At 40.0% G+C, this 72,089-nt stretch overlaps 2 protein-coding genes across 3 annotated transcripts; one reads left to right on the forward strand and one right to left on the reverse strand.

The window, feature by feature from the left end:
- Positions 1–378: 378 nt before the first annotated feature.
- Positions 379–11,805, reverse strand: BBS12 (Bardet-Biedl syndrome 12). Of its 2 annotated transcripts, none has more exons than XM_052654790.1 (4): positions 11,690–11,805; positions 4,751–4,813; positions 4,297–4,327; positions 379–2,580 (listed from the first exon to the last, which is right to left on the reverse strand). In XM_052654790.1, the coding sequence occupies exon 4, from the start codon at positions 2,562–2,564 to the stop codon at positions 435–437; it is 2,130 nt and encodes a 709-aa protein (XP_052510750.1). In that variant the 5' UTR covers positions 2,565–2,580; positions 4,297–4,327; positions 4,751–4,813; positions 11,690–11,805; the 3' UTR covers positions 379–434. The 2 variants fall into 2 exon arrangements, with proteins under 2 accessions (XP_052510750.1, XP_052510749.1); XM_052654789.1 differs by having other exon boundaries at positions 11,662–11,769.
- A 1,142-nt stretch (positions 11,806–12,947) lies between these two features.
- LOC128062452 (centrin-4) lies at positions 12,948–15,475 on the forward strand. The gene is made up of 6 exons (XM_052654929.1): positions 12,948–13,003; positions 13,281–13,287; positions 13,322–13,462; positions 14,333–14,461; positions 15,068–15,205; positions 15,386–15,475. Exons 1-6 carry the CDS (start codon positions 12,948–12,950, stop codon positions 15,473–15,475), a joined length of 561 nt encoding a protein of 186 aa, XP_052510889.1.
- The last annotated feature ends 56,614 nt before the right edge of the window (positions 15,476–72,089 follow it).

Below are 72,089 nucleotides of genomic sequence, written 5' to 3' on the forward strand. Positions count from 1 at the left end.
CACAAAGAACAAGTGTTTCTGCTTACTATAAAAGCAGTGGCAACCCCAAGCTCAGTGTTCTTCTGCCCTAACACACACACTGAGTGTGCTGGTTTCCATCAGTGGCCCTTTTGTTGCTCTTGTGGGACTTAGAGAAATGGGGACCTGACATAGACCAACCCAAAGCTCTGGGTACTGCTTTTGCTGTGAATAGAAGTCCTGTCTCTGATCCAAGCATCTTGTGTATTCTGTAGCATTCCATGAAAAGTAACAGGCTAACTTGTGAGATTATAAGTAGGGCAAAATCTCATATCCTGTATAGTTATTGACACATATCAATTATCTTCTTCTTGGTAAAAGCTGACATTTCAGACACTGAGACTTAACTACTCGAAAATTTATTATTAGCATGACATGCTACCAAAGACAATTTTCCAAAGACTTAGCCAATAACTTTACAAAAATAAAAAGCCTTCTGCTTCCTGTGAACTTTTCTGTGTGTGTGCAAGTCCAGTGATAATTTCATTGTCTGTCTGAAGTACTAACAGTACTAAATCCAGAGCTCGGCGCCATGCCTCAATCTTTGGTGTAACAACGTCATAAACTCTTGGAATTGGTTCCAGCTTATCTGAAATGCCTGAATTTAAAATTACACTATTAAGTTTACTATATTCATTCAAGATGTAAGATGAAGGAGAGCCAGAGTCTGCAGCATTTTGTAGATGACACTGAATGGACGTAGCAGCTTCAGAGTCTGAGGAGTAAACGGCAGTGTTACGCAGGAGAGTTGAGAGGTAACTGTGCCATCCATCTGCCAGGCATTTAAGCACCGTAGGTCTGTATAGTGCTGCAGATGAGGCCAGCCAAGAGGAAGTGTTATGCAGCCACCCTGAAGAGTCTTGATCTCCTTTATTCACAGACTGTCCCGCGAGACACTGAAGATGGGCAAGACACAAAATTTCAACTGCGCCACCTCCAAGAAAGACCTTTTGCTCTTTCAGAGCGTAATACAGACGAGAGGCACAAGTCCAGAACCTGTCTTCTTTGGTTTGCATCTGGGCAGTGACTGGGCTAGTCAGCACTACTGTAACCAAATTAATTCCTTCTGTTTTTAACATGACTGCCGTTCTGCTGACCCCATCTACAGTGTCTGAGGGAACGCTTCTCCACATGGTTACAGAGACCCCACTGCCCACACAGTTTTCATTCACGTGTGTGAGGTAGGCCACCTGCACTGCTCCCGAAGCCTCTGCGAAAGCCTGCAGCACACTGTCATGCACCGATCCAATTACCAGCCGCTTACTATTTGTGCATTTTTCAGCTAGGTGTTCAGACACATTTCCTCGTGCCAGGACAAGGTTCACGTTGAACTTGATTAACACCCGTAATACATGATCTGTCCACAGTTCTTCTGAGCTGTCTTGTTGAACCTTGACGCTTTCTGACACTGTTTTAATATTTGCAGGCTTATTAAATCCCAGATGGCGGTAATTCTCAGTGAGGTCACCCTCAACAAGAACTACACGGACCAGCTCATTCTGCAATTCCTTGACCAGAGTAGCACTGGACATTGACACAACGGTAATGTATCCTGGACAGACACAAGACAAAGTGTCAGGTAAGCCCGGTAAGCAGCAGGTGAAGATTCTTGAAATGTCAAAGGGGAATAGCACGGTACGGCTGCCTTGCTGAGTGCCTGCATTCTGATGCTGCAGCCGTACTGCTTCGTCCACTAGCCTCATGCTGCTGGGGTCTCCGTGACTCAAACCCACCTCCAACTCTGCCAGATCACTACATCTGTAAGTCTTTGGAGCAGCTGCACTAAGTTGTTCTAGAAATCCACCTGACTTGCTTATCCACTGATGATGATCTGTCCTACTAAAATGTCTACTGTGGGTTAGGACTGACTTTCGGCAGTGGGTGTCTGCAAGCAGGTTGTTTTTCAGAGTTTGAGGAGTTCGTGATGTGTTCTCATCTGCTTCAAACTTAGCCTGAAGCCTAAACAGCTGAGGTGATTTAACAGGTCTCCCAGAAAGACTGCAAAAGGCCAGTGACTGAGAGGCAACATCTTTGAGATCATGCTCTTTCTGGACTAAACCAGTACCTGAAGGGATCTGTAGAGAAGGGTACAAGCTGACACTAAGTCCAGAAAACGTTTCTGTGCTGTCTATATGGTCATATACACTGTGGACAGGTACTTGAAGGGATTCTACCTCTTCAATGCATGAATTCAAGCCTTCTGACATCACAGACACTATTAATGAAATGGGGACACCCAAATGAAGACATTCTTCGGCAGCACTGCTCCATGCACCAACAAGAAACAAAAGAGTACTGGTTCCAGTTCTGTATGTGTTGTTTTGTGCCTGAATTGCTTCACTGAGAAGTTGTCCCACTGCACTGGTCAAATCCAAACTTTCAAGAAGCCTTACTGTTGAGCTAATTAACACACTTTCATGGCACTCTTCATCTATAATAAATTTGGATGATTTTACTGGGCCTAGGAAAGTCCTTCCTGTTTCGGCAAATGAGGAAAGTTGTTGCAGTCCTGTGTGCCTTCTTTTGTTTATGACCCTGCAATCCATCACCAAGAATCATCATCTGCAAACAAAATGAAAACTTGGAACTTTATTCAGGGTAATTCAGGGTTCTAAAAGATGCTTATTAAAAGGAAAAATAAGATATAGTTCCTGCTTTTGACGAGTTTCTGATATATGTGAGTGAGTGAGTGAAGTCGCTCAGTCGTGTCCAACTCTTTACGACCCCGTGGACTACAGCCTACCAGGCTTCTCCATCCATGGGATTCTCCAGGCAAGAATACTGGAGTGGGTTACCATTTCCTTCTCCAGGGAACCTCTAAGCCACCAGGGAAGCCCCTCTGATATATGTAGTTTCCATTAAATACAGCCAGTGCAATAACACAGCATTAATGATAAAAGCATGGGTGTGTGGAGAAGGAACACTTCACTCAACGGGGGAAGTGGATTATAAAGCAGGCAAGAGGCAATACTTCCAGAAGAACGTAATGCTGCACATGAATAATCTGAAATAACTAGCAAGCTGAAGAAGTAGTAGTAAATGCACTGTATGTGACAAAAACAATTTATTGGGGTAACACACATAATTTAGTTTCACAGGAATATAAAGCAAGTAGTAAGACAAAGCGATAGAAGGAAAGAGGCTGGATCATGAAAGGTAGTAGGCGCCATGTCAAACCTGATCCTACTTATCATGGGAAATATGGAAGTGTTTTAAGGGGAGAAGAAGAAGAAACACCTTGATGTAGTGTTTGAAAGCACATACTCTGAATCTAGAAGTCTGGGTTTGAACTTGTCTCTACTGCTTAAACTGTGTGGCCTTCAGCAAGTTTCTTAACATCTCTGCCCTGTTTTCATATCTGAAAAATGAGGATAATAACAGAATCTACTTCACAGGGTTATTATAAGGTGTCAAGTGAGTAGACAGTTCTTAGAATAGTCCCTGGCACATAATTAGTGCTTATGAGTACTTGCAATAATAATAATACATTTATAACATAAAATTAAGCAAAAAATATTAAAAATAAAATTAAAGAATATAAAAATAATAACTTTATTATTATTAGTGCTCTGGATATATTACCAGACTGGTAACAGTGTAGACCACTGATTGGATGGGTGCCAGACTGGGGGCATGGAGGCCATGGTTATCCAGATGACAACTGTGCAAGAGGGATGGAAGTGAAAGGATGGATTTGGTTATTGATTAGAATATAAAGGTAGGGGGAGCAAGTACTATTTAAAAGGAAGTTCAAGAGCAATTAGACTTTTTCACATAATATTTCAGAATTCACATCTAAAATTAGAGGAAGAAGTTATAAGAGGAAGTCTTTAGTCCAATAAAAGAACTTTTTAACAAAGTACCCTCTAATTGAAAAACCATCTGTAATAAAATAACCTGAGTTGTGAGGTACGAGCACTTAAAGTACTAAAGCTAAAACTGTAGATAACATACACTTCTCTTCCAACTCTAAGCCTTTAATTTCTTTAACTATATATTTTTATTACAATCTTTTAAATTCAAAATATCAAAAAGCAAACAACTCTCAGAGTTTTGCTTTTCCTCTAAAGCTGGTCTTGACACTGGTATAGTACCTATACTACTGAGATACATCTCTGAAGCTGAAGAGTACCACAGTTCAGACACAACACAGGATCAGCAGGAAGCCACAGCACAACTGATGCTCAACAGCAGCTTCCTACAGGCTTTCAAGGGCTAAGGAGAAAAGCCAGTACAGCCAAGGAAAATATATTAATACAACAAATTGTTTGAACTTGCCTTCAAAACCTCTTCTGTGAAATTTTCAATTCTGTAAAATAAAAATAAAACTCTGATATATTCAGTTATGTCTCTAGAGAGCATGCTGAGACCCATCCTGTCTTACAGTTCCCTCATTTTACCATATTTCTGCTGACCTCTACCCCAGACAGGGAAGACTGAAGGCAAGAGGAGAAGGGGCAGCAGAAGATGAGATGGTTAGGTGGCATCACTGACTCAATGGATATGAATCTGCACAAACTCCGGGAGATAGTGAAGGACAGGGAAGCCTGGCGTGTTGCAGTCCATGGGGTCAGACAAAGAGTCGGACATGACTTAGCGACTGAACAACAACAAACCCATGTATCAATTCTCTACTTATCCAGTCTGAATTCCCATTTGCCAGTTATTACACTCACTCTCCAGTATATTCTCCCTCAAAGCCTTTGTCTTTCTTTTGGTTCATCTTACTCACCTTGCAAAACCACTAATCTTGATGAAATCCAACTCTGTCTACTCCATGCTTACATTGAGGCAACTGAAAATAAACAGAGAAACAAACAACCATGCTGACTGGCGTCATTTTAAGTTTATGACTTCAAACTGTAAATGGCCCTTAATACTGCCTGGCAACCCATTTTTGTAATCCATTTTAAAAAACTGTTATTAGGTTCTATTTTTAAAAGTTTCATTTACCACTGAGTACAAAGGATATTTCATATTTCTTCTAAAAGCTTTATGGTTTAAAAAATTCATCTAACATAAACCTAGCCATTTAAAAGTATACATTTCGGCAGCATTTTGAACATTCACAGTGTTGTACTGCTGCTGCTGCTGCTGCTAAGTTGCTTCAGTCGTGTCCGACTCTGTGCAACCCCATAGATGGCAGCCCACCAGGCTCCCCCATCCCTGCGATTCTCCAGGCAAGAACACTGGAGTGGGTTGCCATTTCCTTCTCCAATGCATGAAAGTGAAAAGTGAAAGTGAAGTTGCTCAGTTGTGTCCGACCCTCAGTGACCCCATGGACTGCAGCCCTCCACGCTCCTCCGTCCGTGGGATTCTCCAGGCAGGAGTCCTGGAGCGGGGCGCATCGCCTTCTCCGGCAGTGTTGTACAATCACTACCTTTATCTTGTTCCAAAACATTTCCATCATCCCCCAAGAGAAAACCCTGTGGTGTTGAGTAATCCTTCCCTGTACTTGCAGCCCCAGCAGCTACCAACCTGCTTTGTGATCTCTACAGACTTACTTATTCTGGATATTTCATATAAACAGAATCATGTAACAAGGGACCCTTGGTGTCTGGTTTCTTTCACTTAGCATCATGCTTCTGAAGTTCATCCACACTGGAGCATATGCCAGTATTCCATTCCTTTTTATGTAAGTAGGTCAGTGGCTATCATTTTGTTTATACATTCATGGACATTTGGATTGCTTCTACTTCTGGATTATTGTGAAAAGTGATACTAAAACATCTGTGTACAAGTGTTTGAGTATCTGCTTTCAATTCTGTGGGGTAGGTACACAACTAGGAGTGGACATTTGCTAATTCTGTATGTGTTTCTGTGGAACTGCCAAACTTTTCTGTGGCACCCAAACCATTCCACTTTCCTACCAGTAATGTACAGGCCTTTAAATTTCTCCACACCCTTGCTCTATTAGTTTCCTCAGTCTGCTTTACCAAATTACCCACAAATGGGTGGCTTAACAACTACACATATTTACTATCTCATGGTTCTGGAGCCTAGAAGTCTGAAATTAAGGTATCTGCAGGGCCACACTCCTTCTGAAGGCTCTAGGGAAGAATCCTCTGTGCCTCTTCCAGCCTCTGGCTGTTCCCAGAGGTGCTTGGCTTTGCCAGCACGACGCCAATCTCTGCTTACCTTTCGCACTGACTGCTTCAGAAAAATTTGTTGAAAAGATAAGCTTGAAAAGCCAAAACTTGCCGTTTGCTTTTGTTTTTCATTTCTAACACGTTTTGGGAGCTTCCTAAGTAGGAGGCAGTTTACCTGCATCACAGAATGTAGTCCTCACAACAACAATATGATTAACCTATTACTGTACTGTAATTAACACACACATATATAAATATACTACCATTAATCTATTTTAATTATGTACAAAATGAATAATAATTAAATAATATATTAAATTTTACAGCTAGTAAGTAAAAGGTTAAGAACTAAAATACAAGTTTGTCTAATGCCTAAGTCCCAGGTTATTAACTACTATACAGTATTGCTTTCTGGGGGCCCCTCTACCCAACAGGATAGTAACTCACTCTCTTTTGTAGAATCTTCCACTGCACTTCCCACTTCAAAGCTTTTATGCTTTCTTCCAAGCCTTGTTCATACCCTTAACATGGATAGGCCTTTTCTTTTTTTTTTTTCTCTTAGGTGTCAGTGTCTCTGTTTATGGTTTCTGCACTATGCTTTCTATACTGTTTGTTTACTTGGCTTTGGGCATGTGGGATCTTTAGTTGGAGCACAAGAACTCTTAGTTACGGCACAGTTCCCTGACCAGGGATCGAACCCAGACCCCCTGCATTGGGAGCTCAGAGTCTTAGTCACCAGACCACCAGGGAAGTCACTCTATACTATGTTTAAGTCACAGAATGTCACTGACTGTAACCATGCTGTGCTCAGTTGTGCTTGACTCTTTATGAATCAGAAATGGCAACCCACTCCAATATTTCTGCCTGGGAAATCCCATGGACAGAGAAGCCTGGCGGGTTACAGTCCATGGGGTCACAAAGAGTTGGACATGACTGAACGACTTCACTCACTTTAATCCTTTCCCAATACAGTCTAATCATTTCATTCCACTGCTTAAAACCTCCAACCTGGAAAATAAAGCTTTTATACCTGTCACAAGAGTCCCTTATAAAAATAATCTGAAATCCTTTCACTCCTCTGTTCAGAATTCTGCAAAGCCTTCCCAATTTACTCAAGCAGAAGTGAAAGTGAAAGTCCTTAAAGTGTGCTAAGAATCTGTACTCCCCTTTACCTCTCTGTCTCCTACTACTCTATCCCTTGACCACTCTGCTCTGGCCTCCTTTCTGTTCCTGGAACATGTAAGGCATGCCTCCTACTTTAGTGTTTCTGTTCTGCTGCTTCTCTCTTTCTGGGATGCTCTGTTCCAAGAAATCTATGGTCTCACCTCCTTTATATTTATGCAAATATCCCCCTTTCAAGGAGGTCTATCCTGAATATGCTATTTAACAATGCAAACTCCTCTTTTCCCTTATGGAAATCCCTACATTCTGGACTCCCTTTATCTGCTCTAATTTTTTTCCCATAACATTCAGTTCAATTCAGTTTAGTTTAGTCGCTGTCGTGTCCGACTCTTTGCGACCCCATGAATTGCAGCACGCCAGGCCTACCTGTCTGTCACTAACTCCGGGAGTTCATCCAAACTCACGTCCATCGAGTCGGTGATGCCAACCAGCCATCTCATCCTCTGTCGTCCCCTTCTCCTCCTGCCCCCAATCCCTCCCAGCATCAGAGTCTTTTCAATGAGTCATCTCTTCGCATGAGGTGGCCAAAGTACTGGAGTTTCAGCTTTAGCATCAGTCCTTCCAATGAACACCCAGGACTGATCTCCTTTAGAATGGACTGGTTGGATCTCCTTGCAGTCCAAGGAACTCTCAAGAGTCTTCTGCAACACCACAGTTCAAAAGCATCAATTCTTTGCCAGTCAGCTTTCTTCACAGTCCAATTCTCACATCCATACATGACCACTGGAAAAACCATAGCCTTGACTAGACGGACCTTTGTTGGCAAAGTGATGTCTCTGCTTTTGAATATGCTATCTAGGTTGGTCATAACTTTTCTTCCAAGGAGTAAGCGTCTTTTAATTTCATGGCTGCAGTTACCATCTACAGTGCTTTTGGAGCCCCCAAAAATAAAGTCTGACACTGTTTCCCCATCTATTTCCCATGAAGTGATGGGACCGGATGCCATGATCTTCGTTTTCTGAATGTTGAGCTTTAAGCCAACTTTTTCACTCTCCTCTTTCACTTTCATCAAGAGGCTTTTTAGCTTCTCTTCACTTTCTGCCATAAGGGTGGTGTCATCTGCATATCTGAGGTTATTACTATTTCTCCCGGCAATCTTGATTCCAGCTTGTGTTTCTTCCAGTCCAGCGTTTCTCATGATCTACTCTGCACAGAAGTTCAATAAGCAGGGTGACAATATACAGCCTTGACGTACTCCTTTTCCTATTTGGAACCAGTCTGTTGTTCCATGTCCACTTCTAACTGTTGCTTCCTGACATGCATATAGGTTTCTCAAGAGGCAGGTTAGGTGGTCTGGTATTCCCATCTCTTTCAGAATTTTCCACAGTTTATTGTGATCCACACAGTCAAAGGCTTTGGCATAGTCAATAAAACAGAAATAGATGTTTTTCTGGAACTCTCCTGCTTTTTCCATGATCCAGTGGATGTTGGTAATTTGATCTCTGGTTCCTCTGCCTTTTCTAAAACCAGCTTGAACATTTGGAAGTTCATGGTTCACATATTGCTGAAGCCTGGCTTGGAGAATTTTGAGCATTACTTTACTAGCGTGTGAGATGAATGCAATTGTGCAGTAGTTTGAGCATTCTTTGGCATTGCCTTTCTTTGGTATTGGAACGAAAACTGACCTTTTCCAGTCCTGTGGCCAGGCCTATCACCTTATAAAATAGTACAGTGTACTTACTTAATTTACTATCTATTGACTATGTCCCTCTCTTGGAAAAGTAATTCCTAGGAGGGCAGTTTTAGTCAGTGATGTACCCCATATACTGAGAACACTGTCTGACATATTACAAGTACTCAACAACTATCTGACAGGCAAATAAATGAACGGTTTTCACCACATTTATTATCTCACATTTGAGTACAGACGTGAAACAAGATTAAACAGATGCCATTGTCAGCATTCCTCAACCATAAATTTAAGTTTAAGCCACCCTTAGAGTCAACATAATTCTTACTTGGCACTTAGTTGAGGCCCTTTAACTGCTTCCAAAATGTTCCTCCTTTACGTGGTTGTCAGCATTAGCTTTGAAAAACACAAACCTAATCAGATCATTCCACTGCCTAAAAACATTTATCTTAGAAAAAAGAATCTTTATTCCTAGCTTGATATATCTGACTTCCAGCTAATTTATAAGACTAATCTCTTCCACCTTTCCTTATAAACCCCATGATCTTACCACACTACAACACACATGTACATTCATTTTTGCACATGTTATACTCTACTGTGAATATCCTACCCTTTCTTCACCTTGGCAAATGCTATACATCTTTCATGACCTAAGGCAAATGCCTCACTTTTTTGGTACTGCTGCTGCTAAGTCACTTCAGTCGTGTCCGACTCTGTGACCCCATAGACTGCAGCCCACAGGCTCCGCCATCCCTGGGATTCTCCAGGCAAGAACACTGGAGTGGGTTACCATTTCCTTCTCCAATGCATGAAAGCGAAAAGTGAAAGTGAAGTCGCTCAGTCGTGTCCAACTCTTAGCTTCTTCCAGTTCCTCAAGGAGTAGTAGTACCTCCTTCTTGGGCTGCCAAAGTACTTTCTATATGCATCTACTAAGGCACTTAGCATCCTGAACTAAAAATGGTATGTTGATGTCTGTGCCTTTCTCCCCCACTACTCTCTAGGTTCCTTGCCTGCTTTCATCTTTATACTCTACACTCAGTTTCTTTCCAACTCACCCAATAAATGGCATAGTATGTGATATACAGAAAGCATTAAATAAATTTAGTAGATTTAAGAGTGATATGGGTTTAATATTTTTTCTAGATTAATATTATTAATGTTCTAGACTAAAATTAGATTAGTAAAAGCTATTTTTCAATGCTGAGTACTTCCTAAGACCTAGAAACTGCAATCTACACCCATAATTGAAAAATCATTTTCACTATAATATCCCAAATATAAAAGCCTAAATTATAAAATGATGCAAAAACAGGTTAACACATTACTCAGTCTTTTAATTGCCATGAGATCAAACTTGATCCAGCCAAGTCTAAAAATTTGAATTGTTTCTACTTGGTCATTATTCATTTTTGATTTCAGAAATCCCTTTAATACTAGTTGTAAAGATGAAGTGTATGTTCTTGAAACCAATCAAGAGCAACTTTCTCAGTGAGCTTAATGGCCTGAAATATCCATATACAGTATAGTGAAGTGACTAAACATTTTACTTAGTTCACAAACTATCTTGAATTTGCATCATTTTAATTTCCACTGGGGTAACTTTACACATAAAAATCACTTCTAACATTAGAACAGCCCACCTATTTTCCAGAATCCTAATGAGTTGTTTTTTTCCAGTCAATGATTACAGTGCTTGTAATTTGCCTGGGATATAATGTAAACAAAACAAGATGTTGGCTTTGGAAAACGTGCTGTTTCTACTTACTGAAATAGAAGTGATTTGGGAGATTACTTCGAGAATATACTTTGCACATTTTTCTTTCCTTACCTTCAAGAAGATAAGGGAGATAAAGGGAAAACCCTATGCAAAAGTTAATTCTTCCTGAACCCAGTGTTGGAGAATCCAGTATGATTTTTGGAAGTTACTCTAGAGAAGGCACTGCAGGAGGTATAGAGTCCAGGCGTGTAAGCAAATAAGCGTTACAAGTTTTAAGAGACTATCACCTCTTCATTCCTACCCCCCAAACTTAAGCTGGCCCCTGACTAGATTTAGACCTGGGCTGAACCAGTAAGTCTGGCCCTCTGGACAAGAATTTGCTTTGGACATCTAAATCTCGACGGTTACTGAGTCAAATGGATTATTAGGCTACCTATGCTGGACTCAAAGTGAGGATCTATGCTGGAAATGGTTGGAAAACCGGCCAAATTTGGCAAAAAAAAAAAATCTTCCCAATGGAACAGTTGAATGTGATAATGTAGTTGGTGGTGGTGGCGGTGGTGGTGGTGGTGGTGGTGGTGGGGTGTGTGTGTGTGCGTTTTGGGGGTGGGGGTGGGGCGGTAGAAAAGGCTGATAGCGATTACACGTGAGTCCAACGTGCAAAGAAACGCTACAACACAGGTAAAAACTCTTTCCTATGCTGGGAGTTTTCAGGTGAATCCCAAGGGCCCAGGCACACAGCACGCCTCACCTGGAAAGAAATGTTGCCAACTAGGCGAGAATACCGGCAAACCACTGAGGAGGGAAGCGGTTACAAAAGTCAAGGCCCGCACACTGTGGAGGCTGAGGGACGTCTAGCGGCGCAAGCAAAGGGCAGTCCCCTTCGACTCTGGTAATCTGGCCGGATGGTAAACCTAAACCTGGACCAATTTACCAGGCCCTAGGGCCTCATCCTTTCCTCCAGGCCCCAAAGGGTCAGAAAAAGAAACAAGAGCTCCCTCACGTCTCCACCAAAGACTTACCATTTGGTAGAAACACCTCCCTACTAACCTCGCTCTCGTCTCCATCCCTACGAGACGCTCGCCGACGTCAGGCTGGCACTGGGAAGCCAAAACGCCAGGGTAAAGAACCTTCCCTTACGCCTCGTATTTTGCGCAAGCGCGCAGCGAGCCCAGCTGAGCGGGCTGGTAGTTTTGGTTGCTAAGAAACCAGAGGGAAAGTTCCGCTTAACGGTAGGCGGGTAAAGGCAGACCATTACGCTATTGGTAGAGACCAGAGAGAGGGGGCGGGCCTCGACGGTCTTCTTTTCTGACTATTGGGTGAAACAACTGTCAGTCAGTGGGGGCAAAAAGCCTGGATAGGCGGGGCTGCAGGAGAGATCAGCGAAAGCGGCCTTAGCAACGGTTTGCGGGCGGTGAGCTACTGTCGGACAGCTCGGCTGGCGGGTAAAGCTGGGAGGTGCCCGCCGGGGGCGCCTGTTGGAGACATGGTGAGTGCGAGAGTGCAACTTCTTACTGGGGCTGAGACTGAAGTTTCTCCCTGAAATAAGGAAGTTTTGTTTGGTTTTTGAAATGGATTATTCGCCTCCTTTCTAAATTATCCTCGAGTGTCATTAGTAACCCCTCCATTCGTCGCCGAATAGAAGCGCACTGTCCGTAGCTCTAGGAACGGAAGAGCGGTTCTCCAGTTTATTTTTTCCCCTCTTTAACCCCAGCAACCGTCTTACCAAAGGCGTTGGAGACAGGAACCACTCGCTAGCCAGAAACGAGTTGAATACAGAGAATAAGAGGCTTTAAAACTGTTGAAGAATATGGGCCTCTAGGAAAGACATCCGGAACTCTGAAAAAACTGGACGGGGAAGCTACGACCTCTGCTATTGGAACTACTGAAGACGACACCAGTGTAGCTGCCGTCCAGGGATGAAGAATGCGCTGCTACCACGACCAACTCTTAAGATATGTGAAGCTGGTGTCTAAATACACAGCGACCAACTCTTAAGATATGTGAAGCTGGTGTCTAGATACACAGCGACATGGAATCTCTGATACTACTGCCTCTTATCCCAGAGCTGAAGACAAGATACTGAAATGAGGCTACAGCAGAAAATGGCAGGAAGAGGGAAGATGACCTCCATCTTCCCTGGATATTGATAATTGGTCCAACCTTTATTCTTCTCCAGATCCCTGGAGTAATTTTTTTGACCTGAAAAATGTATTTTTTTCATTTCCCAGTCTGCAGTATAGAAAAGTATGTGAGAAGGTGGGAAAAGATACGATGTTTCAATTAACCATATCTCACACATTTTATTATGAGACGTACAGGCACAGATGAAAGTAAATATGTCTTAAACACTGCTGTTCAGATGTACCAAGGAAGGCCAATTTTTTCCCATATAACATCTACTATTCTGGCATGTCTTCTTTGCCTTTTCTGCTTCTCAAAGGGCACTACGTTGAAAGAAAAACCCAAGATGTTAAAAAGAACCAGGCTTTCCAGCAAGGTATATATTTATAACTAAAAGCATAAATGTTAGCAAAGGGAAAGGGGAAAATTCTTGAGGTTCATTATATGGAATAGGATGCTTGACTATGTCTATTATATTTAGTTAGTCCATTAATTCTGGTTCTGGTACTTCTGCCAGTTACACAGTTTATCTTTCACCCACATGTGTATTTATTACAGGCATCCAGACCAAGTTCAGACCAATGGAAAAAAAATGCAGCAAAAATTGAATTGAATGAAACTCAAAAGCAAGAAATTAAAGAGGCCTTTGATTTATTCGATGTTGATGGGTCTGGAACCATAGATGTGAAAGAACTGAAGGTTCTGAAATTACTTCTAATTCTGAAACATTTGAAAAACCTTATCATTGATTTGTTGCAATCTTTAAGTCTTTCATTAACAGTAGCTTTCTGAAAGCTTGATATAAAATCTCTTTTAAGTGCAGACACCTACCCCTTTAGTGTATAGACCTGGCCTGCACTAACCGAAAGAGTATCTTATTAAGCATTTTACTCTTGTTTTATGAATAAGTAGGTCAAAGCCTTGTGATAAAGAACCTGCTTCCCAATTCAGGAGACATAAGAGGTGGAGGTTTGATCCCTGAGTCGGGAAGGTCCCCTGGAGGAGGGCATGGCAACCTACTCCAGTATTCTTGCCTGGAGAATCCCATGGAGCCTGGCGGGCTACAGTCCATAGGGTCGCACAGAGTCAGACATGACTGAAGTGACTTAGCACTCACGCACACAGGCCAAAGCCCATCATGAGATTGGAACCTAAGCATGCTGACCTGACTTTCTAGGTTTAAGCTGCTGCTGCTACTAAGTCATTTCAGTTGTGTCCGACTCTGTGCGACCCCATAGACGGCAGCCCACCAGGCTCCCCCATCCCTGGGATTCTCAGGCAAGAACACTGGAGTGGGTTGCCATTTCCTTCTCCAATGCATGAAAGTGAAAAGTGAAAGTGAAGTCGCTCAGTGGTGTCTGACTCTTAGAGACCCCATGGACTGCAGCCTACCAGGCTCCTCCATCCATGGGATTTTTCCAGGCAAGAGTACTGGAGTGGGGTGCCATTGCCTTCTCCAAGATTTAAGCTAGTCCAGAGTGAAAAAGAGAGACTCTAGGAATTAACAGGTAATCTAAGAGCTAGGAATGAGACTGTGGCCTATTATAACTTATCTACTTTCTATTTCAGATTGCAATGCGGGCCTTAGGATTTGAGCCGAAGAAAGAAGAAATTAAAAAGATAATAGCTGAAACTGACAAAGAAGGAATTGGCACCATTAGTTTTGAAGAATTTTTTGCCATAATGAGCGTAAAAATGGTATGGTAGTGATTTTGTTTTTCAGTGAAATACAGCAATAGCCTTCTACATTTTTTGGCTGGAGCAATCAGAGGAAAATATACCCATCTTTAAAGATGGGTAGTATTTAGACAGATAGGAATAACAAGATTAAAGACATTTTCAGGGTAGTAATGAAGACTGTCCAGTGTGGGAAGAGGATTTTTGTTAGGAAATAATAAGGATATTTGGCTGGATAGAGAGAATGGGGCCAGCATTTTGAAGCCTTGAAATCAGCAACTTATTGCCTCTTTTTCTCAGGCATAATCCTAGAGAGCACTGAATGAGACAACATCCCTATTGTCTTAGAGCTTACATTTTTGATAAGGGAGCTCAGTTACCTGAGGTCAATAACAGATAGATTCTCTTTGTCATTCTGTGGCTCTTCCACTTAAATAAACCCTGAGTTTCAGTACCTTGAGGGAAGATGTGAATGCACTGGAATAACTGCCAAAAGTCAGAAGAGCAGTAAATAAAGTTCAGTCTACCTGCTATATTTCTGTTTTAGATCTCAAATACCTATGCATCTAGACTGATCAAATAAATAAATGAAAGACTAATGACATTTAGTTGTTTCTGTTTTTAAAGAGTGAAAAGGATGAAAAAGAAGAAATACTGAAGGCTTTCAAATTATTTGATGATGATGATACAGGAAGTATATCACTGAACAATATCAAGAGGGTTGCTAAGGAACTAGGGGAAAATTTAACAGATGATGAACTTCAGGTAAACTTCACTTATTTGTATAATTATAATTTATAATTATACAATTTATATAATTTTTAGTTATATCCTTACTTTGGTTATATTAATTTAAAATTTGGTTTTGAGTGTGTATTTGAATGTTCATTTATATCATCCCTTTTTAGTAGATTTCACATATCCTATTTACCTTTCATTTTACAGGAAATGCTTGATGAGGCTGATCATGATGGGGATGGAGAAATAAACAAGGAAGAGTTTTTGAAAATGATGCAAAAGACCACTCTTTGTTAATGCTGTCTTTTGTGCCTTCTGGAAAGTTGTTAACAAGTTTGTATTTGTTGTAAGTTCCATAATAGCTGAATGTATTCATTTTCAGTGTTTAAGTTTATATACACAAACTCTTGATGTCTAATCCATGTGAGAAGTTACATGTTGCTACCAATATGTTGTTAAATCTATAACATCAAGAAATAAAATGTAGTGACTTCCTTAAACTATGAATCTGAAGAACAGTATTAATTACAAGTGCTGTTTTGGAGCTCCAGGTTCTAAAACTTAGATTTTTTTTTAATTTATGGAAATTGGCCCCACATCATATGAATTTGGCAATCCAGCCATTACTTTCCCTATTATTTCCCTTTTGTGCAACTCTAAAAATGAACATTTGCTTTTTAACAGATTATTCAGATATGTAAAGTCTTAAATAAAACTGTCTGGGAGCTTCATTATTTGCTAATTTGCTTCTTATAAGGAAATTTAAAACAGCACTTATATCGTCCAGATTTTCCTACACATTTCTTTAATAGCTATGTCCCTAGGACAGGTGCTAGAGATTTTACTTATGTTGTCTCAGTTACTATGTAGAAGCAGTACTAAACTCACACACAGTATTAACTCCATCCTACTACATATGAGAAAACTAAAGGTCAGAGAACTTAAATTTTAAAATTTCTAAAGATCTCAGAATTCACTTTTATCCCAGAACAAATTAAAACTTACCTGGTTTTCCACATTTTCCTTCCTCTCCTGGGAGCAAAATCAAATCCAACAGTAGAGAGACAATTTAAGAACCTTCCATCAAGGTGGTTGACATTAGAGTGATGCTTACTAAAAGAAAAATCATCTCAATCACTAATCAACATCGAAGATTTTTGGATTGTCTGCTAGTAGAAAGGGTTATGAAGGATCCAATGAATTAGATGTGGATCTTACCATGTCTAAGTTGGCTGGTAGCTCCTGTGGTAGGCATCTTCTGAAGTGGTTCTCAATGACCCTAGTTTCCTGGTATGCCTGCCCTTGTGTAATCCCTTTATTGAGTGTGGGTGGAGAAGATCTAGTTAATGGCTACTAATGAACAGAATATGGCAAAAATCATGGGCTGTCTCTTCCAAAATTAGGTCTTAAAAGCCTGTGACTTCCCTCTACTGGCACTCTCTTGCCTTGTTTTTTTTTTTTTTTTTTTGCTTGCTCTGGTGAAGCAAGCAGCTGTGTTTTGATCTGCCCTATGAAAAGGAACACATGGTAAAGAGCTAAGCATTGGAGGAACCTAGGCTTTCAGTCTGTCAACAAAAAAACTGAATCCTGCCAGCAACCATTTGAAGGTGCTTGAAAATAGATCCCTCTCTAGTTGATCTTTGAGGTAGACTGCAGCACCTGTTGGCACCTTCAGTACAACCAGTGAGAATCCCTGAAGCAGAGGATTCAGTTAAGCCATGTCTGAACTCCTGAACTTCAGAAACTGTGAGCTGATAAAGGTTATTTTAAGCTACTAGGTCTTGGAGTAATTAGTTACATAGCAAGGAATAACACAGTCCCTCATCTTGAAGCTCCGGTGTTGACATCTTACCTGTTGAATTGCTTAATATACAAGTAACCATGCTGCTTTACATTTCTAAAAGAATGTTAGGAGGCCTGGAAGTCTTTGGGAACAGACTTCATAATTTTGCTGATAAGAAATTGACTGGCAAGATCGTAGTATGCCACATACCATGCTTAGGCATCTTTCATAGAATCAAACATCAATGGACCAGGGAATTCCTGCATTTAGAGCTCATGGTTTTGTTGTTGCAGTAATCTTGCCAGGGGAAATGCCACTCTCCTACTAATTAAACCTCTGGGGTTTCAGAATTAGCTCTCATCGCCACTATCAAGATACAGTACAGATTATTTTAGTCTGGGACTGGACTATATCGGACTTCCCTGGTGTCTCAGATGGTAAAGCATCTGTCTACAATGCGGGAGACCCTGGTTCAAGCCCTGAGATGGGAAGATCCCCTGGAGAAGGAATTGGCAATCCACTCCAGTACTATTGCCTGGAAAATCTCATGGACAGAGGAGCCTGGTAGGCTACAGTCTATGGGATCGCAAAGAGTCAGACACGACTGAGCGACTTCACTTCACTTCAACCAAGTAACAATTACAACTATCCATACTAAAGAATTGATGCTTTTGAACTGTTGTGTTGGAGAAGACTCTTGAGAGTCCCTTGGACTGCAAGGAGATCCAACCAGTCCATCCTAAAGGAGATCAGTCCTGAATATTCATTGGAAGGACTGATGCTAAAGCTGAAACTCCAATACTTTGGCCACCTGATGCGAAGAACTGACTCCCTGGAAAAGACTCTGATGCTGGGAGGGGTTGGGGGCAGGAGGAGAAGGGGACGACAGAGAATGAGATGGCTGGATGGCATCACCGACTCAATGGACATGAGTTTGAGTGAACTCCAGGAGTTGGTGATGGACAGGGTGGCCTGGTGTGCTGCCGTCCGTGGGGTCACAAAGAGTCAGACACAACTGAGTGACTGAACTGAACTGAACCAATACTAAATCAAGAGAAGATTAATTAGACTTATCACATGAGAATATAACCATATAGCAACACCATTTATTAGGATGCTTCTGTTTTCTGATTACTCACTTTCAACCACATATATGAAACTCAGCAAATTTTCTCCCTCATCTTCGTAGCTTGGTGCCTTAGTCTGTTTGGGCAGCTATAACAAAATACCACAGAATAAACCATAGAAATATATCTCTCATGGTTTGGAAGTCTGGAAGTTTGAGATCAGGCGGGACAGCATGGTCAAGTAAGGGCTTTCTCCATTGGAGGCTTTTCATTGGAAGAGGTTAGGGAGCTCTGTGGGATCTCTTATAAGAACACTAATCCTATTCATGAGAGCTCCGGCGTCATGACCTGATCATTTCCCAAAGGCCCCACCAACTAATAGCATCACCTTTGGGGGTTAGGATTTAAACATATGAATGCAGAATTGGGGGGTGGGGGGAGGCACACATAAACATTCAGACCATAGCACTTGGATATTAAGAGAACTTCAGCCCACAAATGAGCGGACTCCTAAAAATTTTCTATTAAAAGTTGTTCCTGCAACCCTGAGGCTGACACTCAAATGACCCTTAACTTAGAGCCATTGATTGTTATACATGTTCTGGAGTTCTGATTGATATTTTAGTTGCTAACAAGAAGGTTGTTGGCAGTGAAAGTAACTACTGGGCTTCAGGCAGCACTAAAATAGGGGATGATTTCAAGGCTGGTGCTGATAGAATCTTGGCAACTATAAAAACAGACTAACAACAAGCACATCAAAATGGATGAAAATGCATATTGGATGGATCACAATCAGGCCTGGGAATAAGCAGCAAGCCAAGGAAACAAAAATATGTAGCAAAATCTAAACAATTCTTTAATTATTAAATAAATTGAATCTGAAAATTAAAATGTTTCTACAAAGAAAACTCCGATTCCAAAGAGTGTGTTGGTGATTTCTGCCACTTAATGAAGAGAATATTTAATTTTTCCAGAGAACAGAAATAGAAATAACTCTTCCAAACTTGGTTTGTGAGGTCAGCAAAACTTTTTTACCAGAACCTACAAGGACAATGCATTTTAACCAAGTTAGTTTTGTTTCAGAAAAACAAGATTTGTTTAGCATTTGAAATTTGATCAATATAATTAATGTATCACATTTTAGAATAAAAACCAAAAATCATGTAATCATTTCAGTAGGGAAAAAAGTGTTGCACCTGATAAAATTTAAACTCTATTCATTATAAAAACTGTGGCAAACCAGGAATAGGAGAGAATTTCTGTTAACTGTATGAAGGTATCTTCAAAACCTTAAAACATCATCTTAATTGTAAAACATTCTAATCTTCCTCTCTGAGCTGAGGAATAAGAACAGAATATCCTTTATTGCTAACTTCTGTTCAACACTGTACTGATGAGCTAGTCAGCAGAGGAAGAATAAAGATCTTTTTATTTGCAGATGACATGATGTATACACAGAATATTCAAAAGAACTTAGACATTGCTGGACGCAAGGTGGTTATATTAAATGCAAATATAAATACAATTGTATTTTCACATACCAGGTACAAATAACTGGAAAATGAACAGTTTAAGTGACTAATATAATAGTTTTTATAAAAATTTATATATAAATTTATAAAATAAAATATAAATTTATATAAAAATATAAAAATCCCATGGGTAAATCTAATGAAGATACAGAGGTCTTCTATATCAAAATTTATTAAAGAATATGAAGACAAATTAAAGAAGACTTTAATAAAAAGAGGAATATTAAATTCTGTTCATGGATTAAAAGACTCTATTATAAAGATGCCAGTTCTCCCAGTATTGATTATAGATATAGTGCAAACAAAAACCTAGCCTGAGTGGAACCTGACAAGCTGAATCTAAAATTTATAGAAATCCAAGAGGTCAACACACACTTGAAGAACAAGGTGAGAGGACTAGCTTGCCTGAATATCAAGACTTACTATAGAGCCACAGTCGGTGAAATACTGTGTGATTTTTTGTTTGTTATTAGCCACACCTGCATGCCGTGCAGATCTTAGTTCCCTGACATGGTATCGAACTTGTGTATCCTGCAGTGGAAGTTCTGAGTCTTAACTACTGGACCACCAAGGAAGTCCTATAAAATAGTATGGGGTTGATTAGGAAAGAGGAATGAACCAATTGAATAGAACAGAAAGTCCTGAAACAGAATAATACATTGATTTAAGAGGAATCTTGACTGTGCACATCAGTGAGACATTTTCATTATAATGAATGGTTCTGAGTCAATAAAATATCCATAGGAATAAAAGAAAACATGATCTCAAACTCCCATCATACATTAAAATTAAATGTAAATGATTGCTGATTTATATATGGAAAGAATATAAAGCTTTCAGGAGATAATCTAAGAAAATATCATCATAATCTTGAAATCAGATTCTTAATTAGGATACAAAAAAGCACTAACTTTAAAGGAAAACACTGATAAATTGGACTATATTATAACTAAGAACTTCTCTTCATAAAAAGAAAATATGAAGGGACTTTGTTGGTAGTCCAGTGGTTAAGCTTCCAAGCTTCCACTGCAGGGCTTTGGTTCAGTCCCTTGTTGGGGAACCAAGATCCCACATGCCACATGGTGTGGCCAAAAGAAATTTAAAAAAAAAAAAAAAAACAGGACAGAGAGAATCTGAAGATGTAAGCTACTAAGTGGAAAGAGATATTTTAAATAAATATACCTGACTAAATACTTGTATGTAGAATATATATAAATAACTGCTTTAACATCAGGAAGAAAAAGATGTGCTCTTGTACTCAGTCATGTTTGGCTCCTCTGTCCATGGGATTTTTCCAGGCAAGAATACTGGAATGGGTTGCCATTTCCTCTTTCAGGGGATCTTCCCAACTCAAGGATCGAACCCACATCTCCTGAGTCTCCTACATTGGCAGGTGGATTCTTTACCACTGAGCGACCTGGGAAGCCCCAATAAAAAGATAGCCCAATTTAATACAAATGAGCAAAAGACTTAAAGCAGACATCATAGAAGAAGACACCCAAGTGATCAAAAACCCATGAAAATTAATCAAAATAAGGAATGTTTTATCCTGAATAATGGCTTCTCAGGAGATATCTTTGTTCCTGAAAAATATGAATGTTACCGTCTTCTATGACAAAAAAGGACTTTGCAGATACAATTAAGGATCATGAGATAGATTTCCTGTATTATCTGGTGGGCCCTAAATGTAATCACAAGTGTTCGTGTGAAAGAGAAGCAGAAGGACATTCGACACATAGAATGTAACAATGGAGGCAGAGTGACATGGCTAAGGAATGCTGGCAGCCACCAGAAGATGGAAGACTTAAGGAGTGGATTCTCACCTGTTAGCAGTGTATCCCTGACAACGTCTTAATCTCGGTCCAAAAACTGATTTCAAATTTTTGGACTCCAGAACTGTGAGAGAATAAATTTCTGTTACTTTAAGCCATCAAGCCTATGATAATTTGCTCCAAAAGCCACATGAAACTAATACAAGGGCCATGCAAATTAATGTCACCATGCTGCTGCTAAGTCACTTCAGTCGTGTCCAACTCTGTGTGACCCCATAGATGGCAGCCCACCAGTCTCCCCTGTCCCTGGGATTCTCCAGGCGAGAACACTGGAGTGGGCTGCCATTTCCTTCTCCAATGCAGGAAAGTGAAAAGTGAAAGTGAAGTTGCTCAGTCGTGTCTGACCCTCAGCGACCCCATGGACTGCAGCCTTCCAGGCTACTCCATCCATGGGATTTTCCAGGCAAGAGTACTGGAGTAGGGTGCCACATGAGAGCATTATAAATCTACCAGAATGGCTAAAACTGAAATAACCAATAATTCAAAGTATTGACAAGAATGTGAATCAACATGAATTCTCAACTACTACTGTTAAGAGTGTAAAATGGTTCAACTGCTTTGAAAACAGGTGGCATTATTCAATAAAGAGGAACATATGATCAGCATGCATTCCTAGGAGCATATCCAACAGAAATGTGTGCATGTATGGGCCACAAGACATGTGAAAAATGCTCATGGTAGCAGTATACATTATAGCCAAAAACTAAAAATACTCTAAATGTCCATTTTGAATTTATTTTCTTATTATTTTTATTTTTTTACTTTACAATACTGTATTGGTTTTGCCATACATTGACATGAATCCACCACAGGTATACATGAGTTCCCAACCCTGAACCCCCTCCCACCTCCCTCCCCATATCATCTCTCTGGGTCATCTCAGTGCACCAGCCCCAAGCATCCTGTATCCTGTATCGAACCTAGACTAGTGATTCATTTCTTACATGATAGTATACATGTTTCAATGCCATTCTCCCAAATCATCCCACCTTCGCCCTCTCCCACAGAGTCCAAAAGTCTGTTCTTTACATCTGTGTCTCTTTTGCTGTCTCGCATACAGGGTTATCATTACCATCTTTCTAAATTACATATATATGTGTTAGTATACTGTATTGGTGTTTTTCTTTCTTGCTTACTTCACTCTGTATAATCAGCTCCAGTTTCATCCATCTCATTAGAATGGATTCAAATATATTCTTTCTAATAGTTGAGTAATACTCCATCGTGTACATGTACCACAGCTTTCTTACCCATTCGTCTGCTGATGGACATCTAGGTTGCTTCCATGTCCTGGCTATTATAAACAGTGCTGCGATGAACATTGGGGTACACGTGTCTCTTTCAGTTCTGGTTTCCTCTGTGTATGCCCAGCAGTGGGATTGCTGGGTCATAAGGTAGTTCTATTTCCAGTTTTTTAAGGAATCTCCACACTGTTCTCCATAGTGGCTGTACTAGTTTGCATTCCCACCAACAGTGTAGGAGGGTTCCCTTTTCTCCACACCCTCTCCAGCATTTATTGCTTGTAGACTTTTGGATTGCAGCCATTCTGACTGGTGTGAAATGGTACCTCATTGTGGTCTTGATTTGCATTTCTCTGATAATGAGTGATGTTGAGCATCTTTTCATGTGTTTGTTAGCCATCCGTATGTCATCTTTGGAGAAATGTCTATTTAGTTCTTTGGTCCATTTTTTGATTGGGTCATTTATATTTCTGGAATTGAGCTACATATGTTGCTTGTATATTTTTGAGATTAGTTGTTTGTCAGTTGCTTCATTTGCTATTATTTTCTCCCATTCCAAAGGCTGTCTTTTCACCTTGCTTATAGTTTCCTTTGTTGTGCAGAAGCTTTTAATTTTAATTAGATCCCATTTGTTTATTTTTGCTTTTATTTCCAATATTCTGGGAGGTGGATCATAGAGGATCCTGCTGTGATTTATGTCGGAGAGTGTTTTGCTTATGTTCTCCTCTAGGAGTTTGATAGTTTCTGGTCTTACATTTAGATCTTTAATCCATTTTGAGTTTATTTTTGTGAATTGTGTTAGAAAGTGTTCTAGTTTCATTCTTTTACAAGTGGTTGACCAATTTTCCCAGCACCACTTGTTAAAGAGATTGTCTTTTCTCCATTGTATATTCTTGCCTCCTTTGTCGAAGATAAGGTGTCCATAGGTATGTGGATTTATCTCTGGGCTTTCTATTTTGTTCCATTGATCTATATTTCTGTCTTTGTGCCAATGCCATACTGTCTTGATGACTGTGGCTTTGTAGTAGAGACTGAAGTCAGGCAGGTTGATTCCTCCAGTTCCATTCTTCTTTCTCAAGATTGCTTTGGCTATTCAAGGTTTTTTGTATTTCCATACAAATTGTGAAATTATTTGTTCTAGCTCTATGAAAAATACTGTGAAAAATACTGCTGGTAGCTTGATAGGGACTGCATTGAATCTGTAGATTGCTTTGGGTAGTATACTCATTTTCACTATATTGATTCTTCTGATCCGTGAACATGGTATATTTCTCCATCTATTAGTGTCCTCTTTGATTTCTTTCATCAGTGTTTTATAGTTTTCTATATATAGGTCTTTAGTTTCTCTAGGTAGATATATTGCCAAGTATTTTATTCTTTTCGTTACAACAGTGAATGGAATTGTTTCCTTAATTTCTTTTTCTACTTTCTCATTATTAGTGTATAGGAATGCAAGGTATTTCTGTGTGTTGATTTTATATCCCGCAACTTTACTATATTCATTGATTAGCTCTAATAATTTTCTGGTGGAGTCTTTAGGGTTTTCTATGTAGAGGATCATGTCATCTGTAAACAGTGAGAGTTTTACTTCTTCTTTTCCAATTGGATTCCTTTTATTCCTTTTTCTGCTCTGATTGCTGTGGCCAAAACTTCCAGAACTATGTTGAATAGTAGCAGTGAAAGTGGGCATCCTTGTCTTGTTCCTGACTTTAGGGGAAATGCTTTCAATTTTTCACCATTGAGGATAATCTTTGCTGTGGGTTTGTCATATATAGCTTTTATTGTGTTGAAGTATGTTCCTTCTATTCCTGCTTTCTGGAGAGTTTGTATCATAAATGGGTGTTGAATTTTGTCAAAGGCTTTCTCTGCATCTATTGAGATAATCATATGGCTTTTATTTTTCAATTTGTTAATGTGGTGAATTACATTGATTGATTTGCAGATATTGAAGAATCCCTGCATCCCTGGGATAAAGCCTGCTTGGTCATGGTGTAAGATCTTTTTAATATGCTGCTGGATTCTGATCGTAGAGTTTTGTTAAGGATTTTTTATTCTATGTTCATCAGTGATATCAGCCTGTAGTTTTCTTTTCTTGTGGCATGTTTGTCAGGTTTTGGTATTAGGGTGATTTTGGCCTCATAGAATGAGTTTGGAAGTTTACCTTCCTCTGCAATTTTCTGGAAGAGTTTGAGTAGGATAGGTGTTAGCTCTTCTCGAAATTTTTGGTAGAATTCAGCTGTGAAGCCGTCTGGACCTGGGCTTTTGTTTGCTGGAAGATTTCTGATTACAGTTTCAATTTCCATGCTTGTGATGAGTCTGTTAAGATTTTTTATTTCTTCCTGGTTCAGTTTTGAAAGTTGTACTTTTCTAAGAATTTGTCCATTTCTTCCACGTTGTCCATTTTATTGGCATATAATTGCTGATAGTAGTCTCTTATGATCCTTTGTATTTCTGTGTTGTCTGTTGTGATCTCTCCATTTTCATTTCTAATTTTATTGATTTGATTTTTCTCCCTTTGTTTCTTGATGAGTCTGGCTAATGGTTTGTCAATTTTATTTATCCTTTCAAAGAACCAGCTTTTGGCTTTGTTGATTTTTGCTATGGTCTCTTTTGTTGCTTTTGCATTTATTTCTTCCCTAATTTTTAAGATTTCTTTCCTTCTACTAACTCTGGGGTTCTCCATTTCTTCCTTTTCTAGTTGCTTTAGGTGTAGAGTTAGGTTATTTATTTGACTTTTTTCTTGTTTCTTGAGGTATGCCTGTATTGCTATGAACTTTCCCCTTAGCACTGCGTTTATAGTGTCCCACAGGTTTTGGGTTGTTGTGTTTTCATTTTCATTAGTTTCTATGCATATTTTGATTTCTTTTTTGATTTCTTCTGTGATTTGTTGGTTATTCAGGAGCGTGTTGTACAGCCTCCATATGTTGGAATTTTTAATAGTTTTTCTCCTGTAATTGAGATCTAATCTTAATGCATTATGGTCAGAAAATATGCTTGGAATGACTTCAATTTTTTTGAATTTACCAAGGCTAGATTTATGGGCCAGGATGTGATCTATCCTGGAGAAGGTTCCGTGAGCACTTGAGAAAAAGGTGAAATTCATTGTTTTGTGGTGCAATGTCCTATAGATATCAATTAGGTCCAACTGGTCTATTGTATCATTTAAAGTTTGTGTTTCTTTGTTAATTTTCTGTTTAGTTGATCTGCCCATAGGTGTGAGTGGGGTATTAAAGTCTCCCACTATTATTGTGTTATTGTTAATTTCCCCTTTCATACTTGTTAGCATTTGTCTTACATATTGCGGTGCTCCTATGTTGGGTGCATATATATTTATAATTGTTATATCTTCTTCTTGGAGTGATCCTTTGATCATTATGTAGTGGCCTTCTTTGTCTCTTTTCACAGCCTTAGTTTTAAAGTCTATTTTATCGGATATGAGTATTGCTACTCCTGCTTTCTTTTGGTCTCTATTTGCATGGAATATCTTTTTCCAGCCTTTCACTTTCAGTCTGTATGTGTCCCTTGTTTTGAGGTGGGTCTCTTGTAGACAACATATATAGGGATCTTGTTTTTGTATCCATTCAGCCAGTCTTTGTCTTTTGGTTGGGGCATTCAACCCATTTACATTTAAGGTAATTATTGATAAGTATGACTCCCTTGCCATTTACTTTATTGTTTTGGGTTTGGGTTTATACACCCTTTTTGTGTTTCCTGTCTAGAGAATATCCTTTAGCAATTGTTGGAGAGCTGGTTTGGTGGTGCTGAATTCTGTCAGCTTTTGCTTGTCTGTAAAGCTTTTGATTTCTCCTTCATATTTGAATGAGATCTTTGCTGGGTACAGTAATCTGGGCTGTAGGTTATTTTCTTTCATCATTTTAAGTATGTCTTGCCATTCCCTCCTGGCCTGAAGAGTTTCTATTGAAAGATCAGCTGTTATCCTTATGGGAATCCCGTTGTGTGTTATTTGTTGTTTTTCCCTTGCTGCTTTTAGTATTTGTTCTTTATGTTTGATCTTTGTTAATTTGATTAATATGTATCTTGGAGTGTTTCACCTTGGGTTTATCCTGTTTGGGACTCTCTGGGTTTCTTGGACTTGGGTGATTATTTCCTTCCCCATTTTAGGGACGTTTTCAACTATTATCTCCTCAAGTATTTTCTCATGGTCTTTCTTTTTGTTTTCTTCTTCTGGGACTCCTATAATTCGAATGTTGGAGCATTTCATATTGTCCTGGAGGTCTCTGAGATTGTCCTCATTTCTTTTAATTCGTTTTTCTTTTTTCCTCTCTGATTCATTTATTTCTACCATTCTGTCTTCTATTTCACTAATCCTATCTTCTGCCTCCGTTATTCTACTATTTGTTGCCTCCAGAGTGTTTCTGATCTCATTTATTGCATTATTCATTACATATTGACTCTTTTTTATTTCTTCTAGGTCCTTGTTAAACCTTTCTTGCATCTTCTCAATCCTTGTCTCCAGACTATTTATCTGTGATTCCATTTTTATTTCAAGATTTTGGATCATTTTCACTATCATTATTCAGAATTCTTTATCAGGTAGATTCCCTGTCTTCCTCTTTTGTTTGGTTTGGTGGGCATTTATCCTGTTCCTTTACCTGCTGGGTATTTCTCTGTCTCTTCATCTTGGTTATATTACTGTGTTTGGGGTGGCCTTTCTATATTCTGGCAGTTTGTGGAGTTCTCTTTATTATGGAGTTTCCTTACTGTGGATGGGGTTGTATCAGTGGCTTTTCAAGGTTTCTTGGTTAGGGAAGCTTGTGTCAGAGTTCTGGTGGCTGGAGCTGGATTTCTTCTCTCCGGAGTGCAATGAAGTGTCCAGTAATAAGTTATGAGATGTCAATGGTTTTGGAGTAGCTTGAGCTGCCTGTATATTGAAGCTCAGGGGTGTGTTCCTGTGTTGCTGGAGAATTTGCATAGTATGTCTTGCTCTGGGGGCTTCCCTGGTCTCTCAGAGGTTAAAGTGTCTGCCTCCAATGCGGGAGACCCGGGTTCGATCCCTGGGTCGGGAAGATCCCCTGGAGAAGGAAATGGCAATCCACTCCAGTATTCTTGCCTGGAGAATCCCATGGACGGAGAAGCCTAGTAGGTTACATTCCATGGGAGAGCAAAGAGTCGGACACGACTGAGTGACTTCACCTCACCTCACCTCTTGCTCTGGAACTTGTTGGCCCTTGGGTGGTGCTTGGTTTCAGTGTAGGTATGGAGGCATTTGATGAGCTCCTATCGATTGATGTTCCCTGGAGTCAGCAGTTCTCTGATGTTCTCAGGATTTGGACTTAAGCCTCCTGCTTTTGGTTTTCAGTTTTGTTTTTACAGTAGCCTCAAGATTTCTCCATCTATACAGTACCAATGATAAAACATCTAGGTTAGAGATGAAAAGTTTCTCCACATTGAGGGACACCCAGAGAGGTTCACTGGCTCGTAGGATACATCCACTAAGGTGACATTGGGTCTTCAAAGAGGAACTGGAGCCTTTATCCTGGTGTGGTTCTCTGAACTTCTACTCCTGAGGATTCTGAGAAAAACAACCTGACAGCCAAGGCTGAGGAAAAGTTTCCCTATGGGGCACTTCACCGTTTTACTGCATTCAAATCCCTCAGCCTTTGGGATGAAACACTCAGAAGACTGAGAACGCCAAAGTGACCTAGAGGAAAACACAACTTTCAGGAGGGCGCTTACCTTTTTTTCCCATAAAAATAAATTTTTATAGTTATCTAAAAATACTCTAAATGTCCATCAATAGTAGAATGTATAAAAATACACTTATATAATTATCTGTCTAGCTAGCTTATGATAATGAAAACAGTGAAGTCACCTATATGCAGCAGCATGGGACAATTGCAAAAAGCATTGACTGAAAGAAGCCAGGAACAAAAGTATATGTTCTCCATAAATGCAATTTCTCTAAAGTTCAAAACCTAGGCATATCTAAACTCTAAAGTTAGAAGTCACAATAGTGATTACCTTGGGGAAGAGGGAAGAAGCAGTAGATAGGAGGGAGCTTGCAGAGGATTTCTTAAGTGTTGGTAACTTCATATACCTTGGCTTGTGTAGTCATTACACAAGTGCTTACATTGCCTCAATCCACTGAGATGTTTATTTGGTTTGTGCATTTGTGTGAATGTTGTACTTCAATAAAAAAAAAAAGTTGAAAAAAACCATTCATGTCCACACTGTTAGGCATCATAAGTTTGTGTCACTTACACTGGTAATGTGGAGAGAGTCCTGTGTGAGGGAAGTTATTAGCCAACATGTTGATAGACTAGAACAGACTGCTAAACATTCAGCTGCAGAAGGATCTAGTGAACCTTCATTTGTTGTCCACTCCTATTAAGCATCAGAGCCAATACTGGAAAGAAACTGTAATGAATATGAAAACCTTTTTAATTAAATATAGCTCTGTTGAATCTTAGTTAGATCCCTTTTTCAATACTAACATTGTTTATTGATGCCCTATTTTTTACTTAATTGATCTTGCTAGAGGTTTTATTAGAACTGTCAAAGAACAAACTTTTGAGTTTGTTTATCCTATTATATAAACAAGGAAATGGCAACCCACTTCAATATTCTTGCCTGGAGAATCCCATGGACAGAGGAACCTGGCGGGCTACAGTCCATGGGGTCGCAAGAGTTGGACACGACTTAGTGACTAAACCACCACCACCATCCTATTGTATCTTTTCTATTCTGTTAACTCTAGCTTTATTGTACCATTTCACATCAGTCAGAATGACCATCATTAGAAACTCTACAAACAGCAAATGCTGGAGAGGATGTGGAGAAAAGCCCTTCTACACTGTTGGTGGGAATGTAAGTTGGTACAACCATGGAGTTTCCTCAGAAAACTAAAAATAGAATTATCATATGATCCAGCAATCCCACTTCTGGGCATATATCTAGACAAAACTCTAATTAAAAAAGATACACTCACCCTCGTGTTCATAGCAGCACTATTCACAGTAGCCTAGATATAGAAACAACCTAAATGTCCATCCACGGATGAGTGGATAAAGAAGATGTGGTACATATATACAACAGAATACTACTTGGCCACGAAATAAGGCCCTTTACAGCAACGTGGATGCAACTAGAGATAATCATACTAAGTAAGTCAGACAGAGAAAGACAATACCATATGATATCACTTACATGTGGAATCTAAAATATGACACAAACAAACTTACCTATTGGAAAAGGAAATGGCAACCCACTCCAGTATTCTTGCCTGGAGAATTCCATGGACAGAGAAGCTTGGCAGGCTATATAGTCCATGAGATTGCAGAGTCGGACATGACTGAGCAATATCAAACCTATCTATGAAATAGAAACAGACTCACAGACATACAGAACAAACTTGTGGTTGCCAAGGGGGAGGAGGTTGGAGGAGGGATGGACGGGAGGTTGGGGTTAGCAGATGTAAGCTTTCTATATATATGGGATGAGTAAACAACAGTTCAGTTCAGTCGCTCAGTCGTGTCCGACTCTTTGTGACCCCATGAACCACAGCACACCAGGCCTCCCTGTCCATCACCAACTCCCGGAGTCTACCCAAACTCATGTTCATTGAGTCGGTGATGCCATCCAACCATCTCATCCTCTGTCATCCCCTTCTCCCACCCTCAATCTTTCCCAGCATCAGGGTCTTTTCAAATGAGTAAACGACAAGGACCTACTATATAGCACAGAGAATTATATTCAGGATCTTATGACAAATCATAATGCAAGAGTATTAAAAATAATGTATATGTATATATTATATAACTCAACAAATTTGCTGTACAGCAGAAATTAACACATTTTTAAAATTAAATTTTTAATTGAAGGATAATTGTTTTACAGAATTTTGTTGTTTTCTGTCAAACATGAATCAGCCATCTAAAGTGAAAGTGAAAGTCACTCAGTCATGTCTGACTCTTTGCAACCCCATGGGCTGTACAGTCCATGGAATTCTCCAGGCCACAGTACTGGAGTGGGTAGCCTTTCCCTTCTCCAGGGGATCTTCCCAACCCAGGGACTGAACCCAGGTCTCCCGCATTACAGGCAGATTCTTTGCCCGCTGAGCCACATATCCTCTCCCTCTTGAAACTCCCTCCCATCTCCTTCCCCATCCCATCTCCCTAGGTTGTTACAGAGCCCCTGTTTGAGTTCCCTCACTCATACAGCAAATTCCCATTGGCTATCTATTTTACATATGGGAATATAGAAGTTTCCATGTTACTCTCTCCATACATCTTACCCTCACCTCCCCCTGCTCTTTTCCATAAGTCTTTTCTCTATATCTGTTTCTCCATTGCTTCCCTACAAATAAATTCATCGGTACCATCTTTCTAGATTCCATATATATGCATTAGTATACTATATTTATCTTTCTCTTTATGACTTTAAGTCATAAAGAGGCTGTAGGTTCATCCACCTTCTTAGAATTGACTCAAATGCATTCCTTTTTATGGCTGGGTAATATTCCATTGTATATATGTACCACAGCTTCTTTATCCATTCATCTGTCGATGGACATTTAAGTTGCTTCCAAGTTATAGCTATCATAAATAGTACTGCAGTGAACACTGGGGTACATGTGCCTTTTTCAATTTTGGATTCCTCACAGTATATGCCTAGGAGTGGGATTGCTGGGTCATATAGTGTTTTTTTCTTAGTTTTTTAAGGAATCTCCATATTGTCTTCCATAGTGGCTGTATCAACTTACATTCCAACAGTGCAAGAGGGTTTCCTTTTCTCCACACCTTCTTCAGCATTTATTGTTTGTAGACTTCTTGATGATGGCCATTCTAACTGGTGTGAGTTGATACCTCACTGTAGTTTTGATTTGTATTTCTCTAATAACAATCCCTGGGTTGAGAAGATCCCCTGGAGGAGGGCATAGCAACCCACTCCAGTATTACTGCCTGGAAAATCCCCATGAACAGAAGAACCTGGCAGGCTATACATACAGTCCATGGGATCACAGAGTCAGACATGGCTGAGCAAACTAAGTGCAGCACAATAATGAGTGATGCTGAGCATCTTATCGTGTTTGTTAGCCATCTGCACGTCTTCTTTGGAGAAATGTCTATTTCGGTCTTTCTCCCACTTTTTGATTGGGTTGTTTGTTTTTCTGGTATTGACTTGTACGAGCCGCTTATATATTTTGGAAATTAATCCTTTGTCAGTTGTTTCATTTGCTATTATTTTTTCCCATTCTGAGGGTTGTTTTTTCACCTTGTTTATAGTTTCCTTTGCTGTGCAAAAGCTTTTAAGTTTAATTAGGTCCCCCTTGTTTATTTTTGTTTTTATTTCCATTACTCTAGGAGGTGAGTCATAGAGGATCTTGCTTTGATTTATGTCACTGAGTGTTCTGCCTATGTTTTCCTCTAAGTGTTTTATCAGAAATTAACACAACGTTGTTAATCAACTATACTTCAATTAAAAAAAAAGGAACAAGGAAAACAGCGATTCTTTTGGTATAGCTGAAACAAAAAATATGTCCACAAGTTCTTTGATATTCCTCCTATCAACAGGAAGACTTTTAGTCTTCCTTTGAATATGGGTTGCCGCTAGTGACTTGCTTCCAACCAACAGAATATAATGGAATGACACATGACTTCTGAAGATAGATTAGTAAAATGATATAGCTTCTGTCAGGCTCTCTAAGCATCCAGCCCAGCCACCATGCTTTGTCAAGCAGCCATGTGGACCAACCACAAGTAGGTATTCTGGGCATGACACCGTGGAGTTTCTAGCCAATAGCTAGTATTAACTAACTAGCCAAGCAAGTTAGAGAGCCTTCAGATTGTTCCACAGTCCAGACTTTGAGCCATTCTAGCTGATTCTGAATGGAGACAAGATGTCCCCACCGAACCCTGTCTAAACTACAGATCTGTAAGCAAAGTAAATGCTATGATTGTTCTGAACCAGTAAATTTTGGAGTGGTTTGTTAAGTAACAATAGAATACAACATACATCCTAGACTTACTACAGTTTACCTTTAATTAGTGCTTTTACCAATTCCCCCCATATAGAATTTTATATTAAATTATAATCAAAAGTTTAACTCCATTTATCTCTCTCTTTTATTGTGCTGTTGTCATATATTTTACTTCTATACATATTCAAATCCCCACAAGATATTATAAACCAGTCTGTATTCATTTAGATTACCCACATACCTTTCTGGTGCTCTTCATTCCTGATGGTTCCACCTGAGATTATTCTCTTAAGCCTGAATAACTCTATAGTACTTGTTAACATAAAGATCTACTGGTGATAAACTTAACTTTTCTTTGTCTGAAAAGGTCTTAATTTTTGCCTTCTTTTTTTGAGTAATATTTTTATTTTGTACACAATTCTAGATGAGAAGGTAGGAAGGTTTTTTTGTTCTTTTACATTTTCATGCCATTCCATTTTGTTCTAATTTCCATCATTTCTGTTGTAAAGTAAGCACATGCTTTATTGTTGCTTCTTTGAAGGTAATGTGTGGGTTTTTTGTTTCCCCCTCTGAGTGCTTTAAGATGCTTCCATTTGTCTTTGTTATTAGCAGCTTAACTCTGATGTAGCCAGGTGTGGTTTTCTTTATACTTTTATTCTACATGAGGCTCATAGCATATCTAGATTCTGCGGTTTAATGTCTTTTGTTAACTTTGAAACATTTTTAGCTAATATTTCTTCAAATATTGTTTCTGAACTATCATTTCCTCTCTATTCCAAAACTCCAATATGCATGTTAGACTGTATCATTATTCTTCATATAACTCTTACACTCTTTTTTGTATTTCCTATCTCTTATTCTCTCTTGGCTTCAAACTATAGTTCAGTTATTTGTTTTCCAGTTTGCCAGAAGTTCTCTGTTCTGCCATATCTAATAGATTGCAGGTTTCTGTTGAAATTCTTCATATTTTCCTCTGTTTTATTCAATCCATTTATTATTTTAATTTTAAATCTCTGTCTGAGGATTTACTTCAATATCTTCATCATCCCAGGTTTTTTATTATTGTTATTTTTAATTGTGGCATTTAGTTATTTGGTGTTTTTTTTAGCCAGATATTGTAGATAAAAAACTTGGAGAGGTAATATTAATAAACGCTGTGATATTTCTCCACAGAAGATAGTTTTCTTCTAGTAGGTATGTAAAATACAGAAGGTGACTAGTGAACAACTGCATTTGGAAAAAGAGGTTGGATTCAAATCTTTTATTCATGCTATGTTATTATTTACTCATAATACTGATGAAATAGCAATATTAAGTAACAGCCATTGAGTGCTTATTACGTGTTAGGCACTGTTCTAGCTCCTTTACATGGATTTTCTTAAGTTCTAGGCTTTCTGGGTACCATCACCGTCGTTTTGATTTTACAGATGAGGGAACTGAGAAATGAGGATCTAAGTGACCAGTCCAAGATCATATGGATAGTAAATGGCTCCTTTGGACTTGGAGTCAGTGCGTCTAGCTCCACCCTTCTATTCTTAACCACTGTGCTCGGCTGCTCTCGTCCTTTCTTGGAACAGGCATCATGCTATAAATGGGAAAGGCTGATAAACCATGTTCTTAGGAGAAAAACAGAAAATGAATTCAGTGGTTATTTTTGCTGTTGTTTGGAAAAATTAATGAAGTGATACTTAAGAGAAGTGATAAATCTGGAGAAATAAAACAAAAGAAAAAGGTAACTTTTAAAAACAAAGGAATAGATTTAATTCTTTGTAGAGTCAGTAGTAGAGAGTCATGATATGGCCAAGAGTAGGCAGTCAAGACAAGCAGGTAACTTGGAAGATCAGAGACTAATTACAGTAACAAAGTTATTGATATTTTGCGTATAGGCACCCCCCCATATTTTCCCTTGTGTTCTTGGTGATGGTTCATTCTAACCAGAAAATTTTTAATTACAAATTTAAATATTTGTTAAATAAACAAAAGAAGGAAGTAATATTCTAATATTAAGAGCTCATATAGTACACCTGTGGTTAATTCATGTTGATATATGACAGAAATCAAACCAATATTGTAAACCAATCACCAATCAATTAAAATAGATCAATATTTTTAAAAAATGAACTCATATAAATTTCTCTTACTCATGGGAGTCAAAGGGTTGGTCCCACGTAATGGAGCATGGAACAGTCTCTCCACTAGAGGGCGTTGAGGTTTTGTCTCAGTTTGGTGAGTGATGGCCTGGTTTGATTTATGCTTATCCTCAGAGTTTGACCTAAATTAGTGAAGGATTTAAAGAAAGGTCAAAATTAAAGATATAATTTATCTAGCACAATTTGAGGGAAAATGTATAGAAGCTGTATTATTATTTAACATACTTTCTGGGTAAGTAGCTATTTATGTTAATAAAAAGTCGAGAGTTTCACTTAAAACTAAATCTGTCACTATTCAAAATGTAAGCCACAGAATATACTATTTGAAGATTTTTTTAAATGGCTAAATTCTCCCTCCAACCCAATTTTGAAGACATTTGACATTTTCCTCTGAGGTAAGAATCCAATTATTTCATGAAAAAATGACTAAAATGGGACTCAATAGACTGTTGACAATGGTTACTGCTAGGAGAGGAGAGTGTGATTAGGGAGAGGGTGAAGATGTCTACATTTTATACACCATAGCTGTGTATGAGCTAAAGTTTTATGAACATAAAACTTATAAAGTTTTTAAAATGCAATTGCATTTAAAACTTGGTTAGGAAACTGTTACAAAAACGAATTGGAAATATAAGTCAAGGGAATCCCTTGGTGTTCTTGTGCTTAGGACTCTGTGCTTTCACTGCTGAGGGCCCAGGTTCAGTCCCTGGTTGGAGATCTAAGGTCCTAGAAGCCACAAGGCATGGCAAAAAAAGAAGAAGAAGAAATATAAGTCAATATAACCTGCTTAAGGATTTTCAGATACAGTGTTCCAGTGGTATTGATAAGCATCCCACAATACAGCATCAGGAAGGAAGGAAGGGCGCTGTTGCACTGTTTACCTCAGCATCTCCTGGGTTGTGTGCTGGATAGTCAGACAGACTCTGAACTCTTGAAAAATGAAACATTTAATTTTTTCTAGCTCCAGTTTAGTTGAGAGTGGAACACTTTTTTTTCTTCATGCTTAACGAAAGAGTCAATAACACAGTTCTATAACACCCAGTTTGGGAAAAAGCAACATACAAAAGAACTAACTACATATAAACAAAAAAATGGACACTTACAGTCAAAGTAAATTATGTCCTGGAATGGGGTCCTTTAACTTTAAAATTAAAGGGAAACATATAGGTGCATTGGTTACATTGTTTCCTTCTGTCATTTTATTAGAAATATGTAAATACCTTTTACTTCTCTTAGGAATATATTGTGGATAAATCAAATATCAAACCACATAAAATATAAGAAGTAAAATGCTATAAATGCGAATAACAACCCCATGCTATCACTGGTTAACACTCTCGAACTGCTGTGTTCTGAGAAGCGTCTAATGATGGGATGGAAACTGTCAGGGCCCAAGCACTATGGCCACCCCTCCTGCCCAGAGAACTAGAGCTAAAACATCTGTTCTCCAACCCAGCAGGGAAATGTCACGGAGGCATCGACCCTGGGGACACAGAGCATGTACAAAGAGAATGTTCTAGAAACACTAATTATCAAGATAGAATTAAACAACAGATTTCAAACAACCAGAAAAACAGGAGGCTAAGTTGTGTGGGGGTTTTTTGGGAAACAGAGATAGGGCTCTGATGAAGGAAGCAACAGATGAGAATAGTGTGGAAAACACACTTTGGAGAAGCAGTAAAATCCAGACAATGGAAAAAAAAAAAAAAGGTAATCTGATTTGAGCAAGATGAGAGACCATTTTCTTATCTATGGCTGGCCTAGGGTGTGTGTCTGTGTGTGTGACCCAGTCACTGTACATGAGTAATAGCACCTTTCCCCCAAGTGTGTATTTTTGGTAAATTTGTAGTATGAAACTATGCATAACTTGCATATTTAGTCACTATTTCTCAAAATAAGTTCAGCCTTCCTCAAAGTCTTTTTTATTTACTTATTTATCTTCTAGGAAATGTAGGTTAAAGGATACCATCAAGTGTCTGAAGTGGGTCAACACAACCTAATCAATGCAGGCAAAATTCCTCACCCCAACTACATAAAACATAATATAATGCATCAGATAATGGATTTTTTTCTTCTTCTTTGGTCTGTATATGTTAGGTGTTGCAAAAACAATTCATATTCTTAATGTCCCTGAATATTTTCTACTTATTATTTAAGAATTATATTGTAGAATCCTTCATGTTATCCTTTTTCTTTTTAAGAAAAATTCAATTATTTAGATTAATTTAGAAATTCAGTATAATGACCACTCTTTCTCATGCTGTTAATCTGTGTTTAGATTTACCAACCTTTCAATTGCTTTGGAAAATTCCTAGATCAGTAATCTTGCTTCTATATATTCTTTTGTTTGAAACTGGAAAATCTGAATGCTCCTCAGGAGGGCTAACATCCGTGAGTGAGTAAAATAGGTGATGCGATCATGGAATGTGGTTTGGAGGACAGGGAGGGTGGAGGGGGTTCAAGCATTCCCTTCCATAGTTGGACAGGATTTGGAGTATTTCTGTCTTAGATGATCAAGTTGGAGTCCTTGTCCCCATAACAAGCAATTCACAGACAGAAGGTACACTATAGAAAAAAACAGCTACTTTCTAATCCTCGAGTTACCAGTTGGTCACTTTGGTCATGACAGATACCTTCTCTGGGGCTTTCTATTGCAGCATATACAAAAGTTAGATAAGAAAACTATCTATCTAAAATGTACTGTTGTACTGTTTGAAACCTAGATGATAAGGGAAAACAACCTTTATTTATGAAATATGTGAAACCCACAAATAATTAACAGATACTATGCATTTACCACTTAGATTTGAAAGATGTGAACAATCTGCTGAAACTGGCACAAATCTCATTTTGTACTGAAAAATAAAACATTACAGATATAGTAAAAATCACCCCCTTGCCTTAAGTATCATTTTTACCTCCCTTCTCAGAAGTTCTTGGTGTATATCATTTCCAGGCATATGTTTGTGCTTTAAGTATAACAAGTATGTACCTCTAAATTTATAAACTATTATTTTGGGTGTTTTGAATATTTCATGACAGCATATATAAATATCTTTTGTCAGCTTGAATTTTTTACTTGACATATTGTTGAGATTTATTTACACTGGTACATGTTAATATTGTTCATTCATTTCAACTGATCTATAGAATTCTGTTATGTGAACAAGATATTTCTTTCTCTAATGGAAATCACATGGTTTTCTTACTTTTACTATTAGGAACAATAATGAGCATCTTTATATATTTCTTTCATGCATATGCATAAGAACTTTTTTAGGATAGTCACTGTCGTAGTTAGTTTTGGCTAACCATAGGTTGGGTGGTTTAAACAGCAAACATTCATTGTCTCACAGTTCTAGAGGTGGAAGTCCAAGATAAGGGTGTCAGCATGGTTGGATTCTGCTGAATGCTCTCTTCTTGGGTTGTAGATGGTCACTTCTAGCTCTATTCACACATGGCAGATGGAAGGAGAGGAGAGATCCTACCTTTTCTTATCCTATCAGTTTAGGGCCCCACCCTAATGATCTCATTTTACCTTAATTACTTATTAAGGACCCTACTGATGCTGGGAGGGATTGGGAGCAGGAGGAGAAGGGGACGACAGAGGATGAGGTGGCTGGATGGCATCACCGACTCAATGGACGTGAGTCTGAGTGAACTCCGGGAGTTGGTGATGGACAGGGAGGCCTGGCGTGCTGCAATTCATGGGGTCGCAAAGAGTTGGACACGACTGAGTGACTGAACTGAACTGAAGGACCCCACCTCCAGATACAGTCTCATGGGAATTAAGGCTTCAACATATGAATTTTGGGCAAACACAATTCAATCCATAGTAGTCGTCTAGTAGTAAACTTGTTGGGTCATATGAACTCTGCATCTTCAACTTCTCTAGATGTTTCCAAATTGATCTCCAAAGTGGTTATAATAATTTACACACTCTCCAGCAAGTATACAGATGAAGGGATATTTCTAACTAGAAGAACTAAATAATCCCAAATGGAATGTAGAGCACATCATCTTTTTCAAATTATAACTTCTTTTTCCTGTTCCACCAATATCTGGAAAGTCTTCTTGCAAGTAGCTCTCTATTGGCCTCTGCAAAGCAGCTCTTTTGTTTGTAGTCATGGTACTGCATGGAGTGGTCTGTCCTCTTTAATTCCAGTATAAAAACTGCTGACCTTACTCTGTCTGATCGAGCTTCATTAGGAGGCAATGATGTAGAACAGAACTTCTCAATGGATTCAAAGTGATAGCTAGAGTGTTTTCCCAGAGAAGCCAGATCTTGTCTGCTGGGGACAAATGGAATAAAGAGAGTTTCAAATCCATTGTAGTGCAGCCCCTCAAGCTCCCAATCATCTCTGATTCCAGCTATGAAAAACCAGTATTCTTTGACATTCACATCCCTCCACCCCACAAATAAGATAAGTAATTTTCTTTAAAAATGGTTTGAACAGCATTGGATTCCCTCCCTCTCATTCACTCTGTCACTTCTCATCCCTGATTTAGCATCTTGCTTTCTTGTTTCTTCAGCACTCAGGAGACCTGTTTCCCTTTTGTTAATGTGATTCCTCCTCACACAGCATGGGAAGGTTTTACTTGCTCCCTGAGGTACAAATGTGTGAATTGAGGAGAGTCTGATTAGAGAAAGACATGGTTTTCTTATGTTTTAATCATGCAGACAGTCTATGAATCAAAGGGATTTTTCAGAGTGAGTTAAGCAATCTATTTTCCTTCCCGTATGTGTCACCATTTTTCTGGAAACTTTTAGTTATCAGGTAAAACTTAACTTCAGGAGGTTCTCTGACAGCTTAATCATGTTGTATGCTGGATCCCACAGTGAAGCCAAAAGCTGAAAGTGTTTGCCATTCTCATTTCCATGGCAACTGTCCGAAGGGCCAAATATAGGATCGCTGTTTTGCTGTAGGACCCAGCCGAAGAAAGAACTGAGTGGTGAGGAAACCCCCTTTTAGTCAGAAACTCTTCTTTAGGAGGTCAAAGAGGTCAATTGAAAAATTAATGGAAAAGTACCAAACCATACCTTTACATGTATATTTATAATACTGTATTGTTCTTAACTAGGGAATTTTACGTCTGTGTCATAATGAATCCATTTCCCTTTCACTGTCCCTTGCTCCCTTTTTCCATGTCTGTCAGTCTATCCATTTCTTGTTCTTTCCACCTTAATGTGATATTCTCTCTAAACCAGAAGGAACTGGAAAAGTATTTTAAAATGAATACATGTACCAGCTATGAATAATCCCATAATATCTGTGGCTCTCTAAGTGATGAGCCAATAAACGCCTGTCCAAGGAGTGCCGTGCAGACTCCCTGCATCACCTGAGTAAAAGAAAGATTTCTGACCCGGGCTAAATGTGGGGCAACTGAACAGTTTCCAGTTTCTCCTGACCTAGATGTTTATTATTTATTCTCAAAGACTGTGAGTTTTTAGAGCATTTTTCTCATATTCAAGTAAGTTTTTTTTTTAAAGATAATCTACCATTACCTTTGGTATGAAATATCAAGAAATCACTATAATGCCTCTGTTTGTGAAAGAAGGAGGGAACGTGTCTATGCCACACTGTTGGGAGATACACATAATACAGACAAAAAGACTTGGGTTTAAGGTTGCCACCTTCAAAGGCAAACCTGAATATTTCTGCATATCAGACTATTTGGCTTTTGATGGCCACAATCTTAAGTCCTACTCCCTAGGAGCTCTTCTATATAAAAAGGATCTTAGAGTTTTATTTACATATTTACAAAAATAAAATATATACAGGATGTGGCAAATAAACATCATTTTTATAGTTAGAAATTAATTTGAGACACTGGTCTGATCATTATGAGGACACCTCTTTTAAAATCACTGAATAACTCGTTAGAATCCAGTCATTCATCAGCTCCTTTATTAGGGTCAAGAGAAACAGAGAATTAAGGCAGTTATCTATCTAGAATGAAACTCTGCATACCATTGCAACATAATTGTCTCTTTGATGTGTGTTCTTAGTTCTCATTTATTATTTCCCAAGTACTCATTTATCTGGAGAAGGAAATGGCAACCTACTCCAGTATTCTTGCCTGGAAATTCCCGTGGACAGAGAGCCTGGCAGTCTACAGCCCATGGGGTCAGAAAGAGCTGGACACACCTGAAGTGACTGAGCACTTATTTACCAAGTTTCTTTAGAGTTGGCCCTCCATATTCATGGGTTCCGTATCATCCACAGATACAGTCAGACATGTATTGAAAACATTGGGGAAAAACAATTCCAGAGAGCTGCAGAAAATGAAACTTGAATTTGCTTCATGTGGGAAATACTTACATAGCCTTTACATTGTATTAGCTATTATAAGTGATCTAGAGATGATTTAAAGTACACAAGAGGGTGTGCATAGGTTATATGCAAATGCTACTAATGCCATTTTAGACAAGGGACTTGAGAATTTGCAGGTTTTGGTATCCAAGGCTTGGGGTGGGTGGTGTCCTAGAACCAATCCCCCAGGGATACCGAAGGATAACTATATTTCATTATTCACAATGTATGATAATTTTTAAAATACTCTGTAAAACTCTGCCATTGTTTGTTAAGAAACAAGTTCTGGAAGGAAGCTCCTACATAAATGGATGAAAAACATAAAAATCTGTTAACAGTGTGGCAAAATTTCTCCCCAAGTTGTCCTCAGTCAAGCTGTCAACATGAGGAGCCACCTTCTTAAGTGCTCAAACATTACAAAGGAGCTGTAGGCACATAATCCCTATTACATTTGGTAATAGTGTAATAGTAAAATCCCTATTACACTAATAGTTGATTAGTGTATGTGTGCTCAATCACTCAGTGTCCGACTCTTTGCAGCCCCATGGACTGCAACCTGCCAGGCTCCTCCATCCATGCAAGAATAATGGAGTGGGTTGCCACTAGTGTATACACACTTGTAAATGTATATATATGCATTCACACACTTATGAGGCAAATCATCTGGATCTATGGTTTCTTGGTTTCATTTTGCTTCCTTGGATGCATGTTTCTTTGTCCTTGGAGCCCCAAAAGGGCAGGGTGTTCTACTTTTGTCTGTTAATATTGTTGGTAATAACAATAAGAAAGTCCCAGTTTAATATTGAAATACTTTTTAGTTGGTGGTTTCTTCATATTTATAATACATTTCAGGCTCCCTAAACAGCAAAAGAGATTTTCCTATGACTTGTACACTATCACTATAGTAGTTTTTCTATAATTTGTAAAGAAAAGAGACAGGGGAAAGTTAAGCGGTGCTAGGGTAACGATGGCATCCCTGTTTCACCCAAAGCTTCAGAGAACGGACATCTCAGGAGAGTGCGTGTTGGTGTTCCCACTCTCTACGGGCTGCCTGACTCTGGAAGCCCACCCTCCTTGGCTCCCTGACAGCTGGTGGCTCATGACCCTCGAGCACTCATGGAGCGACCAAAAGTAGTGTTAGGCTCTAGACACATCCTCTCTTTCTATAATTCAGAGAGAGACATATTTTGATGTGTTTTAAAGAGAATTGTGTCACTTCTGTAACTGAGGGGTATAACTGAGCCAGGATCAAATTCAGCCCGAGCTTTCTCTCCCTTGCTTGTCCCTGCTTCTCTCAGAATGTTTGGGCTCTCCTGCAGCAGAGCAGATGAGCTGCTTCCACACAGGGGAAGATCAGCTGCTCATGGCACCAAAGCCTCCTGTCTCTACCTTCCACAGAGAAGGCTAGGACCTGTACAGTTGACTGGCTAGAGGTGGTAGCTTCCACGGGCACAGCTTGAGGAGTGGAGCTGTTAATCCTAAACCACTCAAGAGTGTGTAAAAGGATGGCATTCTTGAGAGGGTTTTTAAAGTGCTTTTCAGAGGTACTCAGTTGACTCACAAGGTGACCTCACTTGCTCTTTAAGCTCTTGGCTCGAGATACTTCTTACCTAGAGGTGAGGTGTCACCAGGTCCTTAACAAATATTTGGACCATATGTAAGACATGGTACATAGACTTAAACTCATTTTTAAAAATACCAGTTACATTAAAGGAAGACTAGAAACTCTCATAGTTTTTTAAAAAACTTTAATACATTTTTATAGTTAAAATATATGACTATCAATAGTATGTTTTACTGGTTATAAAACTGATAGGGAAAATGAAAACTCATATTTTCATATGCATACATATAGCTCATGAGGTTCTTATGAGACAGAGACTATGGAGAAAAATGGCTTTCAATAAATTTAAGAGGGAAATTCTAGTAATAAATAGAATGGCCTGATTCTATAGTAAATAATTTGGTTCCCTAGAGATATGAGGAAAAACATAAAGTTTTAACTGAAGAAAAGACTAATGTTAGGTAAAACACTGATCTTATTGAACAATGTCCAAGTTCTCTCAGAAAATGATGTCTTGAGTTTGTGCTAGAGTAAGTTGGTATGCTCAACTACTGCACAATTGCACTCATCTCACACGCTAGTAAAGTAATGCTCAAAATTCTCTAAGCCAGGCTTCAGCAATACGTGAACCATGAACTTCCAGATGTTCAAGCTGGATTTAGAAAAGGCAGAGGAACCAGAGATCAAATTGCCAACATCCACTGGATCATCGAAAAACCAAGAGAGTTCCAGAAAAACATCTATTTCTGCTTTATTGACTATGCCAAAGCCTTTGACTGTATGGATCACAACAAACTGTGGAAAATTCTGAAAGAGATGGGAATACCAGACCACCTAACCTGCCTCTTGAGAAACCTATATGCAGGTCAGGAAGCAACAGTTAGAAGTGGACATGAAACAACAGACTGGTTCCAAATAGGAAAAGGAGTACATCAAGGTTGTATATTGTCACCCTGCTTATTTAACTTCTATGCAGAGTACATCATGAGAAACGCTGGGCTGGATGAAGCACAAGCTGGAATCAAGATTGCCAGGAGAAATATCAGTAACCTCAGATATGCAGATGACACCACCCTTATGGCAGAAAGTGAAGAGGAACTAAAAGGCCTCTTGATGAAAGTGAAAGAGGAGAGTGGAAAAGTTGGCTTAAAACTCAACATTCAGAAAACTAAGATCATGGCATCTGGTCCCATCACTTCATGGGAAATAGATGAGGAAACAGTGGAAACAATGTCAGACTTTTTTTTTCTGGGCTCCAAAATCACTGCAGATGGTGATTGTAGCCATGAAATTAAAAGACTCTTACTCCTTGGAAGGAAAGGTATGACCAACCTAGAAATCACATTAAAAAGCAGAGATATTACTTTGCCAACAAAGGTCCATCTAGTCAAGGCTATGGTTTTTCCAGCGGTCATGTATGGATGTGAGAGCTGGACTGTGAAGAAAGTTGAATGCTGAAGAATTGATGCTTTTGAACTGTGGTGTTGCAGAAGACTCTTGAGAGTCCCTTGGACTGCAAGGAGATCCAACTTGTCCATCCTAAAGGAGATCAGTCCTGTGTGTTCATTGGAAGGACTGATGCTGAGGCTGAAACTTCAATACTTTGGCCACCTCATGCAAAGAGTTGACTCACTTGAAAAGACCCTGATGCTGGGAGGGATTGGGGCCAGGAGGAGAAGGGGACGACAGAGGATGAGATGGCTGGATGGCATCACTAACTCGATGCGCATGAGTTTGGGTGAACTCTGGGAGTTGGTGATGGACAGGGAGGCCTGGTGTGCTGTGATTCATGGGGTCGCACAGAGTCAGACACGACTGAGCAACTCAACTGAACTGAACTGAAATTGGTATCAGTTGAAGTTAAGATTCGGGAGCAATTAAATCTCTGAGTTCTGAACTAAGAATAAGTTAATGTATTTTTATGTGATTTTTGAGGAAATGCAATATACATATGCTTTTAACTACCACTTTTAGTTTCCCCAAAATCAATTTTTATGTCCCTCTTCTAACAAAATATAACTACTCCTTTTCCAAGAAAGAACTGGTGATTCTTCCAAAAGATGAATTATTGTGAAATGTAAGCATTTTCCTTTCAAGACACAAAAAGAAGATGCTTTCAAGAGTGCCCAGGTTTCTTAAGTTGGAATACAGGAAGAATTTTGCAACAGAAATAATGAACAGAAGGGGTTGGGTCTTAGGACTTCTAAATGCCAGCTCCCCCTGATCCCCTTAGCTATCTGACTGATGATGTCTCCAACAAAGATAAAACCAAATGAGAGAAATTAAGCACTTATTGATCTGCACAAGCATTTAAAAAAATTTCCTTGTTATAGGATTTTGGGTCCTCTGTGATGGAGACCCCATCTTAGGTATAAGACTAAAGTGGCATTTCCTGTTGCCTTTGCAAGTATGAAACAAGAGAACTGTAGGTTCAAGTGTATCTGAGAGGAAGAGAGAGAGACTGCAGAGTGAACTCCAAATCCATGAGCTCAAAGAGTCCTGTGGCAGGAGACAGGGCAGAGAAGCAGTGTGTGTGTGCAGTTGTGTGTGTGTGTGTGTATGTTGGAGGGAGGAGTCTTCATCGTCTTTCAATACAGTGACCTTGTTTAAATTCTACCACATTTCTTCACTGTACTAGAAAAATAATAGTATCAGTTTGTTTTTTCAGTTCAGTTCAGTTCAGTTCAGTTCAGTCGCTCAGTCGTGTCCGACTCTTTGTGACCCCACGGACTGCAACGTGCTAGGCTTCCCTGGTCATCACCAACTCCTGGAGTTTACTCAAACTCATGTCCATTGAGTTGGTGATGCCATCCAACCATCTTATCCTCTGTTGTCCCCTTCTCCTCCCACCTTCAATCTTTCCCAGAATCAGGGTCTTTTCAAATGAGTCAGTTATTTGCATCAGGTGGCCAAAGTATTGGAGTTTCAGCTTCAGCATCAGTCCTTCCAATGAATATTCAGGACTGATTTCCTTTAGAATGGACTGGTTGGATCTCCTTACAGTCCAAGGGACTCTCAAGAGTCTTCTGCAACACCACAGTTCAAAAGCATCAATTCTTCAGCATTCAGTTTTCTTTATCTCTCATATCCATACATGACTACTGGAAAAACCATAGCTTTAACTAGATAGACCTTTGTTGGCAATGTCTCTTCTTTTTAATATGCTGTCTAGGTTGGTCATAACTTTTTTTCCACGGAGCAAGTGTCTTTTAATTTCATGGCTGCAGTCACCATCTGCAGTGAATTTGGAGCCCCCCAAAATAAAGTCTTTCACTGTTTTCACTGTTTCCCCATCTATTTGCCATGAAGTGATGGGGCCGGATGCCATGATCTTAGTTTTCTGAATGTTGAGCTTTAAGCCAGCTTTTTCACTCTTTCACTTTCATCAAGAGGCTTTTTAGTTCTTCCTCGCTTTCTGCCATAAGGGTGGTGTCATCTGCTTATCTGACATTATTGATATTTCTCCTGGCAATCTTGATTTCAGCTTGTGCTTCATCCAGCCCAGCGTTTCTCATGATGTACTCTGCATAGAAGTTAAATAAGCAGGGGGACAATATACAGCCTTGACATACTCCTTTACCAATTTGGAGCCAGTCTGTTGCTCCATGTCCACTTCTAACTGTTGCTTCTTGACCTGCATACAGATTTCTCAGGAGGCAGGTCAGGTGGTCTGGTATTCCCATCTCTTTAAAGAATTTTCTAGTTTGTTGTGATTTTTTAGTGCATTATAAACCCCATCACAAAATTCAGTGGCTTAAAAACTACATGACTCACGTGTCTGTGAGAGCCAATATTCAATGCCTCTTAAGCTTGGGCTCATTTCCCTGTCATTCCATTGTTCAAGGCAAATAACATGACTAAATCTAAGGTCAAGGGATGGGAAAATATACTCTGCTCCCTTAGAGGGAAGAATTGTAAGGTCTGTGGCAAAAGATACGGGCACAGGAAGGCATAGTGAATGAGAAGCAGTGATACAAGCTACCACAATGGTCACTGATCCAACAAACTTAAATTAGATATAGATACTGCTCCTTCAGTCCTAAAGGAAATCAGTCCTGAATATTCATTGGAAGGACAAATGCTGAATCTGAAACTCCAATACTTTGGTCACCTGATGTGAAGAACCAGTTCATTTGAAAAGACCTTGATCCTGGGAAAGATTGAAGGCAGGAGAAGAAGGGGACAACAGAGGATGAGATGGTTGGTTGCCATCACTGACTCAATGGACGAGTTTGAGTAGACTCCTGGAGTTGGTGATGGACAGGGAGGCCTGGTGTGCTGCAATCCATGGGGTCGCAAAGAGTCGGACACGACTGAGAGATTGAACTGACTGCTCCTTAAAAACTCAAGTATCTCTGTGAATACATGGGGGCTTGGGATCAGGGACGGGAGAGCAGGGCAAATTTTTGAGCTGCATGTCTTCCAAAGACACAATACCTAAACCTGCCATTTAAAGATTCAAGACTCCCTGAATCTGAGAGTATTTTAAAGCATTTGATCTACTGGTCCTGCAGAGGAGCTGGGGGCTTCAGTCTCCATCTCAGATCTGTGATATAAAGAGAGGCAGCCAGGAACTTTCTCAACAAGTCAGATTAATGGGAGGTGGATGTTCAACAGAGGCAGGAACACCTAAGAGGTAAGTACCTAAGAGAAATAGCTACACTTTCTTAGCAGCTTTGAGGAGCCTCAGCTCTTTGGGGATGTCTCAAGAAGGGCCCTGAGGCGCTACAGATATGCCTCTGTCTCACTACTTTTACCAGGATCACTTAAGAGGAAAAAAATGGTTTGGTGATGATGCTGAACTTTTGTTCGGAAGAGCATATAAATACAAAAGTTTTCTATTTTCCTATAACTCTCCTGGCACTTGTGCTAAATGACCCCATCTCCTGAATCTTTCCCTCTAGTACTGGCTTCTTTAATAACACTTCAGCACATTTTAGTTTTACAAATTTCAACCGATTTTTATTATTAGCACAGTCTAATTCTGGCATTTTCAGATTTAATCCTTTTCTCAAACCTGATTCAAAGTTCATCCCCTTCCTCCAGCTTAGGCTAGATCTGCCTGAAGGGACCATGGCTCCACCTGTATCCATCTCCTCCTCCCTCTTCTAGCTGTGTTTCAAGTAGGGGTCAGAGGGAGGGGCAGAGCTGCAGACTTCTTCTTAACTGATTATGACTACACTTCTGTTCAGTGTCTACATAACTGATGAGGAGGCCCCAACCTCTCTTGTAGACGTGATGGGGAGGGAGCTTATTCTGGTGCAACTCGCTTAGGCCCTGGCTGGGTCTAGCCATCTATTCTCGGTGACCCTTAGTTGTGGCATTTACTTCCAATGTATGTGCCTCTTTGCCATCATCCTGCTCTCTAGAACACACCTGTGCACACACTGCTGACACTACCCCAAACCATAACCTCGGTTTTCACGTTTCACAAACTGTGAGGTCAGCAGTCACACAGGATCCATCCTCCAATGGAAACGGACAGGTCACAGGTAGAGTGGTCCTTGGATGTCACTATACCCTCTCTCCCCAGATCTCTTTGCTCCTATTCAGATCACATGCTGGCCAACATGTCAACTTTTGAACTAAATTCCATTATAGGAATAAAAATGTTGGTTCTCTCTTCCTGCAGGCCCTCAACCTTTAGAAAAAATTCTCCCCCTGCCCTTTCCCTTTCCATTAGCTCTGAGGAGAGGAAAAAATCACACTTTCCTCCCTCTCAGTCCTCTTAGTTGCCAGAGAAGAGGGTTGTGGGGAGGGGAGCAGAGGTGGAAGGTGCATCAGTTATGTGGTGGGAGCAATTCTGCTACCTGAAGCTCTGGCAGAACATGGTTGGCTCCAGGCAGCATTCTGATTTTAAAACATGGACATACTCACTGAATATGGACTTTTGGCTAGAACCCCCATTGCAGTCCAGGGACAACAGGAAAAGTCTTGTCATATGTCTTATTAGCTTTGGAATCAGGTAAAACTTGTTTCAAAACTGGGCTCTACCTTTTATTGAGTCTCATTTTCTTCATCTGCAAAATGGTGCTACTAGAAACCATTTATTGTGATAATAAAACTAATGAATGAATGTCATTTGGCTCATACATAAAAGGTGTTCATTAACATTATCATTTCTCATCATCTCATCCTCCATGTCCACCTCCCACACCTTACTTGTGCCAGGCGAGTGTATTCTCCCCGGTTCTGTCTTGTCTCAACAAAAATTTGAAACAACGGACGTTAGAGCCCTCAGCGTGTCAAATCTCTCGGATAGACCGTGTTATAGCTCTCAGGTCTTGGACAGACCGTGTTATAGCTCTTAGATCAGTGTTACAGTTCCGTGTTACAGCTCTATTTTATTTAGAAAATAGCAGGAAAATACATCCTTGAGGCTTGGGGGCATGCCGACCCAAAGACGTGAAGAGAAGAGAGAGAGAAAGACACAGTGAGAGAGAGAGAGAGAGACAGAGAGACAGAGAGACAGAGAGCACGCGCATGGGGGAGAGAGAGCCCCAGCCCTTGGGGAGCCTAGTCTTTTCATATGTTTTTTCCTCCCCCTGGGCCTGCCCTATGTAAACTGGGCTAGCCAGGAGTGCGGTTTGTTCTACCTGAGGTCCTCACTCTGGTCCTCGGATCTTCCTTTGACCTTCCTTTGTTCTATTTTCTGGGCTTTTCCCTTCCTTGTCTTTTAGCCACCACCATTTTGCACTCCTGTTTCCTATTCTAACTACCTAACACTTGCAACCCGGAGAAGGCAATGGCAACCCACTCCAGTACGCTTGCCTGGAAAATCCCATGGACAGAGGAGCCTGGTAGGCTGCAGTCCATGGGGTCGATAGGAGTCGGACACGACTGAGCGACTTCACTTTCACTTTTCACTTTCATGCATTGGAGAAGGAAATGGCAACCCACTCCAGTGTTCTTACCTGGAGAATCCCAGGGACAGAGGAGCCTAGTGGGCTTCTGTCTATGGGGCTGCACAGAGTCGGACATGACTGAAGCAACTTAGCAGCAGCAGCAGCAACACTTGCAACCACCTCTGCGCATGTGTATATCTGTTTAAGTGAGTGCTCAATTGCTCAGTCCTGCCTGACTCTTCTGTATACATGGACTGTAGCCTGTCAGGCTCCTCTGTCTATGGGACTTCCCAGAAAAGAATACTGGAGTGGGCTGCCATTTCCTCCTCCAGGGGATATTCCCAACTCAGGAATCGAACCTGCATCTCTTACATTGGCAGGTGGATTCTTTATTGCTGAGCCATCAGGGTAGCCCCAGTACATCTGTATGAGTGAGCAAGTGAGAAAAGTCACTCAGTCGTGTCCAACTCTTCGCGACCCCATGGATTGCAGCCTACCAGGCTCCTCCCTCCATGGGATTCTCCAGGCAAGAGTACTGGAGTGGGTTGCCATTTCCTTCTCCAGGGGACCTTCCCGACCCAGGGATTGAACCCAGGTCTCCCGCATTCCAGGCAGACGCTTTAACCTCTGAGCCACCAGGAAAGCCCATACATCTGTATAGACAAATATAAATGTATATGTATATAAAATCTATGCCTTTAATGTTTTTGCCCCTTGAATCCATGTTTTGTTATTGGTGCAGAAAAATATATTTGGGACATAAATTTTCAACATTCAGTAGCAGTAGTCCTATGTTCTTATATGACTCATCAACTCATAAATTACAAGGGTAACAGGTATGGACTTCTACTTCCTGCAGCACATTTGTGTAGGTGTTTTCTTACCAGAAATTCTTACTCTCCATAATGCTATCCAGTCATTTTGGTCTCTGTTTCTACAGAAATGACTAGGATGAAAGAAAAGAAAGACTAAAACAAAGAAATGTGATTGTTTTTATGTCTTACCATCAGGATTATTGCTTTAGTTCAAATGAGACCATTCAAATGAAAGTAAACAAATTTGAATAAAAAAGTTTTCATGCTGATTTCTAGACTGAATGGGGTTTTACCTGATAACATCTACAAAGCAGAATATTTACCCTCAAAAAATATCAGCTGTACATAATCATAATCATTACTCATGATTTTATACCCTCAAATACGGTAGCTTTTAGAAAAACTTAGTAGGTTGACAGCTTTTTAGGATATTTGGGTTTTATGTTTAGAGAAAGGAAACGTAGCTTAATTATTCATTCAAAAAACATCTGTTAAATTACAAAGCTAAAGAAGCTCTGTCCCTCTTCTCCAGTGCTTCAAAGTTTAGAGCTTAGTCTAACACAGGAGAAAAGAAAAATTTATTTTTTTTTCTTTTTTCTTTTTTAAATTTAAACTTATTTATTTTAATTGGAGGCTAATTACTTTACAATATTGTATTGGTTTTGCCATACATCAACATGAATCTGCCACAGGTGTACACGTGTTCCCAATCCTGAACCCCCCTCCCACCTCCCTCCCCATACAAGAATTAGAGAAATCTTGGTTCATCGCTTCTTAAAGTCCCTGTGAAATCTGCACAATGTTGTCTTGACTTGTACTGACAATGTTACTAAGGTGTTCTATAGAGCATTTGGTGAAGTCAGTGAACTAAAATATGGAGACCAACTATGCTCATGCTCTACTTTCATTTACAAGTATATACACACACAGAGACCTTAAAAGTAACTGGAAGAGAGGCAGAATTCGTGTTTGATTTCATTATTAGATAGAGATTACATGAGGATGCACTCATAGCTATGGCTGATTTTAACTAATACACATGACTATGATAGTTCTAACATACCAGCAAAATAATTCCATGAATTTTACTCACACATACAGATAATGGCCAAGGAATCAGAGTAATGGGATGTTGGAACTGAAGGGTCTGAAAAGTAGCTTGTCCAAATCTCTCATTTTACTGGTAAGGAAATTTAGGTCTTTGATTGTCAGGAAGAAATGTAAAGACATTCAATTAGGAAAACAACATAGCTGGGTGTCCTGTCTGATATACCTTTCTGGGTCGTCTAGTTCTACAGCGGTCTGAGACTAGTCTTGGAGCTATGTGATAGCTCGGTACAAGTGGCTCACTGGTATAAAGAATCTGCCTGCCAATGCAGCAGGCACAGATTTGATCCCTGGGTCGGGAAGATCCCACGTGCCTCGGGACAACTAAGCCTCTGTGCCACAGCTACTTAGCCCATGCGCTGTAACTTACAAAGCTACGCACAGCAGCAAGAGAAGCCATGGCAATGAGAAACCCAAGCACTGCTACTAGAGAGGAGCCCCTGCTCACTGTAACTGGGGAAAGCCCACCTGCAGCAACAAAGACCTGGCACAGCCAAAAAGGAATAAATAAATCTTAAAAAATAAAAGATGAGCCTCATGCACACTCAGGTTTGAAAATGATTGTTTCAGAACCATTAAATACTCTTGAGACTATAACAAGGAAGTTGAAACATGGATTAAATGGGGCAAGAGGAGAAAGCCCTTTAACTTTGAACTAGTTTGAATTTTCACAGGGAATGACCCATAGAAATATACCCTAAGTCCAATGGTATAATCACTTCCAATGCAGGTATAGTTTAGGCAAGATTATCTTCTATTTAATTTCCAGAAACTACCTGAGAGTGTTTTCATATAGTTCTCCAAGCCCAATAAAGGTCTTACTGCTGCTGCTGCTAAGTCGCTCAGTCGTGTCCGACTCTGTGTGACCCCATAGACGGCAGCCCACCAGGCTCCTCTGTCCCTGGGATTCTCCAGGCAAGAACACTGGAATGGGTTGCCATGTCCTTCTCCAATGCATGAAAGTGAAGAGTGAAAGTGAAGTCGCTCGGTCGTGTCTGACTCTTAGCAACCCCATAGACTACCTTCAATGATATTTCTAACAATTACTGCAGAACCCACCCTAAGCAGCCTTTCCTTCAATAAGGAAGAATTAAAGTCAGCATCCTTCTCTAATGAAATTAACCAAGAAAAATTGAAGTTCCTTGAGATTATGTTTGTTTGTTTGGCGAGTCAGAACTTAAACTTAGGAAATTTCCCTGGTGGTCCAGTGGCTGGGACCCTGTGTTCCCAGTGTAGGAGGCCTGGACTCAATCCCTGGTCAGGGAACTAGAGCCCACATACTGCAACTGAGAGTTTGCATGCCACAAATAAGGAGCCCTCATGCTGTAACTAACACTTGGCACAGATAAATAAATATTTTTTCAAAGAAAGAAAAAAAATCTTTTTAAACATAAAAACTATTTAAAAACACCTTTTTAAACATATAACACTATTTCCAAGAGAGGTAATGCCCAAAGTTCACCCATCCTGTAAAGTCAAACAAACTTTTCTGTGACAGAAAATAATGTTATCCTTACAGAAAAATGTAGGAAGGCAAACTGTGATTCCTCAGGACCATCCCGGGTATGAGGGTCAGACAGACTATAGGGCAGAGCACTCTGAATGCACCTCTGGTCTTAACAGCTTTAAAAACATCAGTATAATATTTACATTAATTAGATACAGAATATGTGGACATCAGAGTAATTCAAAATGCTCCTGCCTCTCCTGTCAATGTGCATCCAGACTGGCTCAAGTATTGAAGAACCAAAACAGACTCTGTACGGTGTTAAAAGAAAATATCGTAACTGTACGGTGTTAAAAGAAAATATCGTAACCATTTCATGAAGAGAAAAGAGGCACTGTTGAAACAGACTGTTGAAATAGAGCTTGTAACAAAACTGCCTTTGTGCTTGTTAAGATAACCCAGGTGCTTCCCCTACATCCCACTTAGTGATAACCGAGTTCTGTTTTGTGCCTCATGCTTGTCATGAATGGGCCAAAGAGAAAAATTAGTCATGGCCCTCAAGGAACCGTCACATTAGTTTAACAGTTATATTGATGAGCTTGTGGATCTATTGAGCTTCCCGGGTAGCTCAGCTGGTAAAGAATCTGCCTGCAATGCAGCAGATTCCAGTCGGGAACATCCCTTGGAGAAGGGATAGGCTACCTATCCTGCGGTATTCTTGGGCTTCCCACGTGGCTCAGCTGGTAAAGACCCACCTAAAATGTAGGAGATCCGGGTTCAATCCCTGGGTTGAGAAGATCCCTTGGAGAAGGGAATGGCTACCCACTCCAGTATTCTGGCCTGGAGAATTCCATGGACTGTATGGTCCATGGGATCACAAAGAGTTAGACACAACCAAGCAACTATCACTTCACTGCACTTGGTGGAACTATTTAAAGACATTCTTCTCTATAACACCAGATGTTAAAATTCCTCAAATAAAATGCATTATTGGTCTGGCAAAAGCTATATTTACTGAAGAACTGAGGTTAAGTCTCAACACTGTAATTTGAGTATCTCTTAGATGACATGTTACCAGACTGACTTACAGCTGCAGCTGATGATAAAGTCGTCCATTAATTCCTTTTGATCCAAAAACAGATTTTAGACAGTGAGACCACCTTTTATAGAAACACATGCATATAAGCTCAATACAAGCTCTTGACATCAGAGTTAGCAGAATTCAGTAGATAGATGTCTAAAATGTCTGTTGATGCCTTAATCATTTAAGCAATGACTTAATTCAGGCTGTAGAAGCATTACCCTCCCACTCTTTGCTCCTAGGGTTCAGGTGGCATAATGTGCACCTGAAAGAGCACCCTGAACAAAGTACTGAGTTATGTCTTCATCAGAATATGGATGATGGATATGGAGACCTTAGCTGTTAAAATGGCAGCAAAACTAGTAAAGTCTTATTGCTATGAAAGTCTACTATATTTCTATTCAGGGGCCTCCACTGTGTAATAATAAGATGGAAATCAACTCTCCTTGCAGTGCGTTAATAAAAAAACACTGGGGAAGAGAGGATTAAACAAAATTCAAAATATCATTTTGCTGCATGTCTTCTAAAAGTCTTTATATGCCAATCCCAAAGAAGGGCAATGACAAGGAATATTCAAACTACTGCACAACTGTACTCATTTCACATGCTAGCAAAGTAATGCTCAAGCTAGTCTTCAACAGTACATGAACGGAGAACTTCCAGATGTGCAAGCTGGATTTAGAAAAGGCAGAGGAAACAGAGACCAACACCTGTTGGATTACAGAAAAAGCAAGAGAATTCCAGAAGAACATCTACTTGTGCTTCACTGACTATGCTAAAGCCTTTGACTATGTGGATCCCAACAAATTGTGGAAAATTCTTAAAAGGATGGGAATACCAGACCATCTTACCTGCCTTCTGAGAAACCTGTATGCAGGCCGAGAACCAACAGTTAGAATTGGGCATAGAACAATGGATTGGTTCAAAATTTGGAAAGGAGTAGGTCAAGGCTGTACATTGTCATCCTGCTTATTTAACTGATATGCAGAGTACATCATGTGAAATGCCAGGCTGGATGAAGCACAAGCTGGAATCAAGATTGCCAGGAGAAATATCAATAACCTCAGACATGCAGACGACACCACCCTAATGACAGAAAGCAAAGAGGAACTAAACCTCTTGAAGACGTTGAAAGAGGAAAGTGAAAAAGCTGGCTTAAAACTCAACATTCAGAAAACTAAGATCAGGGCATCTGGTCCCATCACTTGGGAATGGAAATAGTGACAGACTTTATTTTCTTGGGCTCCAAAATCACTGCAGATGGTAACTGCAGCCATGAAATTAAATACGCTTGCTTTTTGGAAGAAAAGCTATGACCAACCTAGATAACATATTAAAAAGCAGAGACATTACTTTGCCAAGGAAATCCATCTAGTCAAAGCTATGGTTTTTCCAGTAGTCATATATGGATGTGAGAGCTGGACTATAAAGAAAGCTGGGCACCAAAGAGTTGATGCTTTTGAACTGTGGTGTTAGAGAAGACTCTTGAGAGTCCCTTGGACTGAAAGGAGATCAAACCAGTCAATCCTAAAAGAAATCAGTCCTGAATATTCATTGGAAGGACTGATGCTGAAGCTGAAACTCCAGTACTTTGGCCACCTGATGTGAAAACTGACTTATTGGAAAAGACCCTGATGTTGGGAAAGATTGGAGGCAGGAGGAGGAAGGGATGACAGAGGATATGGTTGGATGGCATCACTGACTCAATGGGCATGAGTTTGAGCCGACTCAGGGAGAGACAGTGATGGACAGGGAAGCCTGCTGTGCTGCAGTCATGGGGTCGCAAAAAGTCAGACGTGACTGAGTGACTGAACAACAAACAACAACAATGACAATATCTCCTAGTAATGCAGGAGAAAATATAAGCAGAATTTTCCTAATATATTTGACTATGATGTCAGTTAAGATTAAACTCAACTAAGAGTGACAGAAAAAAATATAAATTATCATCATCGTAACATCTTAAAGTTGGTTTCTTTCTTAAGTGTAAAATTCCAGAGATAGATACTCCAGAGCTGCTTCAGCTCTTTAGGGTGTCAGGCTTCCATTGTTAAGACCGCCTCATGGTCCCACATGGCCCCTCCAGCTCCAACTTATACATCCATATTCTGTCTGGCAGGAAGGAGGAAATGGAAAAGAGAAGAGAAGCCCCTTTCCCTTCAAGGACACTTCCTGGAGGTTTCAAAGTGATTATAGATTACACCTTATTGATCAGAACTTAATTCCATGATGACATCTACTTGAAAAAGAGGGCTAAAAATGTAGGTTTTATTCTATGCAGCGAACCATGAGCCTGGTTAAAAATTCTACTTTGGGGACTTTCCTGGTGGCACAGTGGATGAGAATCTGCCTGCCAATGCAGAGAACGTGGGTTTGATCCATGGTCTGGGAAGATCCCACATGCCATGGGGCAACAAGGCCCACATGCCACCGCTACTGAGCCCACACACCCCAGGGCCCATGCTCCGCAACAAAAGAAGCCACTGCAGTGAGAAGCCAGCACACTGCAACGGAGAGGAACTCACACTCGCTGCGTAGAGAAAAGCCTGTGCAGCAATGGAAGACCCAGGGCATCCAAAGAGAAATTAAAAAATTCTGCTTCTATGGAGGATGAGGAGGGGCACCATGAACAGTCTCTGCAAAAACCTTGACATTTTTTATTTAAGGAAACACTTCACAAAATAAAGGTGTGGACATGTTGATGTATATTAGTCAATTTTCTCAGTATTTTCTTAACTGCTAGGAATCAGTGTCCAAGGCAATCCACTGGAAGAGCCTGAGAAGCCGGACTGGAGAGTTGATTTACTAAGGCATTCTAATAGGAACCAGAGCATGAAAGGAAGAATTAATGTTGCTTCATTGACATCTAACAATTACAATTTACTTGAAAGCAGAATGTTTCCTCAAGCACTTGGGAAGCCATTTCTTTGAAATGTAATCATCAAGAAAGAATTGTCTCCCAGTTTCAGGTAGGAGCCTAACTTCAGTGGGCACCTTCCTCCAAATTACAAAATGACCTCATTACATAAAGATAATGAGAACTTCGTTTTTCCTTTGATTAAAACCAATTAGCTAATACGGATGGTCACCTCTATTACCAGATGCATTTGGATGATCTCTGCATGATAAATGGTGCCAAGTTTTCTTTTCTGGGGGCTACTTACGGTTTACCTTGAGAACATGTATAGAATGGGTTGTTCTCTGCCTGGCTATGTAAAAGGGTGAGATTTCTTTCTATTTTTATAGTCTCGCAGTGGACTGCCCGTGATACACATCACATTCTGGTTTAATGTTACACAATAATAAAACTGTTTTCTTTTTCCTCTACTTGGTGGAGAATTTTTCTTGGTCGGCAGAAGATTTTTCTAAGTTGATGTTTCTGCAGCATTGTCCTCAAACTCATTTATGTTCTCTGTTGCAAGCAACAGACTGTTGTAATTTGACTTCTTCCTAGCTTCAGGTCGTTCGTGGGCAGTCTTTGATGTTGCAGCTATGTAACTCCAGTCTCTGCCTTCATCGTCACATGGTGTTCTCTGTCTGTCTTCATGGCCATATTCTCCTAAGGACACCAGTCACGTTGAAGTAGGTCCCCACCAACTCCAGTATGACTTCATCCCCCAAACAATAACATTGGCAACAACCCTATTTCCAAATAAGTTCACCTTCTGAGGTTCAGAGGCTTTAGTTCAGTTTAGTCACTCAGTCATGTCCGACTCTTTGAGACCCCATGGACTGCAGCATGCCAGGCCTCCCTGTCCATCAACAACTCCCAGAGTTTACTCAAACTCATGTCCATTGAGTCAGTGATGCAATCCAACCATCTCATCCTTTGTCATCACTTTCTCCTCCTGCCTTCAATCTTTCCCACCATCAGGGTCTTTTCAAATGAGTCAACTCTTCACATCAGGTGGCCAAAGTATTGGAGTTTCAGCCTCAGCATCCGTCCTTCCAATGAATATTCAGGACTGATTTCCTTTAGGACTGAAGGAGCAGTATCTATATCTAATTTAAGTTTGTTGGACCAGTGAGCATTGTGGCAGCTTGTATCAGTGCTTCTCATTCACTATGCCTTCCTGTGCCCATATCTTTTGCCACAGACCTTACAATTCTTCCTTCTAAGGGAGTAGAGTATATTTTCCCATCCCTTGACCTTAGATTTAGGATCTCCTTGCAGTCCAAGGGACTCTCAAGAGTCTTCTCCAACACCACAGTTCAAAAGCATCAATTCTTTGGTGTTGTTTTCTTTATAGTCCAACTCTCACATCCATACATGACTACTGGAAAAACCATAGCTTTGACTAGATGGACCTTTGTTGGCAAAGTAATGTCTCTACTTTTTAATATGCTCTCTAGGTTGGTCATAACTTTTCTTCCAAGGAGCAAGTGTCTTTTACTTTCATGGCTGCAGTCATCATCTACAGTGATTTTGGAGCTCCAAAAATAAAGTTTGTCACTGTTTCCCCATCTATTTCCCATGAAATGATGGGACCAGATGCCATGATCTTAGTTTTCTGAATGTTGAGTTTTAAGCCAACTTTTTCACTCTCCTCTTTCACTTTCATCAAGAGGCTCCTTAGTTCTTCTTTGCTTTCTGCCGTAAGTGTGGTGTCATCTGCGTATCTGAGGTTATTGATGTTTCTCTCAGCAATCTTGATTCCAGCTTGTGCTTCATCCAGCCCAGCATTTCTCATGGTGCATATAAGTTAAATAAGCAGGGTGACAATATACAGCCTTGACATACCCCTTTCCCTATTTGGAACCAGTCTATTATTCCATGTCCAGTTCTAAGTGTTGCTTCCTGACAGCTTTATATATCTAGTTTGAGGGGACACAATTGAACCATAACACTTAGTTCAGTTCAGTTCAGTTCAGTCACTCAATTGTGTCTGACTCTTTGTGACCCCATGAATTGCAGCATGTCAGGCCTCCCTGTCCATCACCAACTCCCAGAGTTCACTCAGATTCACGTCCATCAAGTCAGTGATGCCATCCAGCCATCTCATCCTGTTGTCCCCTTCTCCTCCTGCCCCCAGTCCCTCCCAGCATCACAGTCTTTTCCAATGAGTCAACTCTTCGCATGAGGTGGCCAAAGTACTGGAGTTTCAGCTTTAGCATCATTCCTTCCAAAGAAGTCTTAGGGCTGATCTCCTTCAGAATGGATTGGTTGGATCTCCTTGCAGTCCAAGGGACTCTCAAGTGTCTTTTCCACTTAGTAAGAGCCACCAAAAGTTAAAGTTACCCTCCTTGGCCCTGCCAGATACCTTAATCTCCAGGTGTTAAGGTGATTTCCAATATTTTATTCAGTTTATTTTTTAAACTGAGAAAAATTCTTCCTGATCACATTCCAAGGTAATAAAGGAGTAAGCTGGCAGTTGAGGTAAAATCTAAAATTTTTAATTAGTAAGGACCAGGCTGGAGGACGTGATTTCTATCTATGCAGTCTTCCAACAGTGAAGGACATGGTTTCTTTCTATGCAGGGCTTCCAACAGTGAAGAATCTGATTCACCCACCCAGAGGCAGGACAGCAAGATCACACATATGTCACCGATGTAATAAAGATACACCCAAGTTTGATCTTGGCCCTGGTATTTTGCTGAAAGATCCACACAGATGTTACTTTCACAGCATTTCTCACATTCTAGAACCCGTGGGTGATCAAAGATGGTGTGATATAGTCACAGGGGACCATCATAGATGATCAGTGTAACACTGACAGTAACGTAAACAAGAGATGTGAACAAGAGATAGCACTTGGGTTTATAACTGATCTGAATGAATATTTGGATAGTCCTTTTTAAATTACGGGTAAGCAGTCGAGATTGAACTTGTGTTAATTCTTATCATTAAATTCTGGGAAGATGACAGTTGTAGGAGTAGCAAGCTTTTGGATCTTCCCAAATCCTAGTATACAGAAAACTGTGAAATTAAAAAATCAGTGGAAAACACTTACAACAAAACAAGGTAATGAGGGATTCACTGTGAATCCCAAAGTGCAAACCAGCAAGAACCACAAGATCAGCACATAATTAGCAATTGTTCAAGAGAAAGAAGAGGGAGGCCAGGGGACAAATGACAACCTGAAAATTGTTGTTCAGTTACTAAGTTGTGTCCGACTCTTTGCGACATGACTGCAGCATGTCAGGCTCTTCTGTCCGCTATTTCCCAGAGTTTGCTCAAATTCATGTCCATTGATTCGGTGATGCTATCTAACCATCTTATTCTCTGTTTTCCCTTTTCCCTTTCGCCTTCAGTTCTTCCATCATCTGAGTCTTTTCCAATGAGTCAACTCTTTGCATCAGCTGGCCAAAGTATTGGAGCTTCAGCTTCAGCAACAGTCCTAATGAATATTCAGGGTTGATTTCCTTTAGGACTGATTGGCTTGATCTCCTTGCAGTCCAAGGGCCTCTCAAGAGTCTTCTCTAGCACCATGGTTCAAAAGCATCAATTCTTTGGCACTCAGCCTTCTTTATAGTCCAACTCTCACATCCATACATGATCACTGGAAAAACTATAGCTTTGACTAGACAGACTTTTGTTGGGAAAGTAATGTCTCTGCTTTTTAATATACTGTCTAGGTTTGTCATAGCTTTCCTTCCAAGGAGCAAGTGTCTTTGAATTTCATGACTGCAAGTCACCATCTGCATGTCTTCAAGAAAACTGGAGATATCAAGGGAACATTTCGTGGGCACAATAAAGGATGGAAACATTAAGGACCTAACAGAAGCAGAAGAGATTTAGAGAGGCAGCAAGAATACACTGAAGAAATACAGAAGAAAGATCTTAATGACCTGGATGACCACAATGGTGTGATCAGACCTCCTGGAGTGTGAAGTGAAGTGAGCCTTAGGAAGCATTACTATGAACAAAGCTAGTGGAGGTGCTGGAATTCCAACTGAGCTATTTTAAATCCTGAAAGATGATGCTGTTAAAGTGCTCCACTCAATATGTCAGCAAATTTGGAAAATTCAGCAGTGGCCACAGGACTGGAAAAGGTCAGTTTTCATTCCAATGCCAAAGAAGGGCAATGCGAAAGAATGTTCAAACTGCTGTACAATTGCACTCATTTCACTTTGTAGCCAAGATGCTCAAAATCCTTCAAGCTAGGCTTCAGCAATACATGAACCAATAACTTTCAAATGTACAAGCTGGGTGAAAAGGCAGAGGAACCAGAGATCAAATTGCCAACATTCATTGGATCATGGAGAAAGCAACGGAATTGTAGAAAAACATCTAATTCTACTTCATTGACTACATTAAAGCCTTTGTGTGGATCACAACAAACCGTGGAAAATTTTTAAAGTGATGGGAATATCAGAACACTTTACCTGTCTCCTGAGAAACCTGTATACGGGAATAGGAGACACCAAAATTGGCTGCCAGATACTCAGGAGGTGGTGGGCTAGTGAGAGCAACAGCAGGAATGAGAGAGGTCTACCCCTTGCTTAGCAAGGGCTTGCAGTAAGCCGGGTTAATGGGCTTAGAGCATGCCCCGCCCACCTTCCACAGGGCCCTACACTCTGGTAAAACGGTCGGAGCTGAATCAAAGTTGACCAGGAAGGAACAAAAAGATGAAGTAAAGAGAAGGTCCATATAAAAGTAAGGCAGACAAAACAGAGGAAGAAAAACTCAGAAAAAATATTTTTTACATTAAAAAATATACTTAACACTACAAGAAACAACAGGAGTTGCTAGAACAAAATATTCTGATAGGAAAACTAAATTCACATAAAAATGAGTAACAGAAAAATGTCAAGGTCAAATCCAAAAGGTCCCATGTGTTTTCAATAAAAGTCCTATTTGAGAATTTTTACACCTTGTGAGGATGAATTCAACTACCATTTTTTAAACTAGGAATAAAACTACCCATATGACCCAACAATCCCACTACTGGGCATATACCCTGAGGAAACCATAATTGAAAAGACACATGTATCCCAATGTTCACTGTAGCACTATTTACAATAGGTAGGACATGGAAGCAACCTAGATATCCATCGACAGATGAACGGAAAAAGAAGCTGTGGTACAAATATACAACGGAATGTTTCTTAGTCATAAAAAAGGAACACATTTGAGTCAGTTCTGATGAGGTGGATGAACCTAGAGCCTATTACACAGTGTGAAGTAAGAAAGAGAAAGATAAACATCAAATATTAACACATACATATGGAATCTAGAAAGATGGTACTGATGAACCTGTCTTCAGGGAAGCAACGGAGACGTAGACATAGAGAACTGACTTGTGGACACAGTGAGAGAAAGCGAGGGAAGGGCAAATGGAAAGAGTAACACTGAAACATGTACATTACCATACGTAAAATAGCCAGCGGGAATTTGCTGTATGATGTAGGGAGCTCAAATCTGGTGCTCTGTGGCAACCTAGAGGGGTGGGACAGGGTAGGAGGTGGGAGGAAGGCTCAAGAGGGAGGGGACATATATCTACCTGTGGTTGATTCATGCTGGTGTATGGTAACAAAATATTGTAAACCAATTATTGTCCAATTAAAAAAATAAATATATCATTTTTGCTTCCTTAAAATGTCATGAGAGGGAATGAATTCAAAATCCAGATAAACTACTTTCCATTTTGACATAATAAAGAATGTAAAGAGAAAGGGGATGGAATACATTGTTAGAAAAAAAATTTTTAATCCATTGCAATTTCACTAGTCAACTTTTAATTTGTGACTATTAAAATTATTTTAATAATTCTGAATTTTAAAATTATTTTTCAGATTTATTATTGATTGTTCATTCTTTCTCTCATGGCAATGTTTGGTTTTGACCTTGATTTCAGCCAAATATATACACATATATAAAATATTCTATCAGAAGAGAGATATTCTGCCATTTACCACAACAAGGATGGACTTAAGAGCACTATGTTAAGTGAAATAACACAGACAGAGAAAGACAAATATTGTATGGTATCACTCATATTGTAATCTACAAAAGCAGAAATTGTAGAAAGAGAATAGAATGGTGGTTACCAGGAGCTAGGGGGTTGGGTGAATGGGGGAGATGTTGTAAAGACTTGCAACTAGAAGGTGAGTAAGTTCCGGACAGTTTAATGCACAGCATGATGATTGCAGTCACCTGTACAGTTTACATATTTCATTGCTAAGAGATTCCATCTTAAATATTCCCATGACAAAAAATTAAATGATAATTGTATGTCATGATAAGGATGGTAGCTTAAGCAATGGTGCTAAACATACTGTAATATGTAAATAAACCAAATCAACACACTGCATGTGTAGGACATTGTATCTCAATAAAAAATTACATGATGTGGGTCATCAGTTTGCATTGGAGCCAGTGGGAGGTCTTTCTGCTGGTTTTGTCTGGGTCACACACATAGCTGCAGTCATCTGCAGATGAGTTCTGCAGGTGAGCTCTTTTACACAGCTGATGGTTGGTTTTGGCTGTTGGTTGAGGCTTTCTCTCATGTGTTGTCTCATTGTTGGAAAGTCTAGATTGGGTTTCTTCTTGCAGCGGCAGCATTAGAGGTCCTGGGACTAGTGCAGAAGCTGCAATGCTGCTGGAGGCAGAGCAGTTCAGATGCCACAACCTAACACTTGCCCTGCATTCTGTTGGTGAAAGGAAATCATACGGTCATCCCAGATTGAAGGGGAAGGGTGGGGAAATTAATTCTGCTTCCTGGCAGGAGAAGAGGCTGAGTCACATTATCAAGGACCTGGAGAGGGAGGAATTATTGTGTCCCCCTTTGTAAACAGTCTTCCCTAAATCCACGTCCTCTTCCGGGACAGATGAGTAAAGGGGCAGAGAGGGCAGCAATGCCATGGGACTGGGGCCTCTGAAAATGGGAGGAAAGAGCCAGAGTGAGGTAGAAATGTCTATCCTTCCCCTCAGGCCACAGACTTTAATATTTTAAAATAAAGGATTCCTACCAATCCTTGAATAGCAATTTCAGACAGTTTCAGAAAGTAACATTAGTTCTAATAACATTATTCTCTGCTTATAATTCCGTCTCTTGTTTTTTGGCCTCACTGCATGAGATGTGGGACCTTAGTTCCCTAACCAGGGATTGAACCTGCACGCCCTGCATTGGAAACATGGAGTCCTAACCGCTGGGCTGCCAAGAGAGACCCTTTGCTTATAATTGTCTCTTTTAATCTTTTGATATAGCTTATATGTGGAATCTAAAGAAATGATACAAATGGACTAACATACAAAACAGAAATAGATCCACAGACATAGAAAACGAACTTACCGTTTCCAAAGGCGGAAGGTAGGGGGAAGGATACCTTAGGAATTTGGGATTAACATACACACACTGCTACATATAAAATAGATGAACAACAAGGACATGTAGAACACAGGGGACTACACTTAGTAATAATCTATAAGGGAAAAGAATCTGAACAATAATAATAATTATGTATATATAACTGATTCATTTTGCTGTACATCTGAAATGAACACAACATTGTAAATCAACTACACTGCAATTTTAAAAAAGATTACATGACAATTTAAAAAAAAAAAACAAAAAACCCACAAGCAGTAAATGCATTGAATAAGTGATCCAAGATTTTTAGATTACACACATATTTTTGTTAAGCCCTGGCATTAGCAAAGAAAGTTTAATTAAAGTTTAAACATAGTTTACTCTTTTTGTAAAAAAGAAAGTCATTGAATATACTAGGAAGTGAAGTGAGACTGCCACACGACGAAGTTTGTTGTTAAATATTGGTATAATTAAGGAAAGTTTCAAACTGAAGTTTTCTCTTCAAGGCTTTACAAAGGAGAGAGATTCTTCCATATTTACATGGTTTAAATGATGGCACCATATATACCAAAGGAGGGGGGAGATGAATACTTTTAACCATAATTCAATTTGCCTATGCAGCCACAGGGCCAACCAACTTCTAATTATAAGAACATCTGCCAACCTATCACAGTCCCATGGATTTGGGTGCTGATGAGTAAAAGGAAAACAAAGCCTGCGTCAGTGGCTCGAGACGAGGTCAGGGCAAGTGGAGGCAGTATCAGTGAGGGCAAGGCTGCGAGTGTGCGTTAGAGAGTCCAGTGTCTCTACTGCTCCCAGGAAGCTTGCTCAACGCCTGCTCCAAATTCCTCCCTTTGGGATAGTCTAACATTCATGGGGCAAAACTGGACAGGAGTTGAAACAAGTCTGTCCTAAATGGCTGGGCCCTGGTTTCACGGGCATCTTGGTGTCGCAGCGTGGCTGTGGTGACGTCTGGTCAGAGTGGGGAAAGAGGCTAGTGCCATCTCCCTCTGTATGTTTTCACCTTTTCAATCTGAATCAGAGCAAGCTGTAAGGTGGAAAAACAGAGCCCAAGAAGGGAAATGGAAAAGCCGGCTGCTTCACACCTTTTCTGTCCTCCCTCTGCTGGGGCTTTCCTAGTGCTGAGCTCTAGCTAGCAGGGAACCAGAGGGAAGGAGAGGTGCCCACAGGGAGCTGCTGGTGTCTGGGGGACTGTGTATATGCAGGAATGTCCCAGAAAGGCTCACCCCACCTACACTTTCTCTTCCTTTCCACTTATGGTAACAATCGGCAATGAATCTCTGTCTTTCACCCCCTTTCTCCCTTGCTTCCCTCTCTATGACTGAATTTAATGGGCATCTACACAGCTCAGGGACACTGACAAAAGGCATTTTAATTATGAAAGTTGTGAGATGTGTGACTTAGAATATTTTCTTAAGGGTGTGATAAATTCTGAACTTTGCACGTCTTTTATTCTGGGTATGCACATGTTCACGCGCATGCTTAGCTGCTCAGTTTTGTCCCAATCTTTGTGACCCCATGGACTGTAGCCCTCCAGGCTCCTTGAGTGAGTGAGTGAAGTTGCTCAGTCGTGTCGACTCTTTGCGACCCCATGGACTGTAGCCTACCAGGCTCCTCCCTCCATGGGATTCTCCAGGCAAGAGTACTAGAGTGGGTTGCAGTTTCCTTCTCCAGGGGATCTTCCCAACCCAGGGATCGAACCCGGGTCTCCCGCATTCCAAGCAGACGCTTTAACCTCTGAGCCACCAGGGAAGCCCCCAGGCTCCTTAGTCCATGGGATTTTCTAGGCAAGAATACAGGAGTGGGTTGCCATTTCCTCCTCCAGGGGATCTTCCCGACCCAGAGATTGAACCTGTGTCTCCTGCGTCTCCTGCATTGGCAGGTAGATTCTGTACCACTGAGCCACCTGGGACACCCACGTATACACACACTAACACTAAAAAATTATTTTTATGAGTCTCAAAGAATGATATCAAGATTGAGTCTTCAACTCCCAATCCAGGGAGCCCAGGTTCCATCCCTGGTTCGGGAACTAGATTCTGCATGCCACAACTAAAAAATGCTACACGCTGTGACAAAGATTGGAGATCCCATGTGCTGCAACCAAGACCTGGCACAGCCAAATAAATAAATATTAAAAGAAGATTGAGTCTTCAGAAAAATCAGTATTTTTGATATAGGATCATTTGTGTTTTTTATCTTTACTAAAGACATATCTGATACTTAGTTTACCTTGTAAAAAGCTGTAGCATAGTGGAAAAACATTTGTATTTTGTTTATGATATGATCTTCAGTCAATGGGAGATGATAATGACTGTTTTTGACATATTAAACTGTCTTTTCTGTGCTGAAATTTATGTAGCATATGCTGTATCTAAACAGTACTAGAGAGAAAGTCGGCCCCAGCATTAGGAACTGGGGGAAAGCTGAGACTTCATTTGTTGTACAGGAGATATCCAACTGACAGGATCACCCTTATACATGGAGATACTCAGAGGAGCTGACAACTGGCCAGGTTGGCATATAATGAAGCAGGAAGATGACACAGTAGTGGTCTTAGGGCTTCATGTTCACTTTGTAGATATTTTAGCAATATTGGAAATTATTTCTAATAATATTTTCAAAACGTACAGTACAAATTCACAAAAATCCCGTCTACCTGCATTAGGTAAATATACTATACTCTTGAGTCTCTGGCATGGATATCTCTAATCTCAGCCCACTTGGTAGCCAGCAGAGGTACTCATTGTGACCTTTTTAAAATAATAATAGTGCTAATGTATATCTCATTCCTCTCAGATAGATTCTATTCCCACCACTGGTAGGTGCTAAAACAAGCCAGGACTTGAACCCACTAGTCTTCTTCAGATCCAAGATATCATATTGCGTTTGTACCTTGATATCAAGTCAAGTTGTAGAGAGAATTCTATTAAACTCATAATTCAAGCTGATAGCTTTTTTAGTGCAAGTGTATTGAAATAGTTCCTGTTTGAGAGGTAGATTAAAATGCTTATTAAATGCAACAAATTGTACTGTAATTCTGCTGAATATGTCATTTCCTTGCTTCAAAATCTCCAGTGATTCCCTATTGACCCATACCTAAGTGATCCATTGAAGAAATCAATTAAAATGAGGAAAGTGCTGTAAACGTACCCTAATATTTTACATTGAACATGAAACATGGGCAGCCACATGGACCATGGACTCAGGATTTCGCCTTGAGCAGGGGTCCTCTGGTGGAGTCCATAGGGGCCTCCTTACATCGTGGTCAGCTGCATCTGTAGAATGCTCTTTAAAGTAGGACAAGATCTAAAAGATATCTCTGAGGCAACCTGAGCCTAGTTTCCTTCTTGAGTTTTATATATTTTCTCCAGTTTTCAAGATAACTTTCTCCCTCATAGCTAGTTGAACATGAATTTTTTAAGGTCTTCACTTTAATCAATTCTTTCCAAAGCAGTCTATTTATAGACTGTCATAGAAATTATCCCCTCCCCATCACCGTTCCCTCTCACATTCATATTTCATCAGGTTACATAGCATTTAATTAAATTACGGTATTCTGTGAAGAGTTGGACATGACTGAGCACACACACACACATTCTAGTTACATATATAAGAAGTCACCAACAGCCTGTGGGCAAAGGTAACTAATTCTTGATCAGCCCAGAACTCAGATGGTGGGAGCAGAAGTGCCAGGAAGTATGGAGAGAGGCAACTATCTCCCAAGTTCAGGCACAGGAGGCATCAATGAACAAGTTTTACAGATCGAATAAGAAATATTATCTACAGAGCTAATTAGCTGGACATCCACCACAAGAGCTTCTGATTTTCAGATTTCTCAGCCTGACATTCATGAGCATTCACAGTCCTCAGACTTGCCTTTCCTGCCTCCACCCCCATTCCTGTCCTGTTCCCCCGCATATGTCATGTGGACCATGGATGAAGACTGTATTTACTTCTCTCCAACCAGAAGTATAAGGCACTTGGCCCGAACTCTCCTGGAATGTCCCTCTCACCAGCACGTGCTCCTTTTGAAAACCTACACATCCTTCAGATCTCTCCAGAGAGAAGAACCAGTCAGCATACCCCAATATATGCAACATAAATCCACATGCATACCACTGACTTTCCCAGAGGAACCCCAAACAACTTGAAAAAAATAAAAATAAATACAAAACAGAACAAATGAAAAAAAAAATAGTTACAGGAGAAGACACGTGTTCAAGTATTTGGGCTGATCTCTCATCTCAGCAGAGTTCTTAATTTGTTTATGGGCTTTTCTTAATTTAAAAGGCAAAAGAGCTATATCATTATTTTTTACCTGATAAAAGAAAGTAAACTTGTTTACATTTAAAGAATTCATCCCTGATGAATCAAACCATGTGTAACTACACATTAACACAGAAGAGAAGCCTTCAGAGGGCTTGATTGGTTTGCCAAGATAACTTCATGGACCTTTGTTAGAAATCCCTAGAAATCTTTTCATATTCTATCTAGGGTCTTAGACCTCACCTACCATTCTCCAAGAACTTTTTTTTTTTTTGGCTTACAAATAACAGAAATTTATTTCTCATAGCTCTGGAGGCTGGGAAGTCCAAGATCAAGGTGCTAGGAGATTCAGTGTCTGGTGAGAACCTGCTTCCTGGTCTCTGAGAACTTTCTGATGGGTCATCTCATACCAGAACTGTTGGGTACTTCAGAGACTTGGGGCAGCATTGAAACAGAATTCTGATCACGTGGGACTGATTCTGCTGAGCCTCTTGACTGCTGATTGATCTTGCTGACTTACTTATTAACCTTCCTGCATTTTATTTTCTCATCTATAAAATGACATTCAATAACTGGGAAAATATAACTGAAAAGTACCTATCACAGTTCCTGACACATATCAGGTGACAATAAAAGGTAGTGTTATTATATTATTACCAGATTTTCTTAAAAACCAACCAACAAACAGACAAAACAACAACAAATACTTTTCCTCCTCCATGGCTTCTTTTTCTCCAATCTAAAATGCATAGGTCTTCTCAGTCCTGGGGAAACCTTGGTTTGATGGTGATGTGCCATTCAATCTACCATTTTATTTCCTCCTTGCTTTATAACACGGTTTCCTTACTGTTTGCCATTTCATTAACACTTCAAAATTTGGCTCTCCAGCAACTTCATCTTCATTCTGCTGAAACTCGAAGATCCCCAGTGACTCAGTGTCACTCTTTGCAGTGCTCAGCAATTTTAAGAGACGTTGAGATTTCCCCTTCCCTGTCACTCTACTTTCCTCCTCCTACTCCTCTCTTTCTTCATTCAATTTCTCCTACCTCAACTCTGTCCTAATGGTGGTTATCACCCAAGGAGTTGTCCTCAGACCTCTGCTTCACATAATCTCCACTATCACTGACTAATTTTATCAGCAAACATCTTTATACAGATGCCTCTCCAATTTTTCTTTCTAGACCAGATTGTTCCCCAGATTTCAGCTGTAAAACTGTTTAATTTCCATTTAAATATCTATTAGGCATCTCAGACTGCACTGAATGAAGCACACCAACTCCCCCAAACCTCTAAGTCATCTTTAATTCCCTCTCATCTCCCCATATCAAGTCAGACATGAAGAAATGTCAATTCTTCCTTTCTCATTTCATCTCATCTCTGATCTCAAAGTATCAATTCCTTTTTACTCCCTCTACCACTGCTAATATCACCTATTGTTCGGTCTTCTTCTTTTTTTTGGCTGTGCCACACAGCTTGGGGGATTTTTGTTCCCTGACCAGGGACTGAACCCGTGCCCTCCTGCAGTGGAAGTGTGGCGTCTTAACCACCGGACTGCCAGGGAACTCGCTCCATTGCAGTCTTGGATTATTATCATTTTCTCAACTCTAGTTTTGTTTGACCTTAATCTAGTCTGCATTCTGCTGCCAAGTTATTATTCTTTAAAAAACTGCTCTCGCTGAATGTCATAACTGCCCTCCTCAAAAACATTCATGACTCATTAAATTTTGTAGAATAGACAACTTACCTTGATATTCCAGAGTTAGAATTTCCAAAATTGAATTTAATTTGCCAGTTTAGACTTGTCTACAACTAAATCTTGACATTAATATTTATTAAAATAAAATATCCTACTCATAATTCCTAAAAGCCAATGATGTTTTTAGATTCCAGCTTCTACTCTCTGTCTTTCTCTGCCTCCTTCACTTAAAAGAAAGAAAAAAGACAAATAGATTTCATGATTTCTTTCTACTATATCAACTCTTACCTCAATATCAATCCATTTGTTTGCCAAGGTTCTATGTCTAATTCCAGGAATAGCACATGTGACACAAACTTGAACAATCAATGTGCCAGCTCCTCTTTGGCCATAATAATTGTTTCGGAGATGGATATATGACCCATGTATGTTCAAGCAGTAGCAGAATGAATCCTAGGACTTGTGAGGATACCCCTGAGAAGAGAGCCAGGATAGGACCGAGTAGGCTGCAATAAAAATTGTCAAATTTCAGTGGCTTAACCCAATATGTTTCTTTTCTTGCTCAAGCCACAGTCTGATATGGGGTTGGAGGCTCCCCTTCAGGGCTCTCCTCCAAGCAGTGATTCAGTGATTTAACACCTTGTAGCATCCTGAACACTGCCATTTTAAGCAAGTGATGGCAAATGAAAAGAGGCAGAGAACATGGTTAGTCTTAGACATTGAGTGGCCAAATTTTTTTTTTCACTCGGCAAAAACCCAATGACTAGACAAAGCTAGTCAAAGCTATGGTTTTTCCAGTAGTCAGGTACAGATATGAGATTTGGACCATAAAGAAAGCTGAGCCCCAAAGAACTGATGCTTTTAAACTGTGGTGTTGGAGAAGACTCTTGAGAGTCCCTTGGACTGCAAGGAGATCCAACCAGTCAATCCTAAAGGAAATCAGTCCTGAATATTCATTGGAAGGACTGATGTTGAAGCTGAAGCTCCAATCCTTTGGCCACCTGATGCGAAGAATTGACTCATTAGAAAAGAATCTGATGCTGAGACAGATTGAAGGCAGGGGGAGAAAGGGATGACAGAGGATGAGATGATTGGATGGCATCACCAACTCTATGCACATGAGTTCGAGCAAACTCTGGGAGTTGGTGAAGGACAGGGAAGTCTGGCATGCTGCAGTTCATGAGGTTGCAAAGAATCAGACACAAGTGAGGGACTGAACTGAACTGGGCAAAAGCCCAATCATGTGGCTTCAACCAAACTTTAAGAGAGGTGGGAAATACAGCCCTATATGCCTGGGAACGGGCTTCCCTTGTGTCTCAGGTGCTAAAGAATCTGCCTGTAACTGGGTCAGGACGATTCCTTGGCGAGAGGAATGGCTATCCACTCCAGTGTTCTTGCCTGGAGAATTCTATGAAACAGAGGAGTCTGGTGGGGTATAGTATATGGGGTCACAAAGAATCAGACAAGACTGAAGTGACTAACACTTTCACTTTCACTTTTCATGTCTGGGAAGAGGAAAATGAAACAAGATTTGCTAAACACTTGGGATTCTTTCTGGCACATGAGGGAGGGTATAGGAAAAGTAAGACTTGAATTTAAAGATGTACAAAGTATCAGGATTATTTTTTTACTTCCACAAAGAGTTAATATAAGATTTTTCAGAGTGTATGATACACTCAAAAAGAGTCACAGATGTGCCTGTGCCCAGCCAGAGGATCCAGTGTTTTAACACCTAGGGATGTAAAATGCTCTGAGATGGAAGGCTAGTCCATTTCCATATTATTTTTTTCATGTATACACAGCAATTTGCCTTACTGTGAACTGCCTGGAAAAGGTGGAGGTCAAAGATGGAAGTACAGGGAGAAAGAGGGGAATGAAAAAGAGCAGGGAGAGAAAGGAGAGGTAATCTAGGAAGAAAGGGGGAAGAGAAGGAGAGAAGAAGGAGGCAGTAGTC

The sequence above is a fragment of the Budorcas taxicolor genome, chromosome 17 (genome assembly GCF_023091745.1).
Source record: "Budorcas taxicolor isolate Tak-1 chromosome 17, Takin1.1, whole genome shotgun sequence".
Classification (NCBI taxonomy): Eukaryota; Metazoa; Chordata; class Mammalia; order Artiodactyla; family Bovidae; genus Budorcas; species Budorcas taxicolor.

Excerpts from the sequence above, each read along its gene's own strand:
- BBS12 (XM_052654790.1), bottom strand. The coding sequence starts at position 2,564 with ATGGATTGCAGGGTCATAAACAAAAGAAGGCACACAGGACTGCAACAA.
- LOC128062452 (XM_052654929.1), top strand. The coding sequence starts at position 12,948 with ATGAGACGTACAGGCACAGATGAAAGTAAATATGTCTTAAACACTGCT. Across the intron at positions 13,463-14,332 it reads TAGATGTGAAAGAACTGAAG|ATTGCAATGCGGGCCTTAGG; the intron begins GTTCTGAAATTA and ends TTTCTATTTCAG. Across the intron at positions 14,462-15,067 it reads CCATAATGAGCGTAAAAATG|AGTGAAAAGGATGAAAAAGA; the intron begins GTATGGTAGTGA and ends CTGTTTTTAAAG.